The 53,714-nt window shown below is 36.2% G+C and overlaps 3 protein-coding genes across 3 annotated transcripts in view; 1 reads left to right on the forward strand and 2 right to left on the reverse strand.

Annotated features, from left to right (window-relative positions):
• The first annotated feature begins 11,984 nt into the window (after positions 1 to 11,984).
• Positions 11,985 to 18,886, forward strand: LOC113718509 (uncharacterized). Its single transcript, XM_072072142.1, has 5 exons — positions 11,985 to 13,883; positions 14,091 to 15,122; positions 15,282 to 15,897; positions 15,961 to 16,058; positions 17,978 to 18,886. The coding sequence occupies exons 1-5, from the start codon at positions 11,985 to 11,987 to the stop codon at positions 18,884 to 18,886; spliced, it is 4,554 nt and encodes a 1,517-aa protein (XP_071928243.1).
• Positions 18,887 to 29,210: 10,324 nt separating this feature from the next.
• LOC113718741 (protein ACCELERATED CELL DEATH 6-like) lies at positions 29,211 to 34,005 on the reverse strand. The gene is made up of 4 exons (XM_027243650.2): positions 33,639 to 34,005; positions 32,516 to 33,149; positions 30,927 to 31,459; positions 29,211 to 30,145 (listed from the first exon to the last, which is right to left on the reverse strand). Exons 2-4 carry the CDS (start codon positions 33,105 to 33,107, stop codon positions 29,453 to 29,455), a joined length of 1,818 nt encoding a protein of 605 aa, XP_027099451.1. The 5' UTR covers positions 33,108 to 33,149; positions 33,639 to 34,005; the 3' UTR covers positions 29,211 to 29,452.
• A 15,341-nt stretch (positions 34,006 to 49,346) lies between these two features.
• Positions 49,347 to 53,714, reverse strand: part of LOC113718702 (protein ACCELERATED CELL DEATH 6) — a 5,169-nt gene continuing 801 nt past the window's right edge. Inside the window, exons 1-3 of the mRNA XM_027243596.2 lie at positions 53,547 to 53,714; positions 50,894 to 51,423; positions 49,347 to 50,110 (exon numbers count right to left, since the gene is read on the reverse strand). The exon at positions 53,547 to 53,714 is cut by the window's right edge and continues 801 nt beyond it. Coding sequence (XP_027099397.2) covers positions 49,481 to 50,110; positions 50,894 to 51,423; positions 53,547 to 53,714 — 1,328 coding nt within the window. The 3' untranslated portion in view covers positions 49,347 to 49,480. The remainder of the gene's footprint in view (positions 50,111 to 50,893; positions 51,424 to 53,546) is intronic.

The raw sequence follows: 53,714 nt of genomic DNA on the forward strand, positions 1-53,714 counted from the left end.
TTTTGAAAAACTGTTTTTCACATTCCAAATGCTACAGTAAATGTGTATTTCAAAAACAACTTCAAAAACACCAATCCAAACAATATATCAAAAACAACTCCAAATATATTTCAATTATGCATATTTAATTTGTATATTTTAATAAGTATATTTCAATCTGTATATTTTAATTATGTATTTTATATGTATATTTCAATTATATTTTAATATATTTTAATTATATATTTTAATATGTATATTTCAATTATGTATTTTAATATGTATATTCAATTATGTATATTATATATATATTATATTAATATAAATATATTTATTTCAATTATGTATAATATTATATATATTATGTCAATTGAAATAAATATTATATATTTATATAAATACATTTATTTATATATAAATTTATAAATATATTTATGCAATTTTGTTTTATAATATATATTAATATGTATATTTCAATTATGTATATTATATATAAATTATATTAATATTAATGTATATTATATATATTATACATTTCTAATATTATATATTTACATATACATATCATAAATATTTTATTTTATTTAAAATATATTTTTATATATTTATAATATATTTACATAAATATTATATGTTATATAAATTATATATAATATAATATATAATTTATTATACATTTATATAAATGCACATTTATACATAATATATAAATATTTATGTATATTTATAATATACATTTATATTATATATTATATATAATATAATACATTTATAATAAATTTATACATTTATATTAATATACATAATATTAATTTTACATTTATACATAATATTAATACATGCATACATTTATATTAATTATATTAATACATTTCAACATAATATTAAAACATATTTATAATATATTAATTTATACATTTATATAATATTCATTTATAATTTATACATTTTTAATAACATACACTTATACATTTATATTATGTTATATTATATATAATATAACACATTTATACATTTATATTAATATACATAATATTAATTTTACATTTATACATAATATTAATGCATATATACATTTATATTAATTATATAAATACATTTTTACATAATATTAATATATATTTATAATATATTAATTTATACATTTATAATAATATACACTTATAATTTATAATATATTTATAATATTAATTTATAATTTATACATTTATAATAATATACACTTATACATTTATAAATATATTTATATTATGTATTATATAGAATATAATACATTTATATATTTTTATATGAATATATAAATATATTTATTTATAAATGTATTATAAATGCATAAATGCATATTTATATAAAAAATATCATTTATAATTTATACATTTATATAATATTCATTTATAATTTATAATTTATAATAATATACATTTATACATTTGTAAATATAAATGTATTATAAATGCATAAATGTATATTTATATAAAAATATAAAAATTATAATATTCTAAAAATACTCAAAAATATGTTTCAAAAATACCTCTAAAAATAATCCAAAAAAATCTACAGTAAAAGTTTTTCATATAGTTTTTGAAAAACAACCCCAAATCCAAACGGACTTGTTTTTCAGATTCGAAATGCTACAGTGGTGTTTTTGAAAAACAACCCCAAAAACAGCTAATCCAAACGGAGCCTGTGATTATTGCAAAAAGTGAAACAAAATACCATAAAAGGTGCCAATCTAACGATAGCGATCATGAGAGTTTGAGTAGTAGTCAATAAAGTGAGACTGATTCGATGTTTCCTTGTCCCGTGGAAGAAATGCGGCGGCCGGGGGGTAATTTTGGAAGATTAGACCATTTATCTTCTTATTGGCGGTTTCTAAAGAGGAGGAAGTCAGAAGAGACTAGGAGTCTGCCTTCTACTCCTTATTGCTAGCCGAATAGGGGTAGAGATTATATAGGAATTAAGAGAAAAAGTAGCCGTCATTTTTTACTCCCTTTTTTTGGGTAATTGACTTTTCTCATCGGCTTTTTCTTTTCCATCGTATGTCAAGGACCAAGGGGAGACAATTAGTCATCGCTGGACTTTGTAGTTTCTGACATAATTCTTAATTTCATCGGCTTTTCATCTCAATTTTGGGGACAATGTACGCCGCACCTGTTTTTGCAATTTTGCATGGGTTCTCTTCGACGGAGATCAATTAAATTTTTTTTTTCTAGTCAAGGAATAATGGAGGATTGGGTGTGACTTAATGATAGGCTGTCGATATTTGAGCAATAATAATAATAAACTTAGTTGCTAGTTAAAGTAATCACAAGGAATCATTGATCTATACAAGTAAGGTCGTTTCCTCAGGAACTGAGGATAGTTATCTCTTTTGAAATTCAAAGTAACAAGGGGAGTGATTTTGTATAAAAGACAACAAGTGAAGCAGTTCAACTAAAAACAAATAGTTAACTAAAAATGAAATCACAATTTACTAAAATCAGATTAATAATATCTAAAGATCTAGTCAAGAAATAACTTCAGCAATGGTTCAACCAATTGATCATCGATGCAAAGGTAATTTTAATTATTTACTAATAAATAGGTTATAACTGCTAAACAAGCGATGACAGTCAATCCCTTCTTACTGTGTCGTTGATTAAGGTACGCCCATTAACCACTGCTCTAATTGAGAAATAATCCTAAGTACGCCGGTAAAATTTAATTCTCCAATTGCCTTACGTATTAGAGGAGCCCTATTCTAACCAAATAACATACTACTAAGGTTATTTTAGATTAGCCTGCGTATTCCCCTGATACAAACCCAATCATGCCAGTTGTCACTATTTTAGAGCAATTAAACAATTATGGATTTAATACTCCAATTGATAATAGATTACTAAATTAATTCATTATCCGGATCCAAGATAATCAACTAATTAAACAACCATAAGCACTGCGATCAGAGAATATGCAAATATCAATAAATTAGAGGAATAGGTAAAATTAATTCGATATCATAATTTTTAAATGAATCAAAACCTCCGTTGTTTCTTGGCTAGATAAAAGAATTTAGATGAAAAAAACCCACACAAAGTTATAACAACCGTTGCAGCCATTGTTTTCGATTCAGATGATTCAATTCGTTGGAAATAAAGAAAGAAACGCAAAGCTACATAGAATGACTAATTGTTTTCTACTTCTCCCTGACATACGAGGGCATAGACCCCATAAAAGACGAAAAAGAAAAAGTAAAGAGAGAAACTAGAAAAGTCCAAATTGTCTGCTGTCATTTTTCCTATCTAATTCCGACTACTTCTACTATGCCGCTTTTCAGATGAGAGAAAGAGAAAACCCCTAGTCTTTCTTGATCTCCTCTCTCTTCGGAAATTATCAAAAGAAGAAAAGTTCCCCATTTTTCCAAAGTGTCCCTGGATGGGTGAATTTCTTAGAATATTGTTAAATTTGAAAAAGTTTAGAAAATTGAGGTCATTTAGAGGGAATTGCTGAATAAGGGATCGCCACAGGTAAGAGGTGTGGCTACTAATAAAAACAATTTTTATTTTCATTTATTTTGATTTCATGTATTTTGGATCGGTTTTTTTTTTTTTTTAAAACCCCTTCATGAGGGGCGAAGGAATCTTGGTCAAATTGCTTCGCCGCTCATCAAATGAGCGGCTAAGCTTTTGTCCTTTTCCTAATCGAATTTGGTGATACCGAGGAGATGTCTTGTCAAATTGCTTCGCCGCTCATCAGATGAGCGGCTAAGCTTTTGTCCTTTTTGCCCTTTTTTGAAGAATTCTTCCTAACTTTTATTATTTCATATGTAATTTTTAATAAGTTATTTAATGTTTAATTTCATATGTCATAAGTTATTTATTATTTCATATGTAATTTTTAATAAGTGTCACCGCTCATTCTAATTTATTTTTTTTGCGAAGTATTCTTCCTACCTTTTATTATTTCATATATAATTTTTAATAAGTTATTTAATGTTTAATAAAGGCAGCGCGACCAAGTTTTTTCCTGCCGTTTTTACGTAACCCTTAAATAGGTGTAATTAGAATTATACATTTTACATGAAATACTAATATTCAAATTACAATGTAATACTTTTTAAATTAAAATTCTTAAATCATATTACTAAAATTCTATTATAAACCAAAATTATCAAAAATCTAAAATATGATATTAGAATAATGAGAAATTTATAAATTAACATGACAATCGAGTATGCTATTAAATTACTAATAAAATTTACTTAAGTCATATTTTTAAATTTTAGAATATTATTATTGCAATCAATAGTGATAAATAATACAATATTTACAGAATGTAATAATTACTATATAAACTTAAATAATAATAAATTATGCATAATTAGAGTTTAGGATTTAAATAATTGGTATGGTATTAAAAACATTCTAAAATTTACCTAAGTCATATTTTTAAAAATTTTAATGGTAATGCTAAATTGAATAATAATGCATAATGCAACATTAAATAATATTTATAGAATGTAATAATTAGCAATAAAATGAGAGTTTCGATAATTATTTCACCCATCAACGCGCCTCTTGCCCTTATCTCGCGGAGTGGTAGAACAACCACATTATCAAGTGTCGGAGGCCTGAACAAGTTCATGCACTACCTCGGAGGTCCAAATGATTACAATTAGGACGAGATTTATCACATAGGAGAATTCATTGAAAATGTGATTGTTCTACCACTCCGCGAGATAAAGGCAAGAGACGCGTTGATGGGTGAAATAATTATCGAAACTCTCATTTTATTGCTAATTATTACATTCTATAAATATTGTTTAATATTGCATTATTTATTATTATTCAATTTAGCATTAACATTAAAAATTTTAAAAATATGACTTAGGTAAATTTTAGAATATTTTTAATACCATACCAATTATTTAAATCCTAAACTCTAATTATGCATAATTTATTATTATTTAAGTTTATATAGTAATTATTACATTCTGTAAATATTGTATTATTTATCACTATTGATTGCAATAATAATATTATAAAATTTAAAAATATGACTTAAGTAAATTTTATTAGTAATTTAATAGCATACTCGATTATCATGTTAATTTATAAATTTCTCATTATTCTAATATCATATTTTAAATTTTTGATAATTTTGGTTTATAATAGAATTTTAGTAATATGATATAAGAATTTTAATTTAAAAAGTATTACATTGTAATTTGAAAATTAGTATTTCATGTAAAACGTATAATTCTAATTACACCTATTTAAGGGTTACGTAAAAATGGTAGGAAAAAACTTGGTCGTGCTGCCTTTATTAAACATTAAATAACTTATTAAAAATTATATATGAAATAATAAAAGGTAGGAAGAATGCTTCGCAAAAAAAATAAATTAAAATGAGCGGTGACACTTATTAAAAATTACATATGAAATAATAAAAAGGTAAATTACATATGAAATAATAAATAACTTATTAAAAATTACATATGAAATAATAAAAAGGTTGGAAGAATGCTTCGAAAAAAAAAGAAAAAAAACTATAGCATAAGGACAAAAGCTTCGCCGCTCAATTGATGAGCAGCGAAGCAATTTGACCAACATTCCTGATTTTTTTTTTTTTTTTTTTACAAAAACTGACCCAAAATACATGAAACTAAAATAAATGAAAATTAAAAGTGTTTTTATTAGTAGACTCAACTCTCAATTGCGGCGACCCCTTACTCAGCATTCCACCCCGAATACCCCCAATTTTGTGAACTTTTTCAAAATTGACAATATACTAAGAAATTCGCCCCTTGGATGCCGTATTTGTCCATGGGATAAGGGAGTAGAGTTGAATTATCCTCCTTCGTGTTGAATGCTGCTAAAACTCTTCTTCTGATAACCATCAAATTAGCACCCTTTTATGATATTTGTGTTCCACTTCCTGTGATAAATACACATTTCCAAAAGTGAGTAAAATCTGACGATTAATCCACATCTGGTAAGGTAAAAGGGGAAATTAATTATAAAATAAATGATAAAATTGCAACCTATCAATTCCCCCCACACCTAAATTATGCTTGCTCTCAAGCATGAGAACAACAAACAAATACCAATATTTGACAATGGTTATTGCTTCAACTACCTTATTACCAAGATACCAAGAAAAACACATATCAAGCATCAATGGTCAAGATCCAAGAAACATCACCTCGGTTAGCTTCTAAACCACGGACCCCTCCAATTTAAGGCAAACTTAATCTAAGAAAAAGGAATGGTCGCTCAACATTTATCAGCAAATGGTCCAACTATTAGCCAAAATCTCAACATTAAATTAACAAATAGGCAAGCTGACTTTAATTACATATTGACACAACCTTCACCTTTTTATCACGCTTTTCTATTTTTCTCTTTTTTTTCTTTTATTCCGTTTCAATAGTAATAATAGACTTAGGCTCTAACCATTAGAGCCTTTTGAATGAGCCTGGTTACTCAGCTCCTTTTGCTATACGACCAGATACTCATAGAAATTACTATTTGTTAATGCGAGAATCGACACTTTTGGTGAAAATCTCCGATTACTAAGCAGTAATAACTAGCGAAATATAGCCAACTTTTATTCACGACTAAGTAACAAAATAACTCAAATAACACAAAAATAGCTGCAGCTAGCCTTAATTCTTCAAACATGAATAACTAAAGTTAATAATTGAACCAACTCACATCAAAATACCCACAATTATTCCCTATGCCTAGAAAAGTTTTTGGGTAGGTCAGTATATTTCTTGAAATGATGGTTGAAGGGATTCTTGGTGAAATTAATTTTCAATTGCGGCTAGTATGCTAACCCTAGTCATAAAATCAGTGCAGACTCTGTTTCACTAAATCCTTTCTAAAGTAAATAAAAATTTTTTTTTTTTATAGAAACGTTAGGAAATATATTGATTTCAAAACAAGCTATACAAACTTGAGCAACGGCCCATAAGGAGCTCTACAATTGTGTCATTTGACACAGAGAACTTAGATATTCCTCATCTCGCGCTAATGTAGTAGCATACTTACTAATTCTTCTCCCTAGTTTATTACTAATTCTAAAGTAAATAATAGATAGTGTAAGATTGAATTTCATACTTTCGTTGACCAGTGCGACTTGGTAATAGCTGAAGATGTGCAATAGTTTGGCAGATGAAGCAGAAACCACATGGTTACTAGATCATACGTTAATAGTCTGGCAGAGAAGCAGTAGACTCAATTTAATTGAACGTATATCTTATACCAATGTATGGATGAGAAGATGAGCAAGAGCCAAGAGGGACATCAATTGACAGTGTATAAAGACATGCTGTAGTGCAATTCAGTTATAAGGTTTATGTGATTATGTCTTTGTTGTTGTAATTGAATTCTGAGACACATGCAATGTTTTAAAACCCGGACCGTCAATTGAACCGGTGAGGTGAAAGGGTCGATGTTCAACCGGTCAGACCGGTTCAACCTCGGTTCAATGAATTTTTTTAAAAATAATTTATATAAATATATATATGCACAAAATAAGATATGCAATGGACTAATTTAAAACTTTATATGATGAAAAGTTCACTATTTTTGAATAATTTGGATTTTCAAAAATAAATTATTTAAATTATAAGTTAAAACAAATAAATTTCATCTCAATTTCAATTATATCTACCAAAAAAATCTTAAATCCAATCCAAAAATATCACAATATTTTGAAATTATACAAAATTCACGTCTATGAGAATTTGACATTGTGAACTTAAATTTTAATTTACGTCTTTGAGATTTAAAGATTGTAATTTAAAAAAGAAAGTTTGGAGTTCGAAAGAAGTTAAGAGAATTGAAAATAGAAATGCAAACTTGATAAGAAACAAAAAATGAGATAAAAGTGAGTGGTTGTGGCATTAAATAATTTGGGTTAAAGAAAAATAATTCTTTTTTAACTTTTTCTAATTTGATGGGCAAAAACAAAATTAAAAGATAGAAGAAAATATCAATAAATTAAAACTAATGAGGTTTGATTAAAAATGGAGTGACAAAAGAAAAGATGAGAGAGAAAAGAAAGAGTTGAAGATTAAAAAGAAAGAGTCATGAGAGGATGAGATTTTGTAAGAAAAATGGAAAAATGAAATATAGATGTTTGTTTTATATAAATAAGTTATCAAAAAAAGCAAATAAGATGTGATGGTGCAATGGTTACTACATTGGTCTTCTATTACAAAGGTTTTGAGTTCGAATCTTGATAGAAGCATTTTGCAAAAAGAAAAAAAAAAGAAGGAAAACTCAAAAACCGGTTCAACACGGTTCACCGGTTTTCCCGGTTTTTACCGGGTTTGACCGGTTCTCTGGCAAAGTCAACCAGAGCATAGAATTGGACCGGTGCCATGGCCGGTTCGCGGTTCAACCGGTCGAACCGGCCGGTCCGGTCCGGTTTTCAAAACATTGGACACATGTAAGAGATTATATCTATTTTAAATATCAGTGACTCTGAATTCTGCATTGTTTGTTTGGTTGTAACTGGGTCCCTCATTAGTGAATTTGTCTCATTCCCAACCTTCTCTTGCTGTAAAATTTGGTGTCACATCAACTTCCTGAAACCGTATCATCAGATTCACATTCCTCTCTCTCTCTCTCTCAAGTAGTGATGGCTATTAATTTTGCCTCTGCTTTTATGTGATCCATGTGGCTCACATCAGAGATGATTGATAGTCTTTGGATCACATCCATGAGACTTTCACCTTTTTAATGATTTTTTTTTTAATTTTTGGGTTCCCTGTCTGGTGGTGTCTTTTGTCATTTGCGGTGATGATTCAGTGCTTTTACCAGGCAAGAAAACATTGATGGAAGGAAGTTTGCCCTTTTTTTTTTTTTTTTTTTGGTGTTGGATAGATTCAAGAAGGCGAACATATGTACGTGCTTGAGCAATGTGGCTAAGCATTGACCAACTTATGTGCAACGCCTTATAGATCATAATGTGGACGAATTAATTTTAGGTTTTATTTTGCTAGATGATTTGAATCGCTAATCATTTTAGACTTCGGATAGTTGACATGTTCAAAGATCTGGAAGCTTTTAACAAGGCTTTGCTTGGAAAGCAGATTTGGAGGTTTATCACCAAACCAAATCTACTTGTGAGTAGAGTCTTGAAAGCCAAATACTTCAGCAAGGAGTCCTTTTTCACATGTAAAGTGATAGGTTGCAATTTCAGCATTTATTTTATTATTAATTCCTCCTATTACCTGACTTGATGTGGATTAATTGCGGGATTCTACTCATTTTTAGTATTTTGCATTTATTTCAGGGAGTAGAACGAAAATATGATAACAGGTGCCAAATTGGCTGGAAAAGAATTCAGATGATAAAGCTTGTCCCAGGGGCACTTTTGGAAAGAAGATGTCACGCCCATTTTGGTAATTTTCGCAAAGGAATGACGGACGGAGGGCTTCTTTGCCTGCTGTGAGCCGCCGCAATAAGAAGAGGAAAAGAGGATCAGATGAAGTGGGCTTCTCCTTAGTTTTTTTCCGACTGTAGCTTAGCAGCAATGCTTGACTTTTGCTTTCCCTTGGACTTACTTTTGACTCTAGCAACTTACGGATGTTAGGAAGAAAAGCAATTGTTAGCTTTTAGCTTTGAGGATTCTTCTTGATTTCTTTTCTTTTGAACCCTGCGCATGCTTTTGTGTTCATTCGATATATTGAGACGAATTGGATTTTGCCGAATTTCAACGGACATGGCCGCTGGTTTCTTCTCAATTTCCCGTGAATTTAGTTCACCAAAAATGAGCTAATTCCCTTTGTCTAGTCAAGGGACAACGGATGCTTTGGGTCGCCTAAAATTGTGAGATCGATTTAATTTTATCTTTTTCTTTTATTTATTAGTATTCGCATATTCCTTATTTGCAATGCTTGTGATTATTTAATTAATTGATTGTCTTGAATCCAGATAATTAGTTGATTGGGTAATCTATTGTCAATTAGGACATTAAATCCGTAATTGTTTAATTGTCCTAAAATAGTGACAACTGGCATGATTAGGTTTGTGTCAGGGGAATACGCGGGCTAATCTAAACTAACCCTGGTAGTGCGTTATTTGGTTAGAATAGGGCTCCTCTAATACGTAAGGCAATTGGAGAATTAAATTCTATGGGCGTACCTAGGATTATTTCTCAATTAGAGCAGTGATTAACGGGCGTACCTTGATCACCGACACAGTAAGGAGGGGTTGACTGTCATCGCTTGTTTGGTAGTTATAACATATTTATTGATAAATAATTGGAATTGGCTTTGCATCGATGATCAATTAGGTGAATCATTGCTGAAGTTATTTCTTGGCTAGATCCTTAATTATTACTCATTTGATTTTAATATTTTGTTATTTAATTTTTAGTAGTTTCTTAGATTTTATTTGGATTTCTTTGAGTGTCACCTTCTACACAAAAACACCCTCCTTTGTCACTGTGAATTTGAAAAGAAACAATTACTCTCAGTCCCTGTGGATTCGACCCTGCTTACCGCTATCTACGGAAATTACTTTTAGTTTGAGCAGGTTTTATTATTGCACAGGTTTCGACAACCTGTCAATTTTTGGCGCCGTTGCCTGGGACTGGCGTTATTATTTGTTTCTTTTTAAATTCATTTTTTTTGTCATAATTTTCTGGTTTTCTTCTAGTGTATGCCTCGATCTTCTCATGCAGGTGATTTGATTTTTGACCCTGAGGTAGAGAAGACCGCGCGTAGAACGAGAAAGGAAACCAGACAGCTCAGAGAGGAGCACTCTAGTGCTACATCTCAGAGACCTGAGTCAGGAGTCGAACCAACAGATTCATTTGGTGGCACTTCGAGTGACTCGGAGCAAGAAGAAATCCCCATGGCTAATGCACGAACATTAAGGGAGTTGGCTGCCCCTAATTTAAATCAGCAGCCTTTGTGCATTACTTTCCCGAGTTTGAGTGAAAACACTTCATTTGAGTTAAAATCTGGTCTGATTTCTCTTTTACCCTCTTTTCATGGTTTACCAGGTCAGGAGCCGTATAAGCATCTGCAGGAGTTTGATGTCGTGTGCAACAGTATGAAGCCCCCGGGCATTACAGAAGAGCAGATAAAAATGAGGGCATTTCCCTTTTCCTTGAAGGATTCTGCAAAGGACTGGCTGTACTACCTGTCACCAGGTAACATCACCACGTGGGACCAATTGAAGAAAAAATTTTTGGATAAATATTTTCCTGCGTCCAGGGCTGCAAGTCTAAGAAAAGAAATTTGTGGGATCAAGCAGCATCCAGGGGAGTCGCTCTATGAGTATTGGGAACGGTTCAACTTCTTGTTGCACAAGTGTCCCCAGCACCAGATAAGTGAGCAGTTGCTCATTAAGTATTTTTATGAGGGGCTCCTTTTTGGGGACAGGAGCATAATTGATGCTGCAAGTGGAGAGGCACTGGTGAACAAAACCCCTCAAGAAGCACGGGAGTTGATTGAGAGGATGGCAGAGAATTCGCAACAATTCGGTACGAGAGAGGATTGTCCAATACGCAAGGTGAATGAGGTAGAGACACCCTCCATGCAGCAGCAGCTAACTGAGTTGACCGCGTTTGTTAGGCAACAGGCTGTGAGAAATGCATCACAAGCCAGGGTATGCGGGATTTGCACTGGTATAGGTCACTCTGCAGATATGTGCCCAATGATTCAGGAAGAAACTGCAGAACAGGTGAACATGGCTGACCACGCGCCCGCGCCAAGGAAGCAGTACGACCCTTACTCAAGCACCTACAACCCCGGGTGGAGAGATCATCCCAACCTCAGTTATGGAGGGAATAGGCAACCCAACTTTACACCGAACAGGCAGTCTAACTTTGTGCCAAATAAGCCACCGGGGTACCAGCAGCAATACCAACCTCGACCACCTCCGCCCCCAAGCTCTGGTCCATCTTTGGAGGAAATGATGAAACAAATGATGACAACCATGGCGCAAAATCAACAAATGATGACAACCATGGTGCAAAATCAGTAAAGGACGGACTCCGAAATGCAGGATATAAGGAATCAGATAAGTCAAATGACCACAACAATCAACCGTTTGAATTCCCAGAACCAAGGGAAGCTGCCATCTCAACCTGAGTTGAACCCGAAGAATGTGAGCACCATGACCCTGAGGAGCGGGAAGGAAATTCAGGGGCCTGAACCTGTGATCCCTAAGGATAAGGATGAGGAAAAGATCGAAAATGAGCTTGAAAGGGAGGACAGCAATGGTGCAGACCCAAAGGTACTTCCTGACCCAATAATTACAGCTAAAACTAACCCGCCTCCTTTTCCTAGCAGGTTGGAAAAATCGAAGAAGCATGATAAGGAAAATGAGATTTTGAAGGTTTTTCGCAAGGTTGAGATAAATATCCCCCTGTTAGACGCGATCAAACAAGTACCAAAATATGCCAAATTCCTAAGGGACTTGTGTGTTAACCGAAGGAGGTTGAGGGGAGATGAGAGGGTCATTGTTGGGGAGAATGTGTCAGCGGTCCTGCAGAGAAAGCTTCCACCCAAGTGCGGGGACCCATGTATGTTTACTATCCCCTGTAGGATAGGGAACACTGTGATTAGAAGGGCCATGTTGGATTTGGGAGCATCAATTAATGTCATGCCTAAATCTATATATGCTTCTCTAAAGCTAGGTCCATTAAAAGAAACTGGAATAATCATTCAATTAGCTGACCGCACTAATGCATATCCTGATGGGTTGGTTGAAAATGTGTTGGTGAAAGTTAATGATTTGGTGTTTCCAGCTGATTTTTATGTACTTGATATGGATGATGATCACTCCCCCGATCCCTCACCTTTGTTGTTAGATAGACCCTTTATGAGCACAACACAAACAAAAATTGATGTTAATAAGGGTACCTTATCCATGGAATTTGATGGGGAAACTGTGCACTTTAATATTTTTGATACTATGAAATATCCATCAAACTCCAACTTTAGCTCAGTTTTCTCTGTGAGTGCTATTGACCCTGCGGTGCAGGAAGTATTTGAAACTGTTGGCAGGGATGAGTTGGAGGTAGCTCTGACCAAGCACCTCGAGTTGGAGACAACTCCTGAGGTGGAGTGGAGTGAAGATCTAAAGTGCACAATAGGTGCATTACACTCATTGCAGACCACCACGAGAAGGTATGAAGTCTTACCTATTTTTACTCCCGAACCTCACCAGAGGGTATTGCCATCTGTGGTGCAGGCACCTGTACTGGAGTTGAAACCTCTACCAGAGCACCTGAAATATGCATATCTGGGTGATAATGAGACACTCTCGGTGATTATCTCATCGGCACTGTCAAAAATCCAGGAGGAGAAACTGATCCGGGTCCTTAGAGAGCATAAAGAGGCGATAGGTTGGACAATTGCGGACATTAAGGGAATCAGCCCGGCCATCTGTATGCACCGGATTAGACTAGATGAGGATGCCAAACCTGTACGACAGGCTCAAAGGAGGCTTAACCCCCTCATGATGGAGGTGGTGAAGAAGGAAATTTTGAAATTGTTAGATGTGGGGATTATTTTTGCAATATCAGATAGCCCTTGGGTGAGCCCGGTCCAGGTAGTCCCAAAGAAGGCAGGAGTGACGGTAGAGGCCAACCAAACGGGTGAACTCGTGCCAGTGCGAAAATCCACTGGATGGAGGCAGTGTATTGACTACCGCAGGCTGAACGCCGTCACCAAAAAAGACCATTTTCCTTTTCCTTTCATTGACCAAATGGTTGAACGTTTAGCTTGTAGAGCTTACTATTGCTTTTTGGATGAATTTTCAGGATATTTTCAGATAGCAATTGCACCAGAGGATCAAGAGAAGACAACCTTCACGTGCCCGTTCGGGACCTTTGCCTATAGACGAATGCCATTCGGGTTGTGCAATGCACCTGCAACATTCCAGAGGTGTATGGTAAGTATTTTTTCTGAATATGTGGAGAAAATAATTGAAGTTTTCATGGATGATTTCAGTGTGTATGGTGATAGTTTTGATACATGTTTAGATAACCTGAAATTGATCCTGATAAGGTGTATAGAGACTAATCTTGTGCTTAATTGGAAAAAATGTCATTTTATGGTTGAGCACGGGATAGTCCTGGGTCATATTGTATCGTCTAAGGGCATCGAGGTTGACAGGGCTAAAATAGATATTATATCTGCTTTGCCTTACCCCGCTAGTGTGCGGGAGGTACGCTCTTTTCTTGGACATGCAGGTTTTTACCGGAGGTTCATCAAGGATTTTTCAAAAATTGGAGCCCCGTTGTTCCAACTCCTACAAAAGGAGGTGACCTTCGAATTCGATGCCAAATGTGAGAAAGCCTTCGACAAGTTGAAAGAGTTGTTGACCTCACCCCCAATCATCCAGCCCCCTGACTGGAGTCTACCATTTGAGATCATATGCGATGCCAGTGATCATGCTGTAGGGGCTGTGTTGGGGCAAAGAATGGGAAAGGCAGCCCACGTCATCTATTATGCGTCCCGAGCACTGAATGGAGCTCAACTGAATTGCTCCACTACTGAGAAGGAGCTTCTTGCAGTTATTTTTGCTTTAGAAAAATTCAGGTCATATTTGCTAGGTGCTAAAGTAATTGTATTTTCTGATCATGCAGCATTAAGGTACCTAATGACCATGAAGGATGCCAAACCGAGGCTCATCAGGTGGATATTGCTACTGCAGGAATTTGACTTAGAGATAAGAGATAAAAAAGGCTCAGAGAATCTATTAGCAGACCATTTAAGTCGCATACCAGTTGGGGAGGATAGCGAGCCGTTGAAAGATGCATTCCCTGAAGAGCATTTATTTTCTTTAAATTCTCAGTTGCCTTGGTATGCTGATCTGGTCAATTATTTGGTAACTGGTAATTTTCCTGCAGGTTGGCCAAAATCGAAGAGGGATAAATTGAAGAGCGACGCCAAGTACTTCATCTGGGATGACTCGTACCTGTGGAAGAGATGTGCAGATCAAGTGATGCGGAGATGTGTAAGTGGAGTGGAATTTCAATCGATTTTAGCTTTTTGTCATACTTTTGCCTGTGGAGGTCATTTTGGACCCAAGAGAACTGCTCATAAGGTTTTAGAAAGTGGATTTTATTGGCTTTCATTGTTTAAGGATGCCTATGTGTTTTGTAAGTCATGTGATCGCTGTCAAAGGGTAGGTAATATAGCCCGTAGAGATCAAATGCCCCAAGTCCCGTTGATTTTTGTTGAAATTTTTGATGTTTGGGGTATAGATTTCATGGGGTCTTTTCTTATTTCATTTGGTTTTTTATATATTTTGCTGGCAGTTGATTATGTGTCTAAATGGGTGGAGGCTAAGGCCACTCGAACTAATGACTCGAAAGTAGTTGCAGATTTTATCAGAGCTAATATTTTTGTGAGATTTGGAATGCCAAGAGCTATTGTCAGTGATAGGGGAACGCACTTCTGCAACAAAACCATTGCTGCGTTGTTTCGCAAGTATGGTGTACTCCACAGGGTCTCGACGTCGTACCACCCGCAGACTAATGGTCAAGCGGAAGTATCGAATCGGGAGATTAAATCCATTTTGGAGAAAATGGTGCGCCCCGATAGAAAAGACTGGAGTCAAAGGTTGGAGGACGCACTCTGGGCCTATCGGACGGCGTACAAGACTCCTATAGGGATGTCACCGTATAGGTTGGTATTTGGGAAGCCGTGTCACCTTCCAGTGGAGTTCGAGCACAAGGCTTTTTGGGCGATAAAGCAATGCAACATGAATCTAGAGGAGGCCGGTGCCCAACGGAAGTTGGATTTGCAAGAATTGGAGGAGATTCGGAACGAAGCCTACGAAAATGCATTAATTTATAAGGAGAGAAGCCGGACATTTCATGACCAACAAATTTCAAGAAAAACATTTGAAGTTGGTCAGAAGGTCCTCCTATACCAATCAAGGCTCAAGCTATTCCCAGGTAAACTACGTTCCCGTTGGATTGGACCTTTTATTGTTACTCACGTTTTTCCATATGGTGCAGTCGAAATCCGAAGTGCTAAGACGGACAACAAGTTTGTGGTGAATGGACACCGTCTCAAACACTATTACGAAAGTTTTTCAGGTGGAGAAGTGGAGACAGTACATCTAGACGCACCACCGTGTCTTAATCAGTGACACTTTGCCATGTCTAGCCAAAGACATTAAAGAAAGGCGCTCCTTGGGAGGCAACCCAATTGTTCCTTTTAATTGTTTGTTCAATTTCGTGTGGTAGTTTAGATGTGTTCTACTTGAATTCGATTGATTTTGGGTTTCAGTTTTCGTTTTTACTGATTTATAGATGCCCTTCAGTCATGACGTGCCCGCGTGGTGATGTGCAGGAAGCTCACGATCAGAAAATTCAGAAACTTCTGAGAGCTCTCTTGCCCTCATGACGCGCCCGCATGGTGATGTGCGGGAAACTCAAGATCAAAAACTTCTGGGAGCTCTTTTGCCCTCATGACGTGCCCGCGTCACGTTCGCGGGAAAGGTAAGGATTCAAAAAAAAAGAAAAAAAAGAAAAAAATAGAATAAACATTTCTTATCACCGAAACATTATTATTTCCGTGGCTCAAAGAGCCTCATAATTGGAAGAAAAAGAAAAGTAAAATTTTTGAAAAAAAGCAGCAATTTCTCTCATTTTCTTTTTCTTCTTTTCTTTTCTTTCTTTTCTTTCTTTTTCTTTCTTTCTTTCTTCTTCTTTCTCTTTTCTTTCTTTCTTCTCCCCTGTTTCTTCTTCTTCTCTGTCGACCGAAGAACCCCTGTCCGCCGCCCACTGGCGCACCTCCTCCGCTACCAGATCGCGCAACCACTCCAGCTTGACCGACGCCTCGAGCAGCGCCTCCACCATCGCGCGCCCGAATCGCGCGCTCCGCCGCCGCGGCTGAAGTTCCCGCCGCCGCTGTCCCCCTCGCTTCGAGCCCTCCGCCAGTCGTCACCAGCCTGCGCCGCCACACACACACGGACGCCAACCCTCCGCCAGATTTGCTCCGCTGCTGAAGCTCCACCGTCGCCCACGCAACTCCTCGCAGTCGGCCCCCCCTGAAACCGCTGCCACCTAAGCGCCACAGCCCAACTCCTCGCAGACGATCAACCTACGCACCTAGCGCCGCGCGGCTGCCACCTTTCTCACTTCACTCGCCTTCTACGGTGGAGGTATTTGAGTTTTGCTCATCAATTTCTAGCTTTGATTGTGGCTGTTTAGTTCCCTCGCCTTTGGTCTTGTTGGCTACGGGAGCTTATTTCTGCAGTTGTGTGGTGACCCAGTGGTACTAGTTATGCTGTGTGCCCTGATTTTGTTGATTACTCGCGTGCCATTATTTTGGGAGAATTCATTGCGTTTTGGGTGGAGTTAAGTTGACTTGATTTTGGTTGGTTGGCTGAGTTCTTTTTGCTGAATTTATAAGTTGCCGTAGTTGCCTTTGCTGATTTTGGTTTGGGACATTACCTGGCCAACTGGAGCCATTTGTTGTGATTGAGGTTTCATTGATTTTGGCCTACGTTTTTACCCCCAGTGGTACTGGTGGGAATATTTTCAATTGAAATTCTTACCTCTAGTTGGTTGGCTGCGTTAATATTGTCGAATTTCTAAGTTGTCGTCGTTGCATTTGCTGGTCTTGATTTGAGGCATTACCTGGCCAACTGGAGCCGGTTATTGAGATTTTGGGTGAGTTACAGTGCTGTGATTGTTTGTTAAATTTGGAGGAGACTTTGAACCTAACGTTGCTTGTTGGATTGACTTGCTGAGGTCTATTTTGCTTCATTCACTTCTGATATTGCATAATCGTTGAAATCCTGTGTCGTTTGACTTCCTCTGTTGGGTTGCTCTTGCCTCATCGCTTTGTTGGGGGCCTCTGCCTGAGTGACTTTCTGTGGGGTATTGGCCATGTTTGCTCGCTGGACTTCTTCTGTTCATTTTTGATTGGGTTACTACGGGGAGATTATTGCTTCGTTCTTGCTGAGTTTCTTTGGCTAGTTGCATTTGCTAGTTTCTATACCTGTTGGGGCCTCTGTTGTTCCAGTTGACTGTGGGTGACATGGTGAGACCTAAATCCTCCTCTAGGTCTAGGACCTCTCAGTCTCAACCCCCTCCACAAGCCTCTATTCCTGTCAACTCACCTACCAACCTACCCTCCTCTTCTAGTGTTCGAACCCGTTTGGGTAGGGGTAGGGGTGCTCAGGTAGATACCCCTGCTCACTTTGGGGGGCACTTAACATTTACCAGACCCGCCGATCGGCAGAGATATGCTAAGGTCTGTGAGAGGCGTATTATACCCTGCAAATCTTGTCACAAAATCACTATGACTGCCCTGCGTATACGTGAGGAGGTCAATCAGATGTTTACCGCCATTGGGTGGTGCCCGTATCTTGATATCTCCTGCCCTGCTTTTGTTGAGCTGATTCGGGAGTTTTACTCCACCTTTGAGTTCGAGTTGCCTACGAGATACACCGTTGAAACACCAAATGTCATTCATTTCCGTCTAATGGGTAGGGAGTTCAACTTTTCCATTACCCAGTTCAATCTGGCATTTGGATTTATCACGAGAGAGTATGCTGAAACTAGGGAGTATGCGGAGAGTGCCTGTGATTACATAGAGCCATTTCTCTCCCAATACCATGATGTGTGGGAGGAAATGTCAGTCGATCAACACCGCTACAACCCTTCTAGGTCTAGGAGCTCCTTTCTTAAGGATCCTAGTGCCCGCTATGTTCAGCGATTCTTAGCCTACAGCTACTCAGGGCGCAAGGACAGCTCCGGTATACTCTCTCGACCTGAGTTTTTTCTTCCTCTGGAGTATGAAGAACAATATCAAGGTCAACTTGGGGTGTTGGTTGGCTGCACAGTTCAAGACTGTTTTGACCAAGAAGAACAAACCTCTGATTCTTGGGTCCTACATTACCCACTTGGCGACGCAGTTGGGAGTTCTTAGTCTCGAGGACCACGACTTACATTTGGCTTTCGAGATGGAGCTCCTGGACGTGAACTGCTTAGAGAAAATGGGAGTCGTCGAGCGCCTGCCCAATGGTTTCCACCAGTTTACCCCTCCAGGCCCAGTTCGAGCTCCGGGTGCACGGCCTTCAACACAGGCGGGGCACTCTTCATTCCCTGGGTCGGCCGAGGACACCGCTGGGCCGTCATCTTCTGCGCCACCTCCACCATATGGGTCAACTGAATGGCAACAACTCCGGGAGCGGGTTCAGAATTTGGAGGCTCGAATGCTCAACGTCGACCTCAATGTAGCGGGCATAGCACAGAATTTGGCGCAATTTCTGCATCATACGGGCTTTCCTCCTCCAGCTCCACCTCGCCCACCTCTTTGACCGGATTTCAGGGAAGTGTTGCTGTCCTCTCACCCACTTTTGTTGGTTATTTGTCACATTGAGGACAATGTGTCCTATAGGTGTGGGGGGGTCTAATGGGGTGCTAGTGTTTTTAGTTTTCTTTAGTTTTTAGTTTTATTTCTAGTTGCTCATTTTCTTTCTTTCTTCTTGGTGCTTATCTCTCCTGAAAAAAAAAACAGAAAAAGAAAAGAGAAAAAATTGATTGGATGTTGGCTCATTGACTCTAATTCTACTTTTGCCAAGTTTTTTTTTAAAATAAGTATGTATCGGGTTGATGTGGTTGGATCCAAGATATCTCCTTGGTGAATATCGGATTGCTTAGCTCTTTTGATTTCTTTGTTAACTTTTCTAGGCGTTGGGAATGATTGTTGGCATTCTAAGGTGAACTGGTCCAATATTGACTCCAGTTCTCCATGTTTGGCAGTAATGAGGCGAGCTGCCCCTATGCTTAGTTGCTAGTGTTGGTATTTCATGTTTTTGGCTTTGTTTGGCTGTGAATAATCTGGACTGTACTCCGCTATTAGTCACTACTGAGTAACCGGGGATCTGCACCTAAAAGTGTCGATTCTCGCGTCAAAAGGTGGTACTTTATATGAGTACGTGGTCGTATAGCGGAAGGAGCTGAGTAACCGGGCTCCTTCATCTAAAAATGTTGGAGTTCGCGTCAAAAGGCCCCGGCGGCTAGAGACTAAGTCTTCTTGTGTCAAATATTATTATTGCTTGAAGAAATGTAAAAAAAAAAAAAAAAAAAAAAAGAGGAAAAGAAGAGAGAATAGATAATAGGGAAGCTTGCTGGTTTATGGACTTAATATGGGGACTTGTGTGAATACTTGGATCATTAGCTGATGAATGTTGCGTGCCATTCCTTTTCCTTAGATTAGTTAATTTGGAAATTGAAGGAGTTTGTGGTTTAGAGGCTAACTGGGGGGATGCTTCTCGGATTTTAATTACTAGTGCCCGATATATGATTTTTTCGTGAATATCTTGGCAATATAGGAGATTGGGCAATGGCCATCATCGAATTTTGGTGTTCGTTTACTATTCTTATGCTTGAGGACAAGCATGGGTTAGGTGTGGGGGGAATTGATAGGTTGCAATTTCAGCATTTATTTTATTATTAATTCCTCCTATTACCTGACTTGATGTGGATTAATTGCGGGATTCTACTCATTTTTAGTATTTTACATTTATTTCAGGGAGTAGAACGAAAATATGATAACAGGTGCCAAATTGGCTGGAAAAGAATTCAGATGATAAAGCTTGTCCCAGGGGCACTTTTGGAAAGAAGATGTCACGCCCATTTTGGTAATTTTCGCAAAGGAATGACGGACGGAGGGCTTCTTTGCCTGCTGTGAGCCGCCGCAATAAGAAGAGGAAAAGAGGATCAGATGAAGTGGGCTTCTCCTTAGTTTTTTTCCGACTGTAGCTTAGCAGCAATGCTTGACTTTTGCTTTCCCTTGGACTTACTTTTGACTCTAGCAACTTACGGATGTTAGGAAGAAAAGCAATTGTTAGCTTTTAGCTTTGAGGATTCTTCTTGATTTCTTTTCTTTTGAACCCTGCGCATGCTTTTGTGTTCATTCGATATATTGAGACGAATTGGATTTTGCCGAATTTCAACGGACATGGCCGCTGGTTTCTTCTCAATTTCCCGTGAATTTAGTTCACCAAAAATGAACTAATTCCCTTTGTCTAGTCAAGGGACAACGGATGCTTTGGGTCGCCTAAAATTGTGAGATCGATTTAATTTTATCTTTTTCTTTTATTTATTAGTATTCGCATATTCCTTATTTGCAATGCTTGTGATTATTTAATTAATTGATTGTCTTGGATCCAGATAATTAGTTGATTGGGTAATCTATTGTCAATTAGGACATTAAATCCGTAATTGTTTAATTGTCCTAAAATAGTGACAACTGGCATGATTAGGTTTGTGTCAGGGGAATACGCGGGCTAATCTAAAATAACCCTGGTAGTGCGTTATTTGGTTAGAATAGGGCTCCTCTAATACATAAGGCAATTGGGGAATTAAATTCTATGGGCGTACCTAGGATTATTTCTCAATTAGAGCAGTGATTAACTGGCGTACCTTGATCACCGACACAGTAAGGAGGGGTTGACTGTCATCGCTTGTTTGGTAGTTATAACCTATTTATTGATAAATAATTGGAATTGGCTTTGCATCGATGATCAATTAGGTGAACCATTGCTGAAGTTATTTCTTGGCTAGATCCTTAATTATTACTCATTTGATTTTAATATTTTGTTATTTAATTTTTAGTAGTTTCTTAGATTTTATTTGGATTTCTTTGAGTGTCACCTTCTACACAAAAACACCCTCCTTTGTCACTGTGAATTTGAAAAGAAACAATTACTCCCAGTCCCTGTGGATTCGACCCTGCTTACCGCTATCTACAGAAATTACTTTTAGTTTGAGCAGGTTTTATTATTGCACAGGCTTCGACAACCTGTCATAAAGTACAAGGCACTGCCTCGTGGTTCTGGAAGGGATTGATGAGTGTGAGAGATGTGTTGGAAGAAGGGGTACTGAGGAGAATAGGGAATGGGGTTAGCACAAAGATATGGGAACATAAGTGGATTCCACAGGCCCCAAATGGCAAGCCATCAACAACTAAGCCACAAAATTGTAGGTTTGAAACAGTTCAGCAGCTCATCACCAACAAAAGATGGAACTCCAATCTGGTTTTCAGACTTTTCAATAAGTCGGATGCTATGAGGATTCTTAGTATCCCAGTCAGCCTAGGGGGGAGAGAAGACTCACATTATTGGGGATACAATGAAGGAGGAGAATACACGGTGAGGTCTGGCTATAAGAGGTTTATGAAAGAGAGCTTAGGCAGTAGCAATTCTAAGGAAATGGCTTGTACGAGCATGGAGGCAGGCAGTAACCAACGTAAACAGATATGGAATGCATTATGGAGGCTTAATATCAAACACAAAATTAAATTGTTCATATGGAAATGTATCAGGAGTGCTATCCCAGTCAGAGAGGCAATTTTCAAGCGAACTGGAGAAGGTGATCCAGTTTGTAAAGGCTGTGGAGAAGAACCGGAAACAATTGAACATACTCTTCTGCAATGTCCCATAGCAAAAGCCATCTGGAAAATAGCTCCAATAACTTGGGAGGGGGCTGATGATCAGATAGGAAACTTCCACAGATGGTGGAGTAGGATCACAGAGGCGAAGAATAGACAAGATGGAAGAAACCATATGGGGCTCACAGCTAATATACTTTGGCAAATTTGGAAGGATAGGAACAAAAGGGAGTTCGAGAACCAGGCAGGCTATAATCCGTGCAGTGTTATTCAAAAAGCACACATGGAATGGCTGGAGATTGTGGAGTTAGATTCGAAGAAGGAGCCTCAGAGCACAACAGAAACAGTGGTACCAGTGGAAGTGGACAGTGTTGCACCAGATAGCCACGAAGGGGTAAATCTGAGAGTGGCAATCCAAACCTCTAAGAGAAATGCAGTACTGGGTATTGGAGTTTCTGTGCGCAGAGTACCAAATGAGGCACAGGAAGTATTGGCCTTAAAAGACAGAAGCTCGGGTGACCACATTATTGATGAGGCTACAGCAATCAAGCTAACTTTATGCAAAGCTTTGGACAGACAATGGAGTACCATCTCGGTACATATTCGTAACAAAGGACTGCTGAAGCTACTCAAGCTTGGTAAAGCTTCGGACTGCAGAATGACAACACTGATTGAGGATATCCTTAGCTTAAAATCACTGTTTCGAATGTGCTCATTTTGTTTAGACAATGATGATGATAACATAGATTGTAACAGTGTTAGTTCTTATGCCCAAGGCATTTTGTTGGATGAGGAATTCCTTGTTCCTCCATGTTCTTGAACACGTTGTGTATAGCTTTTTGGGCCTTTGCTCAATGTGTAAACATTTTTATTGACCAATGCAAGAGTACTAGCATTTGGAAAAAAAAGACAGATGAGAGGGTCGGTCAGAAAATTCTATTACTAACTCACAATTGCTACGTTAAACCTTCCTAATTTAAATATGTTCTTTTATTCTCTTGCTAATTGTGTCAATCTAAGGTAAAGAATATGGTTATGAGAGGGAGAAATTAATAAGAGCTACTTCGAATTATGGAGCAACTTCTTTTTGAATAGGTTACTTCAATCAGGTCTACATGCAAGTTTTGGCTAATTCATGTTTTTAGCTTATCATATGAAGCTTTTCACAACTTGGCCAAGTTTGAACTTTGAACTTCAGCAATCAAGCTCAATATTGCAAAGGAAAAAAAAATTAAATAAAAATACCAACATATGATAGACAAAATTATGCAGGCATGGAAGATGATTCCAATTAATTGGTGAAATGATAAATAGACAAAATTCCAGAAATTAGAGATTTTGGATTCAAATCACTTCCTTCTCAACTTCTTAAATCTCACCTCTCATCTGTTAAAAATAAGAAAAGGACAAACACAAGTAAACAATAAAAACAAAGTAAAACCTCAGTTGAGAATTGCAAGAAAGTATTTTTTGTTTTTTAACTTGTTTGTTCATGCGAAATCAAAGTTACAAGTTAGGAACACAGATTATGCTCGACAAAAACATACGACCTAGGAAAGCAAGACAGAGAGAGAATTAATTTACTCATATTTCTCAAGCATCAGAAGCAAAAAGATACGACTTTTAAAATTACCTGGGAATTCAGTTGCGTACTAAATATATAAGAAACCGAAGATGAAATATCAGGCTTTTCCTTGTCTACTGGAGAAATTCCTTGCTTCGACTTTTGGAAGGTGGAGCGTTTTTGCTTTATAATGCTGATCACTGCGATATAATGGGTGACCAGACTCACTACTCCCTAGCAGTCGAGAAAGTGTGCTTTAAATCAGAGGACAGAAAAAAAAAAGCTAAATACAATTGAAAAAAATTAGTTTTTTCCACCTTTTTTTTCTTTTCTTTTCCTATTCGAGGAAATTTTTCCCAAACAAATTATGTATGCTTGAGGAGGTTTATGTGCTAATTTTTTTTTAATACTTATTGAAGTATATTTTTATCCATATGATAACGCCTAAATGAGTCCAACCATATTGGAAAAAAAAAAAGAACTCTTTTTTTTTGGGGGGGGGGGGGGGGTTATTGGACCTGGTCATCTACACATTTGGATTTTCAAAAAGCTCTTTAGCAAATTAATTTTGCTAGTTTAAAACCAAATTTTATGAGAACAGTTTTTTTTTTTTTTTTTTTTACAAATAACTATAATTTCTTCTTCTTCTTCTTCTTTTAAGCAAGTGGGAGGACCTTCTATTTACAATTCTTCCTCTTTAGGACCCAAGTCAATCCACCTCCAATATCTTTTGTTTGCAAACACATAAAATATACTTTAATCATTGGTTAATGAAGGGACTTAATTTATGCAACTTGTTCAAGAAAATCTTCTAAAATCTTTTAATAGTTTTATGTTATAGACATAAATTATTGGACAAAATAATTCTAAGTAAATTACAGTTTAACCTCCTCTGAATTATTGATTTTCCATATAACGGTCTTGTGATTTTAAAAACTATAAATAACTCTATCATGATTTGAATTAACATATCAAAGTGATGAAAATCGTTATCTATAATGGAAACAATTAAAATGTCAAGATTATTCTCGTTTAGAAATAAAAATGACTGAAATTCAAAGGTACATAAATGTATAGTACATATAATACTTTAAGTCTTTATGGTTTGATGATTTACAAGAATTTTCAAGCATTTGAATGTTGCTGTTGGAAGCCTCTCAGGAATGGTACAACCTGCAAGCATATACTGTAAAGTAGACCACAAGATAGAGCATCAATATAATATATATATATATATATCTATATATCTATATGTTCATCAACCTCAATTACCCAGGCATTCATTTTAAGAAACAAACTAAAGTACTACTCCATAAATGAATCTCTAGTCACCTTAAGATAATCTCCATTCAGCCCAAGGCACTTGAGTAAGGGCCAGGAGCTGAGAAGTTTGGTCAATAGGATCCTCCGATTCTGTCTATGATTTTCAATTCAACAACTCCATTTAATGACCAAATATATGCGTGGTCTAACTCAGAGCAATTAATATACTGGCTCAAAGTCGAAATCATCGTTCTTGCAAAAATTCAATATTTTCAGCGTCAAAGCAGACACATTAAAATGTTGGATACCCCGACACCTAATTATGAACAAAATGGCAAGTTTGGGCATGGTAATTTGGACGGGCGACTCAAAGGTGATTTCAAATAGTCTGAGTTCTCTGAGCATCTTGAAGCCTTCCAAGGCTGTGGGTAATGTTTTACAGATACACTTTGAGAGGTGCACTTTGGTAAGTTTCGGACAAGAGAAAATACAAGAAGGGACATTATAAGGAATTGGACTTGAATCATTAAGAATCAGTTCTTCGGGGGCCCTCCCTTGATGAGAAGAGCAGCCATTGATCAATAACGGAATACTCTTCTTAAGGTAAATCTGGCACTTGAAGATCAAATTGGAGGATAGGACCAAGGTGTTGAAAGAGTATTTTGCTGACTATCTTTACATGGTATTGTTGAAATTCGATGGCTGATCTATTGCCTCTAATATCTTCTGAAAATTGCTTGTTAAGCACAATGTTTGGATGTCCAGCCCATATATATCTCCACTTTCTGGACAAAATACTAGTTCTTGCTGCATCTCGAGTAGGAATGTGTACCAATATATGATCTCTAACATTGTCCGAAAGGCTTGAGATTCTATCAAGAGAACACCCTTCGACGTCAATCCTTGTTCTTCTTTCTGTTCCCATTGGTTCTAAGCTCTAACTAACAAAAGAATAATTTATATACTGATCAGAAAAAAAGATGTGTTCGGTAAAAGGCACAGGCTACAATCAATTATCAAAGTAAATCCTAAAATTTTTTCTTTCCCCAGTTGCCAATTAAATGGAATCAACCAAGCAACTGTATCAATAGTAATACAATTGGAAAGTAAATCCGTTTAACAATGGACATTCGAACTTAAAAAAAAGAAGCTAATATAAATTTTCTCCGAAAAGCAACCTTAGAAGAAGTGGGCAAGAAACGTGTTCTTGACTACGAGTACGAGCAGCAGAAACTGCTCTTGACGAAGAAGAGGGCAAAAAGCTGAGCAAAAGATAATTATTCTTTTAAGTCGCTTGACCATGTGAAATTAGACAAGTTACGAGCACAAAATGTTTCTCAAACATCGGAAGCAAAAAAGATACAACTTGCATGAAAGGGAAAAAGAAAAAAACCGGTGATTATGAAGGACTAAAATTACCTTGAAATTGGAAGTTGAGTTGTCGAATTTAATATTAGCAAGAAATCACAGATGAGAAATCAGTCTTTTCCCTGTCTACGGGAGAAATTGCTTGTTTTTGACTTTTGGAAGATAGAGCCATAGTAGTCGTGAAAGTGTACCTAAAAGCAGGGGACGGGGAACAAAAACTGCTCAATACAATGGAAAATTTTTTTTTTTATAGCTTTTTTCCAACCTTTTTCCTTTATACTTTTGTTTTCTTTTCCTGTTCGAATACTTAGAAGAGTTGTTAGAACAACAATTTAGAATCTGAAAACACACATCAAGAGTATACGTTTGATTTACTAAATGGGTATGGAAACGAAGGTTACATCTTTTTTTTTTTTTTTTAGATAGCTTGAGGTGGGTTATGGGGTTAATTTTTTCCATTTTTTGAACTATCTTTTTTTGTGCTCATGACAAAGGCTAAAATAGTCCAATCATATTGAAAAGAAATATATATTAGAAATCTTAAAAGTACGTTTGTAAGTCACATAGTTATGGGTAATACCCAAAATTTGCTTATCTATACATTTTGATTTTCATAAAATTCTTTAGTTAAAAAATACTAAAAATTTGACAAGAGTGCATGTTAGAGATGAGTTGGACAGATTTATTTGATGCAATTTGATTGATGCTTGCTTGAAGTTTGTTTGTTCTACGAGACTTATCTAAAGGAGAAATTAATGTTTCATTAGTGATATATTTGAATCTTATAATTATTCCATACTAAATACATTAAGATAACATAATGGTACATTAATATAAGTAAGTAGATTATAGTTGGTTATTTTATAACACATTTTCGTAAAGAGGAATTAAAGAGATATTATAAGAGAAATTAAAGCAGATAAACAAGGTAACTAACGAAAAACTTGCTTTGTGGGGGCTAAGTGCTAAAGTTCCAAATAAAAAACTAGAGTTTTTCTAGCGGATGCCCTATTGACACTTATTAACACACTAAATTTATCATGCATATATACACACTAATAATTATTACTTTTTTTGCATTTATACACTTTTCCTAATTGAACCCCTTACATTTATATGCTTTTTTTTTTATGAATCTTATATTTCTAAAAATCTAACACTTGACATATATTTTAAGGAGTGTCCTTAGGATGCCCATTAGACGAATCGAAAAACTAATAGTTAAAGTAACAAAGTTCTGAGGTTTATGATACAAATCACTAGTCTACGGTGTTCGTATTGATGGTACAAGTCCCTTCACATTCGGCAATGATATCAAAGAGTTATATAACTAATGGCAAGAAAATTTCCATAAATAATTATAGTATTGGTTTTTTTTTATTTAAATGGAAGAAATTGAATCTAAAGCCTCTTAACCCCTACATTACCATCCAACCCAACTCTCTCCTCATATTATTGGTTATTATTCCTTGTTAAGGGCAAGCTTTTTAACTGTTTTCAGCAGTTCATGACGTGATTCAAGTAAGGCTTTATTTAAGGAAGGTGGACCTGCTGCCTACTAAGTTAAATTATTTTTTTTAGCGGCACACAATAGTTGAGATTTATAAATATATAGAAGGAGGAGGAGCAGAAATGGTTGCAGGAAGCAATCGTTCCAGAAGGTTCATGGTTAAAATTTAGCCAAAAAAAAAAAAGGATTAAATTACATCCTGTACATCATTTTTCACACCATGTATAGGGTCTACAAAATTTTGTTATATAGTTACACATTGTTAAAAGTAAATTACACCGTGTGCACACAAAATTACATCTTGTATATTTTGCACAAAATCGGTTCTAATAGTTTTTCAGATGACCATTCAGGCTCCGTGTCCTATACAGACACACATGCATGCGCACACATTGTGAGTATGCTTAAAATAATAGTGTTTATTCATCCAAAACATTAAATTAATCAGTGGTTAGAGAAATCAGATGATTAAAAGTAGCATTAGATAAAAATACCATGCATTATAAAGAAATGAATCTTCCATATTATATATATATATATATATATATATATATATATATATATATATATATGTATTATGCTTAAAATAATGTTTCTTTATACAAAACATTACATTCATGGTGGGTGGAGAAATGGGATGATTAAAAGTAGCTTTAGAGAAAATACTTTGCCTTGCTAAGGAGTGAAGCTTCATTATATTGTAGGGGCAGGGCAATTGCCTCAAAGAATTTATAACTTCCATAGTTTTCAATGTTGGAGAATCATAAATAGGGTTTAGGATTTCTTTTTTGGTTTACGTTAGGGGTTTGGATTCTACTACTATTAATTCACAATATTGCAGCCGGTGTAGATTTTATGGCCTTCTTCATGCGAGAGTTATGTGAGGTCCAAAAAATTAGGAATTTACTTACGTTTTAAATTTGATTTAAAAAGAAACAGAGATTAAGAACATGGCAAAGTTGGTAATTGAGAACTGAATTCTTGCGTGGTCATTGTGATAGTGATTGGGGTAAATGTCTTGATGACATGAAAAACACCTCAAACTATTATTTTTCAATTGATTCTAGAGTATTTTCCTCAGCATCAAAGAACAAAGCGGGGAACAATCGTTAGTTGAAGCGAAATATGTGTCCACGAGTTTAGCAAGTGACTTGTCTAAAATTATCTTATGCATTCCAATGAATCTAGAATGATGTATTCATAACTTTAAACAAGTCTTTGTAAGTTCCAAGATAATTATGAGAAAAATGAATCAGTAAATTAACTTCCACTCCAAATATTCCTCTTGTTTCTTGGTCAAATACCCAACAGAGCCGGTAAGTTCCAAGATGATAATGAGAAAAATGAATCAATAAATCAACTTCCACTTCAAATAGTCTTTTTAATTTTTGGCCTATTGCCCCGCGCTTCTCAATGAGAATTTACCAGCACAAGTTGCACAACTAATCCGATCGGTGAAATTCTCATACCGAATTCCGAGTGCACCGATACTGAAAGAACAGTAGGCATCGGTGGTGTTTCGAAATATAGACATATAGGTCCTTGACATTTTGTTGGGTCTAAGCGAAAGAAAGACCACAGATGTCTGAATGCAGAAGAAAGCAGCAAGTACACACAGCACAATCTTGAGGGGCAAGACTTGTAGCACTGAGTACAAGCCAGTAATGAATGCTATCATCATTGATATGACAGCCACAAAAATATTTGTCTGAATGTCTTGGAGCTCAGACCATTTATACCTGTCATTTTTGGTTTGCAGGATCTTAAGTTGTCGAACCACTGCACCAATGGAGAACATTATTGCTAAGGAATCTGAGATTACGAATGTAATAAAAGCTGCTTTCTTTCCTAAAACTGCCAAGCCTTGGTTCAGACCGCCGCTGCTATAGTATCCACCTGGGACAGTAAAACCGGCCGCAAAAGTGACCGTTGCAATCAGGGTGGCCACGATCAAATAATTCCCTGCCAGTCTTTGCAGTTTCTTTGGTTCATGAGTTTTTGATGATTGTAAATTCTTCTTCAGAGTAGCTACATTTCGATAACCTGGAGTTCCACCCACTTGCTGCAACTCATCCCTGATTAAACTCTAGGCAAATGATTTGAGACACCGCCAAATTGTGAAAAATAGTGTCAGTTATTTCATTTGGCATCTAATGTAAGATAGTCTTGGAGCACTCGTCCAACACTACTTGGATAAATCTTATGATGTATTGAGAAAGGACATAGAAGTGAGGAATGTTAACAATCATATCTGGACCGGCTAAGGAAGTGATGCACAGATATTCAATCCCATCAGCAAAGCAATTTTTATTTTTATTTTTTATATTTTACTTTTTGCAACAAATTTTACCATTTAACTCACTAGTCTATGCTAATTTTATTGCCCATATCTTATTTCTCGTGCCTACATTTCTTTCTGCGATAGTGTGTTCATACAGTGTTAAAGTTTTAAAGAGTTGTCAAAGAAATAGCGTATCAAGTATTAAATTTTATTTGTTTTTAATTGGTACATGACTCGATTATATCACCAAAAAATGAAAAGAATGATAAGAAAAAAGTACTTCGTAATTTAGACTAACAATTTCTATACTAGTATGCAATAAATCGCTCGTATCATATTTGAGAGAATCTTTCATGGATGTATTGTTACATCGTTTGTTTTATTATATGCTCTTATTCTGCTTTTGTTTTTCATCTTCTCTTTTATCATTTATAAACTCCAAGAAAGGAAAAAAATTCAAATGTGGATTGAAGATCCAGTTTATTAGATCTAGTAAAAGTAGATATATTTTAGACTGGATATTTGCTTTGACCGTGTTCTGATACAACCGATAAGACAATGCAAGTGGAAGAAAAGAAAATCTTACCTGTCTTTCTGAGAGCTCGTCTGCCTGTAGGATTCTATCTAGAGGCGTAGAATTCAATCTGTCGATGGAATTGACGTCCACACGAGGATGATTTAGAAGGCTTTTCCCCTCCAAGGTTTTGGTAGCAGCATAGAGGTGGAGAGGAGTGTTTCCTTTTCTATCCTTCTGATTAATGAGCTCCGAAGCCCAGGGGTACTTTTCTAAGGCAAATTCCAACACTTCTCTTTTCTCGTATTTTACTGCAAGGTGAAGGATATTCCGACGTCCATAAGTACACTCCTCCCAACAATCTGGGCAATGGGATAAAATCTCTTGCACCAAAGCTACACGTCCATGAATTACAGCAATGTGTAGAGCAGTCTTGGAGTCATCATTCTTGGCAGCAACATAGGCAGTAGACCTATCAGCAGACAGTAGTAGTCTTGCAATTTCCTGATGATTAAATTTGGCAGCATAATGAAGTGCAGTCCACCCAAATTTATCGGCCCTTTGTATAAGATCAGGCCGCTTTTCCAAAATCAGCTCCATGGATTCTGACCATACATAATTCACGAGTGTCAAATGCAATGAGCTTCTAACGTTACTTTTGTGTCACTTCAGCTTGCACTTTAGGTCAATTCAAGATTTTGTGTTTGTATTTGCTATTGTGTTGAAGTCATTACAGTTATTTCTGAACCTAAATACCCTTTGCCATTGGTATAAACAACCGATCAGATTGTGGATGACCTTCTTTTTCAAATATTTTGTGTCTCACTAATTGCTGTAAAACTCGTTTCTTTCTCTCACTCTTCTTTAACTTCAGCAGCTGACATTGCTTGTACTTCTTAATTTAAGTATCAATATTCTATAAATTCTCCCTAAAGAAAAACACCCAATGTCTTAAACTTCAGTAGATTGAAAACTTTGATCCTCCCAAGTTTCCCTCAAATCAATTTGGCCAGTGGTATAGATGGCAAAAAATCATCCATGTGCAATTATAGACATTTGAAAATCTTAGGAGGAAATTTCTTGATTGGAGACCCATGTTCTACCGAATTGAACTGAGAGCGCTTTCTTATCACATTATATACTTGGCGAAACAATAAAATGCTTGTCAATCTTTTGGACATGAATGTCTTCATTTCCGTTTTGAAACGGACTTTGAAGGCATGTTATATGTTAATACTACTGCTTTTCATTCTAATTTTTTCCCCTTTTTTCCCATTACATGAGAGGGAGCATGGATTTATCACGCCATTCTTGAATTAACTTAGGGAAAACTGCCTCAGGCTTCTTAGAAAAGCTATAATTGGATGTTGATCTTTATGAAAGACAAGTTTCAATTCTTGATTCGTCCCGTCTGTAAAGCTAGTATGTACCGGCCTGTTTTTGAAAATTAGAACCACTGCATTGAACCACTTCTATTTCTTTTTGTTCCTTATGGTCAAGGTTGGTCAAATTGTTGTCTTTGAAAAATCTTTGGTTTTATCTCAAACTAATTAACCTCTCCAACGTTTGTAAGAAAGAAAAGCATATGCATAAAAAGAAAAACATCAAAGGAGAAAAAAAAAAGAAGTTCACAGATTTGCTTTCTTTACAATATAACGTACCTGGCAAATCCCATATTGCTGCAGCGTGAAGGGCAGTTTTGTGACCGGGGCCAAGATAAGATGGTGACTTGCAAGTCTTCAAAATCAGATCCGCAATATGCCGATGTCCCATCTCTACTGCGACATATAGAGGAGTCTCCGAAGCATAATTGAGGCGATATCGGAACTCAGGATCTTCTTGAACCAACAAATTAGCAACCTCATAGAAGTTGTTCTTAACTGCCTCGTGTAAAGCTGCGTTGCCATCCACATTAGCCATCCTCAGCATCATCTTGCGTCTGTCGACAAAACAGGCGCAAGACCAACATCCTTTGTTCTGTTTACTCTGATCAATAAGTTCTCCAACAATGCTAGAATTCCCATTTCTTGCTGCCAAATGAAGTGCAGTCTCACCACGAGCATTCTTGGCCATTAGCAAACAGCAATTTCGTGCAAGGATATGTCGGACAGCATCTGCAGAGTCACAGGACTGGGCTAATACGTGAAGGACAGTGTTTCTTTTTGGAGTCCTCTGATCGTGCAACTCGTCCGAAAATTTTCCTAGTAGGCCCCAATCACCTGACTGCGCAGCTGCATACAATTCAGGATGCATCCCTTTTTGTGGAAGGTTATGCAATTCAGGATCCACTGCTTTCTGCAACTAATTATCTTGTCAGTAAATCTGAACTTGTTGAAGTTACTGACTTTGTTGTAGCTCAAGTATGCATGAAACATGAATAATTAGTTTTTGAGGCTTCATTTCTTTACTTTGTTGAGCAGCAAGAGTTGAACTAACCCCGCGATGGAGGGCAATTAATGTGTGTTTCGACAGGAGCAAAGGAAGAAGCAGATTTGAGGGTAGAAAGGAGATGGGAGAGGAAGAAGGGAGAGGGAATTCTGCTTCCGGATCAGAACCAATAAGATGCAGAGAAAGGTAATGAAAGGACAAGGTGCAATAAATCTCGGATCTATGAAGTGTTATCGACAGCACATACTTCGAATTTAAAGCATGGCTAAGCAACTCGAATTAAAACCTTTTTTCATGTTTATAATTACAATTAACACAGAATGCTGAGACCCAGCACATACAAATTATTACTCAAACAGTACAAATCGCCCTATTTAACTATAACTACAAGCAAACCTGTATTTCGTTTCCATTTGCAGTTTCATGATCTATGCACTAACTTCCTTTTTCTCCCTCCATAGCTTCAGGGAGTGCTTTTGCTTCAGGAAAAGTGCTGTGCGTGGCCCCATTATGGTCTCTTTGTCATTCCTGAAATTTTGCCGTGAATGCATCGTCTAATGCAGTTACATCAACATGGACCCAAATGTCTCCCCGGACCTCGCAGCAGGGGAGAGCCCATTTTCTTGATCTTAATTGCCTATATTCATGAGCTTAAAACTAATGCATGTTTATTGAACTCTATCAATGCTTTTAATTAATTTGTCCAATGCTTCTCGGTTGAGCTACAGAAGTTGAAACGTCACCACGGTGCATGGGAAGTACTTGTCAGATTCTTCACAATCTTCTTGTTAAAGATGAAGTGCATGGAGTAGTACTCAGGACTGAACTGAAGAAAGCTAAAAGAAAGAGAAGAAAAAAGGGAAATTACATAACTGATACTGAGATACTTTACTTAACATGTAGAGAAAGGTATCAAATTTGGAAAGTGAACGACAACTTAGTGGAATTGGGTCCATTTCAAACATTGACGACATTCTTCTTGCACACCTCGAGAAAGAAGAAACAGCCGTCCAAAAGAACATTTTACAAACAAGTGTTAAACCCTCTCCATATACTTGGATTCAATCAATCTATGCCTTTTTCCCTTCAAGTTAAGCTATTTAGTGGTTAAGCTATTTAGTTACCACTGCAGTAATATTTCCTTCTCCAGAATTCGTGAGAGCATCTGACAAAGTCAATTGTCCACGACTGGCTGACCATAGAAAACTGCCAAATTGATCAATCAACATTGATACAACGAAAAAGAAGTGGGAATGGGAGGATGACCGGACTCTGAAAATAGTAAATGAACTAACGCTCAAAATGGTTTTCATTGCTCAAAGCCTTCAAATATGGCGAAGATTAAAGGTATAAAGTGTAGTACAGTACTAGCTAGTGGTTATAACTTGGGTGACAATCTAATAATATAAGTCTAAAACAATTAATCTGCGTCAGTCAAATCCTTATCAATGCTTGGAAGGTATCTGATGCACACTCTTGGAGACACGCAACTTACTCTAGCTAGCTTTGACTGCACGAGCATCATTTGTCGAACGAATATGGTCTTTATAAGTGTCAAGGAAAAAACTTCGAGAGAACTCATCAAAAGCTCAACATGTAAGTTAGGAATCTAACTCTAATCTAAAAATTTAAACTATTAGATTTGGAGCCATTACTTACACATTAACCACTTTTTTTCATCTCTCGAACCAATATGTGATAGTCTTTTATTCATGAATCTAACAATTAGAGGTAAGAAATCCAAAATGACAAGCATATAGAAGGCTGCTTTCTTGCTAGAATTGCCTTGCATTTGTCTCGACCCTTACCACCTTTATATCCACCTGGGACTGTAAAACAAATTGCAAAAGTTACTGTTGCAATTTGTGTGGCCACAACCATTTAAGTACCGCCCATTCTTTCCAATTGTTCAGTGTCGCCACGTTTTGATGATAGTAAATTCTTCTTCACAGTTGTAACATTTCGACAACCTGTGGAGTACTGCCACCCGCTTGCTCTAACTCAACCTTGATTAAACTCTACGCAAATGATTTTGAGAGAGAAAAACCATGACTATGGCTTTAGTGATTGCATTTAACTTTCAAATATGATATAGTATTGGTTTACTACTTGCACATGTTTATAGATAATTAGGGTATTGGATAATCATGAGTTGAAAGAAGTAAGATGCATACACCATTTCATTCAAAGTCTCATGCTTCCAATTCTGTAATATTCTAAAATATTTGTTATCTTCGACAAATTAAATATTTCTAAAATTTTTCACTTCTATCCTTTGTCTTCATGATATATGATTTGTTGAATACGATTAAAATTTGGCAAGAAAATGATTGGACAAAATTATTCCTAAAAAGATGACAAAGTAATTGGGACAAAGAATGACAAGAAAGTCACCCTAGTGGTGCATTAATCAAGACAAGTAGACCCGGACCCGGACCGGATCCGTCAAATTATTGCAGGTACGGGTAGGGATTGAATTCCGTTATCCGGACCCGGATCCGGATCCGTTTGTCAACCAAAAACGGGTCGAATACGGAATATAGTATTTCAACCCGTATTAGACCCGGATCCGGATATAAATAGATTAATAATTTAAAATATATATTTATCAATAATTTGATTAGGGTGATGTATTTGAGTAAAGTCAATTTGATTTCTTTTCTTATTTATTTATTTTTGTATTAGTTATAAATTAGTTTACAAATATATTTTTTTCTCATTTTTATTAGAAATTGTAAGTTTGATAGATTTTTCGGGTAGACTCGACCCGGATCCGAAACATAGAGTAGAAGACCCGTCAGGTAAACGGGTCAGATCCGGGTCCGGAATAATGAATTCCGGCCCGTTGACAGGCCTAAAGACAAGTCGTGTTTGAAGAATGAAAAAGGATGTCATGTGTTTGTCCACAAAATTAAGGGACATATAAAGTGAAAGCAGCCAGTAAACTCGGAAAGGGTTTCTAGAGAGTGCCCTACCAGATACCATCCCTACCTTGGAATTTTTTTTTCTTGTTTGTTTTACCATCAACCTTGCCTACTTTTCTTGGTCTATGTAAGTATGCAAAAGGGAGATCTAGTACTGGTTTTTGTATTTGACAAATTGGCAAGTTATTTAATTCAGCCAAAGGGGAAGGGAAGAAATATCTTACCCGTGCAGAAATGAGAAAACAGAGGCCGTAGACTGGTCAGCAGACAATAACAGTCTTACCTGATCTTGATGATTGAACTATATGAAGTGCACTCGATCCAAATTTATCAATATAGCTAGGTTTTTCAACAAATATTAAATGTTGAAGAAAAAGTGATAATTTTTCTATGAACTTAGTAATATGTGTTATTAAATACTAAGATATCTTAATGAAGTAGAAAGAATTTTTCAAAAAAGTGAAGTAATATTTTTTGCTAAACAAGTAGTACCTAAAAAGTGAGAAGATTTACAAGACACTGGTAAATTTTCCTTAACATACTTGAACCTTTGGCTAGAAAAGTAGTAACATTTCAACAAAAAAGATTCTAAGAAGGTGAACTTTCGCTTATGAACCATCAAATTATTTTAAAATATTCTAAAATTTGCTACAAAGGTTTTAATTATTGCTAAATTAGCGATAAGGTCTTTTACCAAAGTGTTAAGTTTCGCTTAGAAAATGCTGAGGTTTTGGTTGAGAAAAAAATTGTTAATAAATACATTATAGACGCTTAAAACAGTTCACCTTTGTTATATGGTAGAAAAAATAGCTAGGTTTAATAGCACTTTGGGTTGTGCTAAGCATTAAAATACTGAAATATATTATACGTTAAATATTTAGTGATGAAAATAATATTTTTGTTCCTTCAAAAAAAAAATATTTTTGTTAAGGAGCACATTATAATTCAAAAAACTAATTCAAAATAAGTAGAATATACCTGAAAGAAACATGATAAACATTTGTATATACAAGAAGCAGTAAAAAAATTTTCATTGACATTAAAAAGTAAGTTTATTTCCTATTGAAAACACTTAGATATTGTTGACATAAAACTAAATTTGTCAATAGTTAGCGGGAGTTAAAACTGCAGAAATATGGAGAGAAATTTTCTGACATCAAGTTCATTAACTTTGAAATTTAATGGCTTAAAGCAACAAAACAAAAATAAATCATGAGAACTTTAGCTCCAATTAACTTTCTATCAAACTGTTAAGGCCGTGAGAAACAACACCACCATGTCTTTCGTGGTAACCACAATAACACAACGCATGAAGAATCAAAGACACTAAAACATTGAAACCGTAGCAGTGAAGCATTCATGGCAGTGGCGAAGTCAGGATTTCTTAGAACAACATAATGCATTGATACAAGTCCAAAAGATCAAACGAAAGTTTTTAAGTACTTAACAACATAATGCATACAAGCCAGTACAAGATCAAGCAAATACACACAAGTCTAATCATTGATCACCAATATTTGAAGCACTTTAAACGTTCTCCAATGATTCCAACGCGCACACCTTACCAAAGTTGTCCTCAAAGAAAGCATCATCATCTGAGATAATACAACGATGAGGTATGAGCAACGTCTTGCCTAATAAACAATTAGCATGGTCCAAGACTCTGCTCTAATCCGGTTGAGACAGTTTAAAAATAGGCAGGACTAGCCCATCGACTATCAACAAAGCATTTCCGACATTATTTCATATCATATCACATTATACAGCATTACAATATTTGTTGACATTGATAAAAGACCGTAAATGGATATTCGTGTACAAAAGGGAAGAAGATAACAATGCTCTCGCCAATTTGCATAGCAAACTAGTTTCCAAAATAATTGGGAGTTCATAAAGCCTATGTTTTCAGAATTGGACCGGATATCAGAACCGGACTGGGTATTGACTCGATCGAGTTCAAGGGTCAGGGGTCAATGAGTTCAACCGAGTTCGATCGGAATTGAACCGGATGACGTCATAAATAAAAATTTGTAGGCAGCAGGGCCGGGGATGGGAGAGGGGTCCCCCGCCCCAATCCCGCCCCGTTGCCATCCTTAGTTCAGTGTTGCCACTTTTTGATGATAGTAAATTCTTCTTCACAGTTGTAACATTTCGATAACCTGTGGAGTACTGCCACCCGCTTGCTCTAACTCAACCTTGATTAAACTCAACTCAAATGAATTTGAGAGAGAAAAACCATGACTATGGCTTTAGTGATTGCATTTACTTTTCAAATATGATATAGTATTGGTTTACTACTTGCACATGTTTATAGATAATTAGGGTATTGGGGGAGGGATGGGTTGAGTGGTACGGGGGAGGGAGTGTAAGTAAGAGGTCTCAGGTTCGAGTCCTCCAGCTTACACTAATTAAAAAAAAGTTATAAAAAATATAGATAATTTGGGGTATTGGATAATCATGAGTTGAAAGAAGTAAGATGCATACACCATTTCATTAAAAGTCTCATGCTTCCAATTCTGTAATATTCTAAAATATTTGTTATCTTCGACAAATTAAATATTTCTAAAATTTTTCACTTCTATCCTTTGTCTTCATGTTATATGATTTGTTGAATACGATTAAAATTTGGCAAGAAAATGATTGGACAAAATTATTCCTAAAAAGATGACAAAGTAATTGGGACAAAGAATGACAAGAAAGTAACCCTAGTGGTGCATTAATCAAGACAAGTCACGTTTGAAGAATGGAAAAGTATGTCATGTGTTTGTGCACAAAATTAAGGGACATATAAAGTGAAAGCAGCCAGTAAAGGTGGAGAGGGTTTCTAGAGAGTGCCCTACCAGTTACCATCCCTACCTTGGAATTTTTTTTTTCTTGTTTGTTTTACCATCAACCTTACCTACTTTTCTTGGTCTATGTAAGTATGCAAAAGGGAGATCTAAGACTGGTTTATGTATCTGACAAATTGGCAAGTTTTTTAATACAGCCGAAGGGGAAGGGAAGAAAAATCTTACCTGTGCAGAAAACAGAGGCCGTGGACTGGTCAGTAGACAAAACAGTCTTACATCATCTTGATGATTGAACTATATGAAGTGCACTCGATCCAAATTTATCAATATAGCTAGGTATTTCAATAAATATTAAATGTTGAAGAAAAAGTGATAATTTTTCTATGAACTTAGTAATATGTGAAATATATTATACGTTAACTATTTAGTACATTCGATCTAATAAGCCAGTGCAAGATCAAGCAAATACACACTAGTCTAATCATTGATCACCAATATTTGAGGCACTTTAAACCTTCTCCAATGATTCAATCGCGCACACCTTACCAAAGTTGTCCTCAAAGAAAGCATCATCGTCTGAGATAATACAACAATGAGGTATGAGCAACGTCTTGCTTGATAAACAATTCAAGTACTCTTCATTGACAGAAACATATTATAGTAGCATAACACATTCCGTGAAAATGACAAATAACTAGAAATAAAGTCATAATTACAATCAAAACATGTGATTATGAACAATGATCAACTGTATATTTATTCACGTACAAACTCAATGCATGATCTTCTATCGTCATTTGTATATTTATATATCCAATTGCTAACTATGAATCCAATTAGCATGGTCCAAAACTTTGCTACAATCCAGTTGAGACGATTTAAAAGCTTGACCATCGAAAATCGACAAAGTATCCACGACTTTATTTCGTATTAATTATATCGCATCACACAGTATTACATTTGTTGACATTGATAAAAGACCGCATATGGATATTCAGGTACAAAAGCGAAGAAGATAACAATGCTCCCTTTTGCACATGATAAAGCCTCATCTATATTTTAAACAGAACAAGGAAGCAAGAAATATTGTTTACCTCAAACAATGCGAGCCAATCTGAATTAATCTGAATGGCTATGGTCTTGCCAACCTATGTAGCATTCAAACAAGAACAATTATAAATCCCGACCGTGATAAACAATTCAAGCATATTAGACTTCTAAGATTCTAAACTTAAAAGCATATAATTCAGGATGAAACAAGCTTTCTTGCAGATGTTCGGATGGATTAAGGGATGAATGTACTATCCAGCCGTTGCGTCCCAACACTTGGGATGCCTTATACACTTAAACCCAAGCTTTTGGACTCTCTTGGGATTCAGCATGCATGTGGTCGAACTACCAAACGCTGCATCCGAAGGTCGTACAGCATATTCAACACGACAACCCAATTTCTACTCACTCCAATGCCGTGAAACCATAATAGACTGGCATCAAGAAAGATTTCCAAATACCCCAAGATCGCACAAAAAGAAATGCAAACCCAAAAATCACACATTTTAAGCACACAACGTCCACCATTGACTCCCTTTACATTCCTTGACGTTTCTTCCATAAATCAACCATAAGCAACACAAATTAGCACATCTCACCTTAGTTGAGCCAAATTGAAGGTTCTCCAAGCCACTTGAATTCTTGATAAAAGAAGCTAGGAACCTTAGAGAGAGAACGAGTTATATGTGATTAAATTAAATCTCAATTTGGTACGGATCCCCAAATTAAAATTCACAAATTTGCTATTAAGTCCTTCAAATGTCAGCATCTCACACGTAATTGCCAAAGTTTGTTCACATCAAATTAGCACAAACAACTATCGTATGCATGAGTTTTAACTCTCAGAGAATGGCAAAAGTAAATAAATAAATAAAAATAAATTCAACCATAATAAGTTTTGATACATTGTTGAGATTTGACGATAAAGAGGTCCAAAATTCTAGTTCTCCCTCTCCCTCCACTTCTTAAATTCCATACCTCTCCTAGTATGAAAAAAAAAAAAAAAAAAAAAGCTCTGATACATTCGTTGGACTCATTAGGACCGAATCCAAAATTTACTCGATCTCAATTGAAAAAACATGCATGCTCAAAATCACACATTTTAAGCGCACAACCTCCACCATTGTTCCCCTTTACAATCTTCCTCCTAATCTTCCGTTAATAATCCATGTAGGCTCCCTTTTGAATTAGAAAACTCTTGAAAAATCAGATCTTTTATTTCTTTTTGCTCCACCTTCCTACAATTAGTACCAAATACCAAATATAAGTAAAATCAATCAATTAAAATAATATTTGGTATAATAAAAGAGGAAAATAATCATAGAATTAATGGTAAAAATACAACTTATCAATTTCCCCCACACCTAAACCATGCTTGTCCTCAAGCATGAGAACAACAAATCAAGTAATCGGATTCAACAATGGCTATTATTCAAATCTTCTATTGCCAAAATATAATTAAAATACATGTCAAGTATTAGTGGCAATTTGCAAGAAATATCTCTCCAATTAGCTTTCAAGATCAAGGACTCTTTCAATTTATGACTAACTAATCTAAGAATATAAAATATTCAACCAGCATCCATAAGCAAATGGTTCGACTATTAAGCAAAATCTCAACATTAAAATTCATGAATCAGCGGGCTAACAGTTCATTCAAATACTTCCCATTTTTCACTTTTAGCATATATTTTTTCTTTTCTAGAATATCCCCACTTATTTGATTTTTTTTTTCTTCAGGGGGAATGCTTAGTTTTTAGCCATTCAAGCATTTTGACGCGAACTCCGACATTGGCCAAATGAAGGAGTCCGGTTACTCAGCCATCATCGCTTAAAAACCACATACTCATAGCTATCGTCATTTTTTGACGCGAAAGTCGACACTTGTGGTGAAGACTCCCGGTTACTAGGCAACAATACTGGCGGAGTATAGCCTAATACTATTCATAAATAAGCACCAAAAATAAAATTAAATACCACACAAACCCGCTTCATTTCTTAAACATGGAGAACTAAGATTAATAGCTGAACCAATTTGCACAAAAAATGCTAGACAAATATTTACAATACTTAGAAAAGTTAACCAAAAAGTGCAAAAGTCACAAAATCTCAAATATTCATCAAAGAGATACCTTTAAACTCAACCATGTCATACTCAACACCTTAAAGTGTAAAATCTTAGCAATAGAAAAATTTGAGACATCTAACCATCGTTTATTAGGAATAATCACAAATAAGCACAAAGATAGGCAAAAATTGGTCAAAATTCGACAAAGTCAAACAAAAAATCCAACAAAAATGCCTACACTTGCACTTTTCAATAAAATGCCAATATACTACTCCCCCCACACCTAAATCTTGCATTGCCCTCAATGTAAGCAAAGAAACAGCAAAACAGAGATATTGGGGCAACGACGCTTCCCTTAAAACGGAGGAGGGCAGAACTGAACTACGGCTGTGGAGGGAAAGGCGGGCGGAAACCCACGTGATAGAGATGCTGTGCTCAATTCTGGGCCATCCCGCCCATGTGACGTTCCATCCGCTCCATACGAGTGTCCATTTGCTCTCGCCCTTATTTTTTGGTTTAGTCATTGGAAATCAGAGGGCAAGGTGGAGGCAAGGAAATGGGATTCCAAAGAGGTCAACAAACAGCCAACAAAGCAAATGACAACTAAATACAGCTTCCAATCATAGACAAGTGCAGAAACGGCCGATGAACACACCCCCAAGAATTAATTAAACCTGTCAGCAGCAAAATTTTCCCTAAATACCACAAATTCAACCCAAAAATCAATTAATTAGGTAAACACAGCAATTTTTCCCAAAAATTAATTAAACAGGTAGTCAGAGTAAAAACTTTCCCCAAATATCACTGGTTGGGCACAACGTTAACCAAATAATCAACAATCAATCCACAGATATGCCACAGCACCCAAACAAGCACAAATTTTCTGTCCTCAGCTAGCAAATAAAAAATCTGGCCTCAGCTAAGAAATTAAAATCTGGCATCAGCTAATAAAAGCTAGTAATCTGGCCTCAGCTACTTAGAGACAGAAAATAAAGAAAGAATTCACCGGAGGTTTGAATGGCTGTGGGTGAAATGGAGGGCAGGGGAGGACCCAGCACCGTGCATGCGTCGAACGCGCGCTGGCAAGCACGCGGAGGTTGCGCGCTGTGGGCGCTGCTGCGGCTGAGTTGCTGCTCGATCTGCCTGGAGGTGAACTGGAGCTGGAGATTGAGCGAAAGGGGCAGGCTGCGCGAAAAGGGGCAACTACGGCTGAGTCGCGTAGAGGGAGGCGCGCGATTGGTGGTCCGCGCGCACGGCGGGGCGCAAAAGCTATTTTTTTTTTTTTTTTTTTTTTACTCAAGGAACCTCTAGCTTAGGCGTGGGCACGCCTAATTGCCCCTAGTCTTTTGACCATCCGTCGAAAATTTTTTTTTTTTTTTTTATCCTTTAGCGTGGGCACGCCTAACTGCTGTAGAGTCCGCAGATCCTGAACAAAAAATTTCTTTCCCTCAGGCGTGACCACTTGGTGTGGGCACGCCTAACTGCTATAGAGTCCGCAGATCCTGAACGAAAATTTCTTTCCCTCAGGCGTGACCACCTGGCGTGGGCACGTCTAACTGCTATAGAGTCCGCAGATCCTGAACGAAAATTTCTTTCCCTCAGGCGTGATCACCTGGCGTGAGCACGTCTAACTGCCACTTTCCTGCCACCAAGCAACAAATCACTAAATGCAACTAACACTTAACAAAAACTCCAAAAACATAAGAAAATTAAAACAAAAGTCTTGGGTTGCCTCCCAAGCAGCGCCTTTCTTTAATGTCTTTGGCTAGACATTGTCCTGTTTATTCATGGAGGATAAAATCGCGTACCTCGCTTCAGTGCTTCATCTTCTATGTGATCCTGATAGCCCTCGTAAATAGAGTAATTCTTGAGCACACGAGCTACGATTTTCCATGGACCAGTAGATTGCGCCAAACAACCAAGTAATGACCTTAAATCTTCATTCACTCCTCCATCACAAGCACCTACTGGTTTGAGATATTTTGCCATCGTGACTCTTAACTTGTTCCTGTCATGAAACTCAAAATTTTCTGGTATAATAAAATCAATCTCACTAACAGAAATTAAAGAATAAGAGTCAGGAAAATATTGATCAAGAAATGGAGGAGATGTCACCGCATTTGGAGATTGTTCACTGGATTCATTCACTTCAACCATTTGATGTTGGGGTCTCAATTCTTGCGCTTCAACTTTCTTTTCAACTGCATCTTTAGATTCTTCTTCTTGAGACCCTTGCAATACCATGTCCTCTGTCAGAATAATTGCACTCTCATCTTCCTCATGGTCGATAATAGTCGGTGAGGGCAATTCTTCATAAACTGGAGAAATCAATTTGCTCATTTTAGATGCCCATTCACGCCTTCCTTCTTTCATCTCTTCACTCATCTTTTGTGTCTCCTGTTGAAGTTGATGTACCTCCTGTTGAATTTGATATGTGTTAGTAGCTATTAATTCAACTATTTCTTCAAGAGACATACCTGACATGGATGACGGTTCTTGAGACTCATACTGCTAAAAATCTAGTGGCCCTGTTGTATAATTATAACTGGAGTTATCCCACCATCCTTGATCATACCCGTTTGGATTAGGGTTATACCACGTTTGAGACCATGGTGAAAAATCTCCATAATTATTGAGTGGGACACTCAGATTATCTTGATATTCGGGGCACATACCGGTCGAATGATCCCTGGCATAACAAATTTCACAGGTTGCAGCAGCCATTCTTTCTCTAATAGAGTTTAGTGCCTCTAAATATGCAAACTTAGAAAAAAAATCAGTCTCATTGCCTTCCTCGGAAACAAAATCCAGTAAATCACCAAAATACGGAGTGTTAGAAGGCATAAACTATATAATAAAAAATAAGAGAAAAATAAATAAATAAAAATAAAAACAAGATGAACTCAAAAAGAAACAAATTAATCTGGCACCAGTCCCCGGCAACGGCGCCAAAAATTGACAGGCCGTCGAACCTGTACAATAATAAATACCTACTCGAGAAAAATACAGATTTTGTAGATAGCGGTGAGTAGGGTCGAATCCACAGGGATTGGGGATAATTCGTTTTTTCTAGAGTTCAAAGTATGGGGGGATTTTTGGATTAAATGCTAACTAAATAAATTAACTGCAGAAAATAATTAATTAAAAGAAATAATTAAGAGAAACTTTAGCCAAGGGTACACGTCAGAAATGGTTCATGCACTGATCATCGATGCAGAAATAATTCCAACATTTAGTAATAGATCAGTTATAGTTGTCATACACGCGATAAACAACCAACCCTTTCTTAATTTATCGATAGTCAAGGTACGACCGTTAACTATTTCCCTAACCCAAAAACAATCCTAGGTACGACCGTAGAATTTAATTTCTAGATTGCATTAATAATTAGAAAGGCCCAATCCTAACTAACAAACACGCTACGAGGGTTTGTTTAAATTAGATCGTATGTTCCCCTGACATAAACCCAATTACGCCAGTTGCTACTGAGATAAAGATAACGAACAATTACGGATTCAATTATCCCTATTTAGCAAAATAGCCTATGTGAATAATTAAATATTGCGCATCTATTCAATCATTCACACGAGCTATAACGGTTAAAAGCAGGAAACATATGAATACCAATAAATGGAGGAAGCAATTAAAATAAATTAGATCTCACAGAAATTATTGAACCAAATCTTCAGTTGTCCCCTTGACTAGCAGTAGGAGGTTAGTCCTCCATTAATGGAGAACAACCCGGTGAAAAAGCAATCTGAAGCTTACAAAATTCTTCCTGGCCAAATCGGCCAAGGAAGGAAAGTGAAAAAAGTCGGCTGCGTAGAGAAAGTCAAAAGGAAAAGAAGGCGTCTGACAGGGAGAAAGAAAACTAAAAGCTAATCGCCGCAGACGTGAATCTGGCTTTTCCTTTTTATATTCTCCAAGTAGCGCCCCAGTAGAGAAGTAAAAACGTCTGGGAGTTAGGCTTTGTCTAAGGGTCCTGATCACATGCATCTGGTTCACGTGAACCCAACTTCTTAATTGGCCTACTGCTACCAATCCCGCGAGTCCGTCTTTTTCTCTTCTTTGCTTTGTTTTCTCCCAAATTAGCCAAAGCTCCAATTACAAAGGTCCACCACCGTGGCTTTCTCTCCATGGTCCCCACATAGCAAAGCCAAACGGAAATTCATGCCAAGCCAAGCAGACCTACTAGGAGTCTAATACTTCCCTCTTTTTCCTTTTAGTAGCCACGAAATTGAAGGAATTGATTTTCCTAATTTTTAACTTTTTGAAACCAAATAGACTTCCTCCTAATCTTCCGTTAATAATTCATGTAGGCTCCCTTTTGAATTAGAAAACTCTTGAAAAATCAGATTTTTTATTTCTTTTTGCTCCACCTTCCTACAATTAGTACCAAATACCAAATATAAGTAAAATCAATCAATTAAAATAATATTTGGTATAATAAAAGAGGAAAATAATCATAGAATTAATGGTAAAAATACAACTTATCACATCCCTTGCCATTTCTTCCACTAAATCAACCACAAACAACATGAATTAGCACATCTTACGTCTATGGAGTCGCAAATAAGTATATCCCGAACTCCATTCTCACTCTGAGAAAGAGGAAAAGAAGGAATATGAGAGAGAGAGAGAGAGAGAGAGAGAGAGAGAGAGAGAGAGAGAGAGAGAGAGAGAGTAAATAAGTAGTAAAGGGTAATTTCAAGTTTGGATAGATTCCCAAATTATATTCACAAAATTGCTTTTAAGTCCTTCAAATTCTTAACATCTCACACATAATTCCCAAAGTTTATTCACTTATCTCATAATTTAATTGGCTTTGCAACAAGGGCGGTTTGCACTTAAGCTCACACTGACCTAGCACGGAGATCTATAACATGCATGAATTTAACTCCTAGAGCATGGAAAAGAACAAATTAAACCATAATAAGCTCTGATACAAAATATAAACTAAAGTGATTTTACCTTTATCCAATGAGAATAACCACAGCATAGAAGCCGAACAAAGAAATGATAAAAGAGAGATAAATCTGGATGCCCCTGATTGGTACCATGGCAAAGAGGCCACTCATAAATGCTATCACCATTGCTATCATGGCATATCCAATACCTAGCTCACTGGAGAATATTGTGAATTGAGCTGCGTCAAATAAAAGGTCCAGCTTCTAATGGACTACAATTTGTTATAAGACTACGAGGATAGAGTGCAGAAACGCCAATGAATCTGAAACAACAAAGACAATGAAAGCTGCTTTTATTGCGTCCATTACCGCTTTCAAAGCCACCTGGACGGTAAAACCAGCTGCAAAAGTCACTGTAACTATGAGTTAGCGACAATCAAGTAAGAGTCACTGTTTCAATCAACCTTCGATCTCTTCATCTTTGTCAACAGCTATTGCTACACTCCTTACGGTAACATTACTGATACTTGGGTTAGCACCAGCACGTTTGAGCTGGCCCTTAATTTCTTCCTGACAATGAGTTAAGAGACAATATAATTGTTTGCGCCAAAAAAAAAGGCGACGGTAATCGTTAATCTTCGTGAAGTATGAATAAGACGCAGTTGTTCTAAGAGATCATAATTTGTTGAAAGAAAACGGATTTGCCAATCAGTAGTTAAAACATGAATACTGAACACTGTCAAATGGTGCACTAAAATGTATGGAGTTTGCTTGAAATAACTCATGAACAAACCAATTGATCAATTTAAAACAAGGAAAAATCTTGGTTTAAGATTTTGTCCAATTACTTACATGCCTATTATTTCGGTAATTGTATTTATTCATGTGAGTGTGCCAGTATGGGCTAAATGACTTGAATAGTTTATCAGCTTATATTAATTGTCCTATTTTGTCCCTCAACATTTTAAAATGACTATTAAGTTCTTAAATTTCTTAGTTTTGCCTCAACTGATCTTTAAGCCAAATTTAACATGTTCAGATGCATTTGATAATCAAAACTAGAACATTTGAATTAATTAAATGACACTAAATTTTTTAGATAAAATTTGTTCTAAAAAATAAGTGATAAATTATTTACTTACTTAACGTGATATACATTCAAATGTATTAAACTTAGTACTTAACAATTCACTAATTTAACTGATTCAAATTTTATCACGGCACCCTGGGTATCTAAACAACGTTAGAATCTCAACAAACTCTTTGAGATTTTGAATGCAACAACGCATTTACTACCTTACTGTCAAAAAAACAAAAAATAAAAAATAAAAAAAAAGATGCCACAGGTGGGCGTTCACAGCTTGCACCCCAGCCACATTGGTGACTGGGCCAACTCTTGAGATTTGCCTTTGGGCCATTTTGCATCAGAAGGATTTGAGGATCCAAAAGGGGCATTGTTAACGTCGTTGTTGTTGGGCGCAAATGTGTTTCGGTAAGCTCATCAAAGTGAAGTATGCTGTCGAGAGCCGTGGAATTGGAATTGTCGAAAGCACTGACATCTTTTTTTTTTTTTTTTTTTTTAAACTTCCACAGCCAATTTCCATTAAAATACAATTATGCCCTCCAATAGTCAAATGTTGAATGCACTTTAAAATGGGTAAATTTGTTATTTCAAGCAAAATTGGCTGTGGCATTATAACTACCAGTGACAAGAGTGATTTACAAGGCTTTCTCCATTGAGTTATGAATTATTATGTACTAAATGTAATACAATTAAATGTATATTACATTAAATGATTGATGAATAGGTTACCACTTAATTTTTGGAATATGTTTTTCTTAGAAAATTTAGTATCATTTAATTAATTCAAATGTTTTATTTTTATTTTTTATCAAATGCATTTGAATACATTAAAGATCTAAAGACATTAAATTTAAATATTAAATTGGATTATCAAAGAGGGCTTAAGGTTTTGGTAGCGACATAGAGGTGGAGAGGAGTAATTTTCATGAATTATCTTTCTCCATTGGAGCTGACAAGAAATTTTAGTTCAACTGAAGTTGGCACAAAAGTTGTTAACTCTCTCGATTAATGAATTGGATCAATTGGAGTTATGTATCTGGTTACTGGCGCGCACGATAACATTTCTTTCTCTCTCTCCCAAGATGCATGAATGAGAGCATCTAACAACTCTATTATCCAGGGTGAGATTATTGCCCAAATTGATCAATCACCATTAAATAATTGGTAAATTACAAATTCAAATACCTCCCAAATATCCAAACAACCTAGAGAAATTTGAGAGAATTTAAAATCGTTTAATTCAAACGTAACCAGAAAGAATTGTACAGAGGGAATAAACAGATACTGAAAATAGTGTATTAGATAAATGGTCAAATGGTTTCCATAGCTCAAAGCCTCCAAATAATGCAGAAAAGCATGATACCCATGTAGTACGTGCTAGTAGTAGTTTTTAGGTGACAAATTTACTAGCACAAACTAATCTGCTTCAGTTAAGTCCTGACACCAAAATCCGAATCTACCTATACTCAAGGAACGGTCGGCTTCAGTATTTCTGAATGTAGATATATAAGTCTTTGTTTTCGGAATGACCGCAAAATACATCAGTGGTATCTGAAAGCCAAAGAAAGCAGCAAGCACGCACATCACAATCTTGAGGCTCAAGATCTGTAGCACTGAGTACAAGCCAGCGACAAATGCTATCAGCATTAGTGTGATAGCAGTAAAAATGTCAGACTGAATGCCATCTAGCTGAGACAATTTTGACCTTGCGTTTTTTCTCCGCACGAACTGAAGTAGTCGAGCCACTGCAAACACGGAGATTACTAGTGCTAAAGAATCTGAAATTACGAATGTAATAAAAGCTGCTTTCTTTCCTAGAACTGCCATGCCTTGGTTTGGGCCACCGCTGCTATTGTATCCACCTGGGACAGTAAAACCGGCCGCAAAAGTGACTGTTGCAATCAGTGTGGCCACAATCAAATAAGTCCCTGCCAGTCTTTCCTGTTGTTCATCAGTTTTCGATGATCGTAAATTCTTCTTTACAGTGGCTAAATTTCGATAACCTGGAGAGCCACCTGCTCGCCGCAACTCATCCCTGATTAAAATCTACGCAAATGGTTTTAGACACCAAATTGCAACAATAATGTCAGTGATTTCATTTGGCCGTTAATGTCAGTCGGTCTTGGAGTGCTCTTACGACCCCACTCTGACAAAACATGTATAATATCGAGGGAAAGGATACATAATTGGAAATGTTAACATTCATACTTGGACCGGCTAAGGAAGTGATCTGCTGATGATATTCAATCCAATCAGCAAAGCAATCCTTTGTTTCCTAAAACTTTTTTCAACAAATATAATGTTTAACTCACTAGTCTATGCCTATTTTACCTCTCGTATCTTATTTCTCATATCTACATGTCCTTTCTACGATAGCATCTTTATATCTAGTGTTAAAAGTTCTAAACATTTGTCATAGAAGTGGAGGATCAAGTATTAATTTTTATTTTCAACTGGAGCACAACCCATTCATTTTACCAAAAAATGAAAAGAATGATAAAAAAAAAGTACTTCGAAATGTAACAAACAAATGTTTATTTATTTGGACTAACAATTTCTATACTAGTATAAAATAAATCACTCTTATCATATTTAAGGGACCAAAATCTTTCATGGATATATGGTTACATTGTTTATTTGATTATATACTCTTCTTCTTTTTTTCTCATTTTCTTTTTTGTCATTTATGAACTCCAAAAAAAATGCGGGTCGAACATCCAATTTATTAGACCTAGTAAAAGTAGAAAAATTAACAAATTTTTTAATATAACCAATAAGACCATGCAAACAGACCCCCGGCCCGGGGAAGGCCGGAGGAAAAATTCTTACCTGTCTTCCTGAAAGCTTATCTTCTGGTACTAATCCGTCTAGAGGCGTGGAGTTCAAATTATCGAAAGAATTGATATCCACACAAGGGTGATTTACAAGGCTTTTTCCATCTAAGTTTTGGGTAGCAGCATACAGGTGGAGTGGAGCGTTTCCATTCTTATCCTTCTGATTAATGAGTTCAGAAGCCCAAGGATAATATAGGACAAATTCCAAGACATCTCTTTGTTCATATTTTACTGCAAGATGAAGGATATTCTGTTGTTTATTAGTGCACTTCTCCCAACAATCTGGGCAATCGGATAAAAGCTCTTGCACCACACCTAAATGTCCCTCAATTACAGCAACATGTAGAGCAGTCTTGGAGTCATCCCTGCGGGCAGCAACATAAGCCATAGACCTCTTAGCAGATAATAATAGTTTTACCACGTCTTGATGATTGAGTTTAGCAGCATAATGAAGCGCAGTCCATGCAAATTTATCGACCCTTTTGATAATGTGAGGCAGCTTTTGCAAAATCAGCTCCATGAGTTCTGCAATCAGCTGATGTTTTACTAAGCGATAGTGTAATTCATTAATCCATACGAATCGATTATTAAAACTGAGACATATTCTTAGTGGAACTATATGTGTGTGTGAGAGAGAGATTAATGGATAGGGACAATCACGGTAGAGTAAAACCCGATATCCGGAGGTACACTCACCATTGATTAATTTGATTATATGATCGATAGGTTACTTATTAGGGTTTTCAGGAATGATTTTTCAATAAAGTTCGATAAGAGGAGCTAAGAAAGCACAGCCAATGGTGATTTTTATATAATTTGCTATTGATTTTTAGATATTTCATAATTATTGGTATTTCTTTGATTGCATCTGAGTCTGCTTTTTGTACCGAGGAAAGAATGGTCAGCTCATATGTGTTCAGCAAATACATAAGGTTTCAACCAAATACATTCAAAGTTTTATTGTGCTCAGCAAACTGAATGTGGAATTAAGTTGCAGGTAAATTACATTCGTTCTTTTCAGTTTTAGTTATCCAAGTGTTTGCTTAGAAAAACATCCTTTTCTCTTCATATTTCTTATTCTCATATTCTAATGCTTATGAGAAGTCAGCAGTGAAACGATTAAAGTTTAGTTCAGTTGAAGATGATGATGAGGAGTTAAAACATAAGAAAGAATATATCATTTCATAGGCGAGAACCAGAAGAAAGAATGTACCAATTTATCTTTGAAGGGATTTTTGTGGCATTTAGTTTTTATTTCATTTTGACCCATTTGACCATGAACTTTGGAGTAAAAGTTTTTTCCTATATTGTATGTGATGGGATTGTTGAACCTTGAGTTTAACCAATGTTTTTTTTTTTTTTCTGATGTGGTGTTTTCATTTTGATGTGCTAAAATTTTAATTTAACAAATATTAGTTTCTAGATTTTTTGAACTACTTATATGAGTGTATTTTGGTTTCATGGTTGATTTGACAAGTTTAAGCAGCGGGTAGAGGATATATGATGCACGTAAGTGCGTTTAGAAATAGAAATTAAACAAGTAGACTTCTAATAAGGTTTGATAAAAAAAAAAACTAATATTTTTGTAAGCTAGAGAGATTTTAGAGGTACTCTATCTATTACTATTCCTCCTAATACATAAACCATTTACTAATTCACCACAGGGTTATCTATTATTTTTGTGCCATTTTATTATGTTCATTAATTCAACTCATCATTTGATCGTTTGAAATTATCAAAAGTCCAAATTTGCTATTGCGTTGAAGTCTTGAAATCGTGGGAAATTTTGAATCAAATTACCATTTTCCATTAATTTTCCACATTTTGCATTGCACCAATTCTTCTCTTAACTTCAGCAACTGATATGTAGTTTTTTTAATTTAAATTCAATTTTCAAAAAATTCACCGTAAAAAACAAATGAAAAACACTCATGTCTTAGACTTCAGTAAATTTAAACATTTTGCCTTGTAAACCTCAGAGTGTGGCCCCATCTTTTTACGAAAATCTAAAGGTACCCCCTCAAGTATACATCTTCCCTCTCTCAATTCTCAATTTCTAGTTCCGCTAAGGTGGATTTGATAGAATAGCATCCACATGCAAAATTGAAGAAATTGGAAAATCTCAGGAGGAAATTTCTTAGTTGTTCATATTACAAGTCTGTTTCAGTTATAACAGTACAATCTTTCTGAATTACTTTGGACGTGAATAACTTTTTTCGATTTCAAACGCACTTCGAAGGCATGTGGTTTATAGACATTTTTTTTTCCTTCTTTTCCAATTAACTCGACAGGGAGACTGCATTTTTCTCAAAAGTGCCGTGTGTTAAAGTTGAATGTGTTGTTTTCTTTTAATCAGTCCTAAAAACAGAAAAGCTAAAGTTGAATGTTACTTTATGAAAGACACTTCTCATTAATGAATTATGACTCGTCTCATTTGGAGCTGATTGTATCAGCGTGTCCCATTTGAGTTGAAAATTCAAAGCACTGCCTCACACACCCCGCCCTCCCCGGGCCCATGCCCGCTTTTCTTTTTCTTTTTTTCCAGCGTGTGAGGAAAGAAAAACATCAAATGAAAATAAAGCTCAAAAGATTTCCTTTCTTTTGGTGATTATATTCATTGACTGATACAAATTAGTAATGTAATGTACCTGGCAAATTCCATATTGCTGCAGCGTGAAGGGCGGTTTTGTGGCCGGGGCCAAGATAAGCTGGTGATTTGCAAGTCGTCAAAATCAGCTCCGCAGTATCCCGATATCCCTTCTCAACTGCGAGATATAGAGGAGTCTCCACAGCATGATTGGGGCGATATCGGAACT

Source organism: Coffea arabica, chromosome 11e (genome assembly GCF_036785885.1).
Source record: "Coffea arabica cultivar ET-39 chromosome 11e, Coffea Arabica ET-39 HiFi, whole genome shotgun sequence".
Classification (NCBI taxonomy): Eukaryota; Viridiplantae; Streptophyta; class Magnoliopsida; order Gentianales; family Rubiaceae; genus Coffea; species Coffea arabica.

Bases quoted from the DNA above. Each gene is read 5' to 3' on its own strand.
- LOC113718741 (XM_027243650.2), bottom strand. From the start codon at position 33,107: ATGCATCCTGAATTGTATGCAGCTGCGCAGTCAGGTGATTGGGGCCTA. The intron at 31,460-32,515 runs GTACGTTATATT...ATGTATGGTCAG, and splicing joins AGCAATATGGGATTTGCCAG to AATCCATGGAGCTGATTTTG. The intron at 30,146-30,926 runs GTAAGATTTTCT...TCATTTGCCTAG, and splicing joins ACGAGCTCTCAGAAAGACAG to AGTTTAATCAGGGATGAGTT.
- LOC113718509 (XM_072072142.1), top strand. From the start codon at position 11,985: ATGCAGGATATAAGGAATCAGATAAGTCAAATGACCACAACAATCAAC. The intron at 15,123-15,281 runs GTAGGTAATATA...AAATGGGTGGAG, and splicing joins CATGTGATCGCTGTCAAAGG to GCTAAGGCCACTCGAACTAA. The intron at 16,059-17,977 runs GTACATCTAGAC...CTGTTGTTCCAG, and splicing joins CAGGTGGAGAAGTGGAGACA to TTGACTGTGGGTGACATGGT.